This window comes from Hydra vulgaris, chromosome 15, assembly GCF_038396675.1.
Source record: "Hydra vulgaris chromosome 15, alternate assembly HydraT2T_AEP".
In the NCBI taxonomy this organism is placed as follows: domain Eukaryota; kingdom Metazoa; phylum Cnidaria; class Hydrozoa; order Anthoathecata; family Hydridae; genus Hydra; species Hydra vulgaris.
The window spans coordinates 8,437,635-8,490,000 of NC_088934.1; the positions used below are offsets into that span (position 1 = coordinate 8,437,635).

The window sequence follows — 52,366 nt, forward strand, 5'->3', positions numbered from 1 at the left end:
GTGCTGGATTACAACAACAAATTTACATCTATGAGCTTTTAAAAAAATATCGAGGAAAAACTTAAAAAACCCTGTAATTTTTATCCATTTTAGCAAAATTTTATTAGTTTTTCGCGTGTCTGAAGAAAATGTACAATTTAACAAAAATCTAAAAACAAAATTGGCAAAGATAAGAGATTTTTTAAAACGTGTATTTTTTACCAAACCATGGTCTAATATCCCAGGTCAAAGCAAGAATTAACATTTTTGGAAATAAGATATTTAACTTAATCTTAGAACTTAAAGAATATATCCAAGAAAAACTTAGAAGACCTGCAATCTTAATTTATTTCAGCGAAATATTATTAGTGTTCGCGTGTCTGATAAAAATGTACAATTTAACAAAAATTTGTTGTCTAAAAACAAAACTGACAAAGTAAAGGATTTCTTTAAACGTATTTTTTTACCAAATCATGGTCTAACTTCCCAGGTCAAAGCAAGAATTACCATTTTTGGAAATTAGATAACAAACGAGAAATCGAAAGAATTAGTAAGCAAATTAAAAATGATCTTTTTTTAAAAATAAAGTAAAATTTATAAAAAAAAAAAAAAAACAAAAAAAAAAAACTGTCACTCGCTGGCTAATTAAAATTTTTATCTTCAGCCAAAAACTTGCCTGATGAATTTAACTAACAAATAATGTATATATTTATAATCTTCAAGCAAATAATCTGCTAAGTGAAGTAACTAAGAGCATGCGTTTGAAAACTTTCAGCGAAAAATTCCATTCTATCTCTTGTAGAATCAGAGTAATGTTTGCAGAGTTAATATACTCCAATAGTCGTACTTAGGTGACCATTCCACTCTCTTCATTTTGTCTGTCGAACACCCAAGAGTCGAAAACCTCTCTAGAAACAATAGAAATATATATGCAAATTGAAATTAAAGAAATTTTTATTTTTAAAACCTAATATTAATGAAACTTGTTTTTAATTAGGTTTTATATAAAGAATTGTTAAAAATCAACTTGATAATTAGCAACGTATCAAGGGCAATATATCCTATTATTTGTTATTGAAAAATAATTTTTTATCGTTCCGCAATTTAAAAAAAATACCAATATATCGCAATTAACTGTAGAGCAGTTATTATGTTGAAATATATTAATTCACAAGACTATAAAGTTGATTTTTGGGTCATTTATGCAACCTTTACCGATTCTAAATTTAGACAAGCATGATACAATTCAGTCTGACAGTATTTACCTTAATGAAAATATATAACGAACATATTAACGGGTTTAAAAATAAAAGCCGGCGACGGCAAAAATTGTGTCTTTATTTAAAGTACTAATACATTTACTATTTTACGAAATATAATTTGAAATTATAAATATATTACAAAATCTATAGCTATTAGCAATGATAAAAAAAATTGGAAAAAAACTTATTTAACTATATTAATATTAATATTAAAATAAAAACTTTTCTCAATCAAACGCTCAAACATTTTTTTATTACTTAAAAAATTGATGATTAAAAAAAAGAAAAAAAGGAAACGTTTGCTAATTACAAAGGCATAATTAAGTCGAAGTATTAAGTCGTTTTCAAATGCAATTCTGATCATAACGAACCTGCAGTAGAGGACAAGACATTCGTTACTGCAATATTGACCTCCGCGTTCTCGAGTTGTTTTAGCAACACTTCCACATGCAACTCGAATACAAAGACGAGGTGTCGGCGAAACACTCTGTAAAAAAATTAAACAAAAACACATTTACAACTTTGATAGTAAACATAAAAGTTCTATACAAATTACAAGTTCTATACAAAATAACCAGATAGTCAAAGAAACGGTAAAAGCAAATAAGTCATTTTCAAAAGAACTTTTACCATTTCAGATAGTTTAAAGTTATGAAGGTTACTTATTAGGATACTATTTTAAACAAAACTAATTTTCAGTAAAATAAATTGACATTGCCGTTTCACCGACGAAATGGCCTACCTAATAATTAAACTAAATTTTGAACGAAAATTAATGAAAAAAAAAAATAGTCAATACAGTTAAATTAATAAAACGTTATCGGAGAGATGACGAAACGTCATGTGAGTATTCGGAGAGATGACGAAATGTCACGTGAGTTATTTGCTAATAGTCTAAATCGCATTTCAAAATACTTTCTAAAGAAAGAATTTTTTTAGTCATACAAAAAATAACACAATCAAAATAAAACTCGACCATCTTTTTGCGAAATAACTTACTTTTTAACAAGGCCTCTAATCTGGATTAAAAGATAACCTGATTTATCCCGTTTTTTACAACAAAACTTTGTATTTTTCGTTTCCATTTCTTTCCAAAATAACAAGTGTAGTAATTAATATAGAAAAATATAAATTTTTATTTGTTATTGTTTTTTCCTGTTTATATTTAAATTTGAGTTCTATGAGAAGCTCTGACGTGAATTTGATATTGTTTATATAATATGTTACCTGGATACCATTGAAACTACTATATGGAAATCTCTGGAGTGAGTTGGATTTATAACAAAACATTAACTGTAAAGTATCGAAACTTATGTGATTTAAAAAATATAAATAATAAACAATGCAAAAATTCTAAACATCAAATATTAATTACAAATTATTGATTAAAAGGTAAAGAACCAAAGTAAAATAATCAAAGGTGAAGTAACTATGGTAAGATAACTCACATTATTAAAGCCAGTTTTACCGGGGTACCACAAATATATTTTTTAAGTATCTCTAAATTACAACGTTACTTCTTGTAATATTTAGCAAAGAACTATATTTAATAGTTGATTGCATTCAAAGTATTTAAAATTATCATTTTTATCCTTTACACCAATGTGGTTAACATAAAAATGTGATTTGAGATTTTTTTTGATTGAAGTTTTTTATGACCATGCAAAGTTTAAAACACGGTTTTTGAACACTTTTATTATTGTATGCACTACAAAACTTGTCAATAAACAAAAATTTATAACAGTAAAATTTTTTTTTTTTTTATTAAACTCCATGTACTCGGATATGTTTTAAAGGAAACTTTAGGGCCTTTTTTTTTTGTTCGTTAGGCTCCAATCATCATAATTTTTGCAAAAAACTTCCTTATTTGACACAATCAGAAATATGCAAAAGTTTGAAGTTTGCTTCACATCTGAAAGTTAACTATATTACTAACTAAAAAATAAGAACAGCCCCATTGCTGAATTTTGAACCTGAATGAAAACTTTTATTTGTAAGTAATTGTAGTTTACTTATAATAAAAATCGTTTTTGAAATTTAAATAAAGTGCTGGCAGCCAAAAATAGGCCAAAAAAGGATCAGCTGAGATTTTTTTCCCCTCCTATTATTAACAATGATTGTAATTAAGAATTTTAAACTGATTAAAAATTGTATAAAAACATAGGTCTATAAATTAATGGAAAATTTAATTTCAAATTTTACATTTAAAATTAAAAAAATATATTAAAATGCAACAAAACAGCGTTTTGGAAATTGTTTTTGAGACTTACAACAGAACTTAAGTAACTTCTTCTTAACATTAAAAAGAACTGATTTCTTTTAACCTTTTCTTTACCAGACCATGAAAAAAGGCTCAAAAAATTACCATTTCTTATTTTCCAACAATTTCTTATCGAAAAGAGATGATTTTTGTAAAAAATTTCAAGTTTAAAACTATTGCATTGGAAAAAAACTTTGTACTTCAAAGTAAAATAATATTTCTTAAATTTATGTTAATTTTATTTTTAATATAACATGAACTTTGCTATTAATGTTTTTTTATTTATTCAAGAGAAAAACAATGTTCATGTCACTATAATACCCGAAAAAATTAAGCTAACTTTTGTTATTGATAAGACTTTTTATTGGTTGCTCTGTGCTACTCTTCTATTTTGAAAAAAAAAAAAGATAAATTTTTTTGCTAAATCATCAAAAACTTTTCTCAGCTGAAAATGATAAATTAAAAGTAAAAACATCTTTTACCCGGAAAAAAAATATTTATGTGAAGAAAATGTGACTTATTTTAGGTGGTACTTAAAAGTACCGTCGGCAAAGAAAGGATTAACATCAATTTCTAATTTGGGATAATTTTTTGACTAATTAATTTACTAGAAGAATTTATAAACTAATATTTTGAATGATGAAAATAATTGCTACCATGTAATTTCTTTTTATATATAAATATAAACTAACAATAACAAGTTAGAAAACATTTGTCAGAGAAAATAAAATCCAGGCTGCATAATTATACAAAAATATATGAATGATAGCGAACGTGTTGCACGTAGATGTCGTGCTTTTATAATATTTTTCATATATATGAAAACGCTGATATTCATTCTTACACACATAGATAAAGTACAGGGCTCGAAATAGCCGCCGGACATAGGTCGGGTAAAAAACGACGTCCATCAGTCATTTTGTCCGACCATTATTTTGAGTACATTTATTTTATAATCAATTTAGTTAATCCAAAATTGTTAATAAATTCAGTATTGTATATAAAATTTATTTTTTCGAACATTTTATTTTTTATAAGCAACAGAAAATGAAGTTAAACACTCAGCTACGTTAATAAAATACGTCATTTTTTTGAGCTAATTCATTTTTTAAAAGAGGCCAAACATTAATTTTTTTTTAAATTAAGCAGCCCGGTTTTTACCTTTTATATTAAAACGTTGCAATTTATTATTAGTTCAAACTTATATTTCAGTATAATTTTCAATATAAATTTAAAATAATATAAATTTCAAACGAATATTTCAACTTTTAAAACCTTTTTAAATTTGTTTTACAAAAATTTTAACGTAATAGTTTTTTTACGTAACGTTTGTTTTTGCGCTGAAGTTTTTCCCTATGAAAAGTGTTTTTAAAAGTAAAGAAAAAGTTTGATAAGATTTATTAAAAAAATACATATATATATATAAAAGTAATTACGTATACTATTCTCTGATAATTTAAATACAATAGGATAATTGTAAACAGTTATTAGAATTAATTTGTTACTTTATTTAATAAAGTAATAAGTAAACTTAATAATCTATATATTTAATATAATTTTGATTTATAATAATTTACAAAGCATTTCGCTTAGTATAGTAATTTTTAAAAAACGTAGTATAAATATACTTTCCTTTTCAAATTTTAGTTTTTTGAGCGAAGATATTTTCTTTTTTGGAAAAACTTTAAAATTTTCTTGTTATTTTTAGCGCATTTTTAAAACGCCTAAGTTGTTAAATCAAACGGCCGTGGTCAAGTTGTTAACACAAAATATTTTAAGCATGGTCAGAAACAGCGTTCGATCACATTTCTTTCGGTTTTATCGAACATGACCGCCAAATTTGAGTATTTATCGTACAAATTGTCCGAACGAAAAAGCTCGTTTTTTCGAACCCTGTATACACACACACATATAAATTAGTGCATCAAATGCTTCCTACTTTAAAAAAAAAAAATCCGTGCCTATTCTAAAAATTTTCTATTGGTACTCACAAGTACAAGCAACTATGTTAAATTTTCCCAAAATTCCATTGGATTTAGATGCACCTCAAGCCTAAATGCCAAACTTTTTTTTTTTAAATATGTTTTGTTGGGTCTCAAAAGTAGCAAAATTATATAAATTTTAAAAATAATTATTATTTTGTAAAAAAAATTATTTTGTATTTTAAATTATAGCTGTATTATAATTGTATTTTAATTTTAATTGTATTTTATATTAAAAATTTTTATCAAAAAATAAAAAAGTAAGTTTCCTAATCTTGTTTCAATTGTTCAATGTTCAAAAGACTTATAATATAATCATATAATCAACTATAAGTCCTAAACTTATAATAATTGAATAAAATTTCAATATACAGGAAAACAAATAAATGATTTTGACATGATTCATATAAAAACATCTAATCAATATATAAATATCTTATCTGTTAAAACAAAAAATATGTATCTAAAAATGTGACTTTACAAAAATCAAAATGTCCCGTAAGTAACAGTGGAATTGCCCACTAATTTATATATATATATATATATATATATATATATATATATATATATATATATATATATATATATACATAAATATAATATTATATTGCTGTTTTACATATAGAAATATCATAACAATGATAATACTGTTTCTCTAATGTATAAGATCATAACCATTTTCTTTGCTTAACTGTAGCTTTTTCATGTCGCCTATAACACACCATCTCCAAGTTTCCAGCTTCTAATTCAAATATTTTTGTCTGAAACTCTTAACTCTGGACGCTAATAGGTGATCACCTGCAACTTTAAACCACCTTAATCTTCTATGTTGCACCCCCTCAGATACACTCACTATTAATCTCTATATAAGATCACCACTTCTTTTCTTGTTTTTAGAGTTGCACCGCTCATCCATCTGATTGTTGTCTTTTCAATTCTTTTCAAGTAGTGGACATCATTAGATGGACATCACCTTTATTGCATATGTTTCACTGCTATGCATCATTATAATCTGGACTCACATAGTGTATATCTTTTCTTTAATCTTTAATAAACTTCTTGCCGTTAGAAGTGGAGTAAACGGTAAGAAACAATAATTTTAAATGAATTCTATAGAATAGAGTGCTCAATGATCTTAAAAGAACAGAGCAATAAGATAGATAGTATTCGATATATATGTATATACATATATATCGAATGTTTAAATATTTAACAATGCTTAAGATATATATAGTGCTACTGTTAATATATCCAAATCAATAGCAAATTATTAGATTTAAAAACAAACAGGAAAACGTCAAGTTGAAATACTTTTTTCGTAATTCATTTAAGTTGTTGTTCCAAGGGAATTAAAATATTATGGGGAGTTAATTTGTTTCGCCAACAGGGGTTAATTTATTTCAAGCGGAGTTAATCTATTTTGAAATATATTAACTTCCCAGGTAATTTTTTACGCTATGGCAGTTAATTTATTTCATGACACTGGCTCTTTAATTTTTTTTGTGTGTGAATAACGCTTTTGTAGTTGATAAATGACATCAAACATAAAATACTCCAGTTAAAAACGTTATATTTGGATTTTCCATTTTGCAATTAATTTTTATGTAGATCAGGCATGTCAAACTAAAATCCTAACATGGGCTAAATAAACAAATTAAAATTTTAGGTGGGCCGCAAAAAAAAAAAAAAAATTTTTAAATTTTTTCCTTGAAGAAATCACACTTTCTATGAACTTTTTTAAAATAAAAACTGTAATTACAAAAAAAAACAAAAAAAACAATATAGAGATTGAAAATTCAAAAAAGCGATCGTTGAGAACGAAATAAAAATATATAAAATTAATTTGCAAAAAAACTAAATAACAAATTACATGTTGTGGGCTGTGAGTTTGACAGCCTTGATGTAGGTGAATGCCTTTATATATAACCATTTATAAAACATAAAACCACTGAATAAAATTAGCAAGCTTATTAAGTAAATGCTTTAAAAGTCTAATTTATATTTGATTTAAAAAAAAAAAAAAATTTGTGTTATAACTTAAACTTATGTAAATTTAAAAATTATGATACAAGTTTTGCTGATAAAATCTTAAAACCAAAATAACTATTTTTATTATATTTCATGGTAAATGAAAACAAAATATTATAATGGAAATAACAAGTCTCCAGTTAAACTAAAATCTTGTTTTTTAACAGGTTTTAATCTGTGAAATTGTGTAAATGGTTTAAAAAACTCTGCGGTAAGTACATTTATTATTAAAGGTGAGTTTCCAATTATCCATTTTTCTACAAGAACGGGAAAGGAAACGGAAAAATAATCACGTGAGCATGCACAGTTTTCCTTTGAACAAATTAAAACTTTTATTACACATGCTCATGTGATTATTTTTTCCTTTCCTTTCCTGTTCTCTTAGAAAAACGGATGAGTGGAAACTCGCCTTAAAACCAAATATTTTACAACAAAAAATATTAAACAGACTTATGAAATTAATATTAACCTCTCAACCGAAAATATAATGGCAAAACAACAAATGCTTTTTTGTTAATATCTCAATAAATAAATTGTTTTGGTTATTTTAATAAACTCAAAACTTATTTTCTGATGTTTATTTTCAAAACAAACATAATTTGTCTCGCCACATGGAAAACCCTTTTATAATAAATATACGCCTGCAAATAAAAAAAATTTGTACAAATAATGCCTTACCAGTAAATATAGAATAGAGTAATTCATAAACCATACCTTTAATGTCTTATTTATTTTATGACAAAAAAAAAATATCTTTAAATTGTATTTCCAAGAAATATTTGGATATCAAGAAAAAATTAAAATTTATAAAAATATTGGGAATTTCGGAAGAAGATAATTCCTGTGATTGATATGACAAAACCTGGCAACCTGTCAGTCTCTTTGGTCTACTGTGTCTAGTATGACCAAAAATAACATGATAAATTTTATTTTAATTCAAATCACATTTTCATGTTTACTTTCAATTGGTTCAAATTGCTAAAAACAAAATTCTCAAGTTTTTTTAAATACTACAAAATTTTAAATTTTCTTAGGTTTTTGTTTATTTTCATTAGGTGATGCTAGAAAAAATATACGAGTTATGAATGTAGTGCAAAGCACTAAAAACACCACTTATTGAGTTAGTTCTATATTTAAGATGCCACTGGATTTGATTCAAAATTAAAATCAGATTGTACCATTTTTTTAAATTATCAATGAAAAATTAAAAAATTTCATTAAAAAAAAGCTCAAATCCAAATTTTTAAATAAATTAATTTAAAATTTCGATAAGAAAAATTAATTTTTCCTAATCTATGGACAAAAATAAAATTTAATATATAGGCGTAATAAAAAATCTCTAAGCTAATTTCCTTGATGTTCTTGTTTCTAAGAGAAAAATAACTTACCACACCATTTTCTACGCTGGATTTTTTAGGTATTTTGAAAACAGGTTTTGATATAGGTGGGGATTTGGTATCAGAAAATCGTTCAACAAAATTGGACTGTTTTATAGTCTCTTCCACAGTACTATTATTAACTAGTCCTTCTGATACAGTTTCGACTTCCATTTTTACAGGTTTATTTGGTTGTATTTGTTTCCTTACAGCAAGTTTTTCTCTATTAATTTTTTCTTTAAGTTCAGCAGCTTTTTGTTTAATTCTAGATATGGTAGGATCATCTTCATCATCAACATCATCATCAGAGCTATCTGATGAAGGTAAGGATGGGGAAGAACCAATATCCTTTTCGGATTCAAAAGATTTATTTTTTACTCTAGTTTTATATTTATTTGCACCAACATCATCAACTGCACTTATTTCATCATTATTAAACTCTATTCTATTCATGTCCATATTTGTTTGCTCCATAAACTGATTGGCATTTCGATCAGATTCGGTCAATGATTTTTTTCTTGTCACCAGTATTTTGTTAGATTTTTTTCCTTTTCTTTTAAGCAAATTTACAGAAGTATCGCTGTTTGCTTCTTCACTAGGAGATGATACAGGTAATGAAGTAGCTGGACCTTCCTATAAAAATAAAAAGTATAAATACTAAACAAAACTGCTACAATATTTAGCAATTTTTTTTACAAATTTTAGTTTGCAAATAAGTTACCTTTGCAATTAATTCTTTATATTGTTTAAGCTTTTCAAAGTACTCATTTTTGTCTTTGTTATATTTATCATGGTATACCTGAAAAACAAAATAGAGTTTTAATGTTTGGATTACATCATCATCATCATCATCATCATCATCATCATCATCATCATCATCATCATCATCATCATCATCATCATCATCATCATCATCATCATCATCATCATCATCATCATTATCATCATTATCATCAGGTTAACTAAGTATACCAAAAACAGCAATGCTACCATAGTTTAATGTTAACGTAGCTATCTACATAAAAATTATTACTATCAATATCAATAACTCAAAATAGTCAGCAATTAATCATAAAGATAGCAACAGCATTTAAGTAAATTTAAAATTTACATGATGCATGATTAAAAAAAACAGTATAACCTAACATTTTATTATTAATGGAAAAAAATACATTTAATCAAAAAAGTATTTAAAATTAAAAAAATACATTTTTTTTATCTTCACTCAATGCCTCCCATAATTGCGCAACCATTTTTGACACCTCACCAAATCCAAGCTAAATAAAAAAAGTTAAACACATTCATAGTGTTGATTGAAGAAAATATTAAACTTAAAAAAAAACACAAAAACATAAAGAAAAATACAAAAAAATACAAATACAAATTGAAAATAAACTTTAGCTGATTATTAAAAAATAATCAAAAAATATTGTTTTAATTTATAAAAATTTGTCTGTTTAATTTTTGGGAAAAAATGATTTACATTTTTAAAAATTGTTCAAAAATCACATAACATAAGTGTCATGAAAACAATTTTAAATATTATAGCTTTAAATATTTATCAAGACAACTTTTAATTAGGTTTAAGGTTTCACTTTTAATGACAATATCAGGTAGTTGGTGGGACAATATCCGCATTGGTGAGACTATTAGTTAAAAATTGATGATGAAGACTGCAGCTTTTTACAATATCCCTCTTTTGAAATTATCTCAATACGCGTTAAGCTGATATAGGCCAAAATTAATTTTATTTAGATTAAATTTTTGAATATTTTGTATATTTGTATCAGGTCACCACTACGCATAATTTTTTGAGTGTGCTCAAGCCAATTTTAACTCTAGTTTGGTAATTTATTATTTTAAATTTGGGGTGTCATTTAGTGGCATAACGTTAAACCTTTTCAAGTGCATCAATCTTATTCTTAAGACTTAAAGCACATTGATTGAAAAGGACCCTTTAAAGAATCAAGTATCAGTAGCAAACCCAAAAAAGGTAATCTTTCAATAATGAAAGACAGGTAGCAAAACTAAAATAGGAAAATTTTCGATAATCAAGAGCTAGTAGCAAACCTTAAAAAATGGACTTTTTAATGATCAAAGGCCAATAACAAACTCTTAAAATAATTTTTCAAGCTTTTTTTAAAAATCTAGTCTTTTTTTAATTAATGCATTTAGAGGGTGCCTACCTACCAGCAACATCATAAAAAAGAGTGTTAAGTGAACCACCCTAATGACCTGCTTAATCACATTTAAAACCTTGAAAAATATTTTGATAAGATCTAAAAATTGGTATGCACAGTAATTGAGCAACACTGATTTGAAAATAATAGGTATGAAAGATGTAGTGTGGCCAATCAAGTTTTTGAACGAAAATATTGGAGAATACCAGAAACCCACCTTTTTTTTCCCCCAAGAATGTTCTTCATAAATAAAAATTAAAACAAAAACAAAAACATAGACCTACAAGAAATGACAACAAAAGTTGCACCAGAAGTAGTAGCCATCCTGAGGATGGCTAATCAGTATAAGAGAAACAGCAAGAATAATAAACTTTTTAAGAATATTAAACATTAAGAATATTAAACAAGAACTTTATCAAATGACCTGAAAATATTTAAAAGTACAGGTATCATATCAAAATGTCATTATTATTTATAAGGTTTACAAATCGTATTTGTATAAGCATGAATGCTTGTCAACCTGTCATTCAAATATACTGAACATAAATTGTTTTTCCTACTTTTAGATAATTGTCAAGTTTGTTTTAAAAATTGCTCAAAAATGACGCATTTACAACGCCATCTGGGAGGGAGTTCCATTTGCTGACTACTTGTAAGATGAAAAAGTTTTGACGAGAAGCTAGACAAGAACAAGGTTTTTCTAGTTTGAATGAATATCCTCTTGTAATAGAATTTATAATTGTTTTTGGAAAGATCGTTTAACAGTTGTAGCAGTTGTTTAGCAATTTATAGACGTTTATTAAATCTCCCCAGATTAGTCTGTATCTTATGGTTGTCATATTACTTTTTAATAGTCTTTAGGGATATGTAAGACTTTGTAATCCATGCAGGATCTTAAAAGAATTTTGTATTATTATTAAAAAATTTCTATAAGCTTTCTGCTATAAGCTTGTTTTTGTTGAAAAAATAAAATCAGAAAAATGCAGAGTGAAATACAATTACTTTATTGTACCAAAGTTGCAAGGTGGCAATAAAAGTGTTGATATTTGAGGCTGCATAAAGTTATTGAGTAGATGTGTAATATTTATACAGGCCGAATAAACCCACACATTAATATATAAAAAAGCTATATAGACACTTTTATACTAAAGAATGTGGTGCTATAAAACTGCATGATTTGCTAGAGCAATTCTTTATGATTGTAGAGTTAATGTCCCAAAATGCAAAGTCAGCACTTCAACATCATTAAGGAAAATGAAAAAAACTTCCAAGGATACCGCAGAAATTGCTAAATTAGATATAAAGAAGGTCGTGAAAAAAACCTATTACCCCTGTATAATTCATAATGACAGTAAGACTTTGTTTGAAATAAATCAGGAAAAAAGACTGAGAAACAAAAGATTAGCTGTGCTTGTTAACATCAAGAGAATGCCACATCTTTTTGGAGTACCTACCTAAAGTCTTCTTCATGTGAAGATATGAATATAGGAATCATGAAAATACTAGGAGAATATGACCTTATTTCAAAAGTATGTTGATAATGGCTTTGATACAACTTCAAGTAATATTAGTTTTAAAAAAGAATCACTTATGAGGATTGCAAGAGAGGTAGACAAATACCTTCTTTTACTAGCATGTAGGCATCATATCACAGAGCTTAGAATGATTCATTTCTGCAAAGAAGTGGTAAAAGAGAATAGTCTAGGGCCTGAAAATTCCTTATTCATAAAGTTTAAACATGTTTGAGGACCCTAAATTTAATTATGACAAAATAAAACTTACTTCTTTTGGTTGAAATACCGTGGAAAGAACAGTTGTGAAGAAAGCTGCAAGGCAAATTTTGGATTAATGTGAGACCAATATTACTAAAAAATGAAATACGAGGAATGACCGAAAGAGTTAGCTAAACTAACCATGCAGTCTTTATCCCCTTCTGCAAATTTCAAATTAAACAAAAATTGAAGCTGTTTATCATGCTAGGTTTTTAGGCAAGAGTTTATACCACCTTAAACTTTAGTTTTGTGCTGACATATGTGAAAGAAAATAATAATCTACTTGTAGATTTAAAACTAATTTGATTTTTTTGGATTGATTTGATGATTCGATTGAATTTTAAAATTTGATCGATTTAAAACTTGATTGATTTGATGATTTAAAACTAATCTGTATGTTCGTAGTATATTTTTACATAAGGTGGTATCTTCAAGCACATATAGCGATTCAATCTTCTGCTTTTGATCTTGATGCAATCTTTACATAAGGTGGTATCTTCAAGCACATATAGCGATTCAATCTTCTGCTTTTGATCTTGATGCAATCTTTACATAAGGTGGTATCTTCAAGCACATATAGCGATTCAATCTTCTGCTTTTGATCTTGATGCAATCTTTACATAAGGTGGTATCTTCAAGCACATATAGCGATTCAATCTTCTGCTTTTGATCTTGATGCAATCTTTACATAAGGTGGTATCTTCAAGCACATATAGCGATTCAATCTTCTGCTTTTGATCTTGATGCAATCTTTACATAAGGTGGTATCTTCAAGCACATATAGCGATTCAATCTTCTGCTTTTGATCTTGATGCAATCTTTACATAAGGTGGTATCTTCAAGCACATATAGCGATTCAATCTTCTGCTTTTGATCTTGATGCAATCTTTACATAAGGTGGTATCTTCAAGCACATATAGCGATTCAATCTTCTGCTTTTGATCTTGATGCAATCTTTACATAAGGTGGTATCTTCAAGCACATATAGCGATTCAATCTTCTGCTTTTGATCTTGATGCAATCTTTACATAAGGTGGTATCTTCAAGCACATATAGCGATTCAATCTTCTGCTTTTGATCTTGATGCAATCTTTACATAAGGTGGTATCTTCAAGCACATATAGCGATTCAATCTTCTGCTTTTGATCTTGATGCAATCTTTCAGATAAAAAAGTATAAAAAAGTTTGTTATAATCCTGATGCAGTTGACACTGTTAGCATCTCTTATAAGCATACATGGCAACAATTGCTGAAGCTTTACTATTCTTCCAAATGCCGGATCCATATTTGTTTAAACATAGAATATAAATAATAGAAACAATTATTGTCATGAATAAAATGAAGGTACCGATCCTCTCTCTTTTGGTTGATGAGTTTTTTTATTTAATTTTTTCATTGATTGGGTTAGGTGATAACCATGGAAAGGAAAGTGACAAAATCTGAAAATCAAAGTCTGAAATCACTCTCTAAACTAAAGAAAAACAAAATTGTAAACCATCAATATTATACTGCTTCATCAATTAAGACTCATCAGAAATAAATGTTCAAACTAATAAAACTTCAATTTATACCAATAATTAAATTACAGAAAGTCATAAATGTCTTGGCAACTGTAAGTTTTCACAGATTTATGGAATATGACACGATTACAAAAAAATTTGACCTATTTTTGTCAATGTATGTACACTCTGCAGTCAATAAAGCAAAAACAAAAAATAATAAAACAAATAAAATTGAATCTAAACAGTATAAAACATTTAAAAAAATCATTCTGCATTAAAAAAAAGAAAAAAGATATTCAAGTCAATTAAGTTTGCTGTCTTTAAAAAAGTATAAGCGGTAATTTAAAAAATGTTTCATTAGTAATTAGCTTAATGGTTTTAGCTTTTAGACAACACAGAAATGTTGAACAGTATTCAAGAGTAATTAAAAGTAATGTAATTTGTTGTCAAAAGATTTTTTTACCTTCCATATTTTCAAAGCCAACATTTTATATATACAATCCTTGGAATTGGGAAAATTGAGGTCGGCATCAGGTCATATAGAATATATATATATATACAGTGGGCAAAATAATTGTCCGTACATTAATGAAAAGTATCTATATTTGATCAAAACAACATTTAAAAGTATTTAGATAGTTGTAATTAAGAGTTTTTAAAGAAATATTATAATATTAAAGTAATTTTAAGTATATTAGTTAAAAATATATTAATATATGAAAAGTTATATAAGTTTATTTGAAAAGAGTTAAAAGTTTAAACAAAAACATTGTCCATACACTATGTTAATTTTTAAATTAAAATTAGTTAAAACTAAATTAATATCTTGTTGGACCACCATCAGCTTCAATAACTGCTCTACAATGATTTTTCATTGATGAGACAAGTTTAGACGTAATTTCTTGATTAATTGATGACCAAACATCTAAAACCAATTCTTTGAGCTTGTTTTTATTCTTTGGAGCTCGATCTTTCATTCTTTTTTCCACCACCGACCATAAATGTTCTATAGGGATCAAATCGGGCGATTGTGCAACCCAATCCAAAACGTTAATGCCATTTGCAGCAAGATATCTGGTTACAGATCCAGCTTTGTGCTTTGGATCGTTGTCATGTTGGAATATAAATTTCATTCCAAGTCCTAATTTTCCTGCCGAAGCCACCAAATTCCGTTCTAATATGGATCTATATAAATGTTGATCCATTTTCTCATCAATAAATTCAATTTTGCCAACACCGGACGCACTCATGCAACCCCAAACCATAACATTTCCACCACAAAATTTAAATGTTGGCTTCAAACACTTCACATTATATTCTTCTCCGACTCTTCTATAAACTTTTGCACCACCATCAGCTCCATATAAATTAAATTTACTCTCATCAGACCAAATAATCATATTCCAGAATGTGTCATCCTTCAGAACATGTTCCTTTGCCCACTGCAACCGTTTTCTCTTGTTCACTATGCTGATGAATGGTTTTCTCCGAGGCGTCCGTGCAAAAATATTGGCTTCATGCAGTCTGTTCCTAATTGTTTGTGGCGATAATTTAATATTTAATTCATTTTCCAGCTCTTTTGATACTTCTACGGCATTTTTTCTTCTAATCTGCTCTATTTTCCCAACTATGCACCTGTCAACTCTTGGCGTTGTTGATCTTTTTCTGCCTCGTACACCATAATTTGCCACTGATTTTGTTTTTAAATACTTTTCCCATATATATTAAACAGAGCTTGGTGGTATTTTCAACATTTTTGCAACTTTTCTAATTGATAATCCATTTTCCCTATCAAAAAATACTCATTTACGTAAGTCAATACTATATTCTTTTCTTTTTCCTTCCATCATAGCCACGTAGTTAAGAAAAGGTTTATTTTTATTTATTATAGTATTATTTAACCTAAAAGTACAAGATATTAATATAAAAATCATTTATAAACAAAATTTTACCTTTTAAATCCAATGTAAAGACAATTTTTTGGTTTTAAAATTTTTAAAACTTTTAAATAAGTTAATTATAATTTAAATTGTCGGGAGAAAATTAAAGATGGTGTATCGTATATTTATTTGTTTTCTTGTGCGCTATCTATTGGTTTACTTTATTTTTTTCTATCATTTAAAATTTTAGCGCTTTTTTCAAAAAACCTTATTTTTCATTAATGTACGGACAATTATTTTGCCCACTGTGTGTGTGTATATATATATATATATATATATATATATATATATATATATATATATATATATATATATATATATATATATATATATATATATATATATATATATATATATATATATATATATATGTATATATAAATAAATCAGTGGTGTACACTGGATTTTTAGAAGTTTGAGTTTTGACATTTACAGGCATTGTGCAAACTCCAAACTTTTGTATGTTTATGCTTACCTCAAAAAAGAATGTTTTGCAAAGAATTGGGGTGATTGGAGCTTTGAAACAAAAAAACCCTATTTTTTGGGCCCACCCAGCCCTTAACGTGGGAGCAATGAGTTTATAAAATATTTTCTTTACTATTTTTATCTAAATTTATATTCATCAACAAATTTCAAATTTCATGCAATAATCTCTTATTTTTCAAAAACTATGACCATATAAAGTTTAACCCCCCTCAATTTGAGGGGTCTGTAAACATTACAAGGTCATAAAAACTGAATACTAAGAGATTATTGCATAAAACTTGAAATTTGTAGATAAATATGAATTTAGATAAAAATAGTAAAGAAAATATTTTATAAACTCGCTGCTCCCACGTTAAGGGCTGGGTGGGCCTAAAAATTGGGAGTTTTTTATTCCCAAGCTCCGATCACTCCAATTCTTTGCAAAACATTCTTTTTTGATATAAGCATAAACATACAAAAGTTTGGAGTTTGCACAATGCCTGTAAGTGTCAAAACTCAAACATCTAAAAATCCAGTGTACACCACTGTATATATATATATATATATATATATATATATATATATATATATATATATATATATATATATATATATATATATATATACATATATATATATATATATATATATATATGTATATATGTATATATGTATATATGTATATATGTATATATGTATATATGTATATATGTATATATGTATATATGTATATATGTATATATGTATATATGTATATATATATATATATATATATATATATATATATATATATATATATATAGCACATTTAATAAATAACAGTGAGCCCTTTTTTTAAAATTATTTTATTCTTAGAAAATGAAGTTTTTAAAAGATTTAAAAAAATCTTTGCAGATAAAAAAATCTAGTGGCAGCAAGTCTCCACTATATGAACATTAATGATTCTTAAACATACGAAAGAAAAAGAACTTAACATTATTGTAGGTGTTTTAAAAGTGATCTCAAAATGTAAACTTATCTTATAAACTTTATTTATAAAAACTTTCAATGTATTAATTCAAAAATACAGATTTCAAAAAAGCTTGTACATAATTTAATAACTATTTACAATATTCATATTATTAAAGATTATAAAAATATTCATGATTATCTTTATACTTAAAACTTCAAGAAAATTTTCATAAGGAATACACACGTCCCGGGAATCATGAGAAACTGTCTACTGTTCTCAAAAATGCAAAAAATGAAATCTTTTGTGACTGACCGAGAAAAAAAAATCAGTTTGAATTTTTTCATTTATTCCTTAAAATCATGAATTGACAACTTTGACTCTTTTTGCATTTTTACAGCATATCTAAACAAATTCTACTCAAGCATTCTTTAGATATGTATACTGAGATGAATTTGACCAAAAACATCTTTACTAAGAAAAAATAAGTAAAATATAAATATATTTATATAAATCCTTTTTAAAGTTTTATATCTATTCTAACAAGCCGTAAATGATACCATTTCCTGATATGTAATTTTTTATTAGACAGGATTTGTTAGTTCATCCCAATATGTCTAAAGGACCAATCTTTAAATATTTGCTTTGTGCTATATTTTTAATCAAAATTTTTTTTCTGAATACCGGAAATAGCACTGACAAAATAAAGTGTGCAATACCTACATATCTGTGCATGAGAATTTATCTGCTTCAGATCCCATTTTAAAGGTAAATTTTCCATAAAAATCTAATGATGACAAGGTGTTTCTTGACCAATTACTCATTTTCCTTTTTTTTTAAATACATTTTCAATGTCAACTTTTGCTAGTCACCAATGACAGCCCTAATCATATGCATAAAAGTAGTGATTTTCTTTAGGTCTGCTTTGCGATCATGACTAATTCAGTCAAGTTCCATGATGAATGCAGGAAAACAGTTTGTTTTCTCTGCATGAGAAAGTGTCAGAGAGGTGACAGGCCACTTGATACAAGTTGTGCTAGAAACCCTTCCAACTCCTATAGACTTTAGTGACTCAAGAGTGCCCAGAGGCATTTGTGACACATGTAGGCTTGCATTAGGGAAAAAAGCAAGGGGAGAGTCTGTCACCATTTCTCCTGTCTTTGAGTTCTCCTCTATCAGGATGAGACCAGTTACAAGAGAGCAAGCATGTGACTGTCTTATCTGTAAGATAGGGCCGATGAAGTTCCTCGCAAAAGCATCCTCTGGACAACCCACCGTCTTCAAATTCAGCACAGCCTCAAGCAACACAGCGGAGGTGCTCAGACTGTCTTTCAATCATTGGAAGAGGGGTGCCACACACTTGCAGCAATGTCTCCTTCAGTGAAAATATGACAGCACTTGCACTTGAAAACCTTAAGGTTGGAGAGCAAATTGCAGCATCTGTAGTTGCTGCCAAGGAAGCCTCTCCACATGGGACTGTGAAACTGGCTCAAGCCTCTGGTAAGCGCCCTTTGCGAGTGAAGAAAGGTAAAACTTATTGTTCTTAATAGGTACTGCTACATTATTTTTGTGGTTTAAATACTTAAGAGATTTTTGTAAATTAGCAATGAGAATTCCTCTGTGATCCTAGGTCCATCCAGTGCCAAAAATCTCTTCCTAAAGCTGATGTTTTGAGCGCTCGAGACTTAGTGCAACTTCAAGCCAACACCGGGCTGTCAAATCAATCTGTAAAGAAGCTACTGTCCACACTTAACCACTTCTCCCAGGCTTGAGTCTTGAGTCCAAACATTCACGCAAAGTTTGCTGAACTTGGCAAGAGCTTAGCAGAATACTTTACCCAATCTACAATTGAGATCACCACTGACAAAACAGAAAAAAGAAGTCATATTGTTGTTCAATGCATCAAACTAGCAGACCTTCTTGATCAGCTGCTGCTCCAAAGGAAAATTTACTCAGAACATGTTGTGAAGCTTGGCATTGATGGTGGAGGAGGCTTTCCCAAGATGAGCGTCGGAGTTCAAGAAGCTGAACAACCTGAAGACTTACAATCTTCCCCCCAAAAAAAGACTCTGGCTTCACAAGTGGCAAAAGACACAAGCGTCAAGCGCCAGCTTCTGGTTGCCATTGCTGAAGATGTTCCTGAAAACTACACCAACATTCAGAAGATCCTTGACTTAAGGCATCCTGATGGAGTTGACTTTCTCCTCTCCTGCAACTTAAAACTGGCCAACATTGTATGTGGCATTCAGTCCCATTCCTGCTCACATCCCTGCACTTGGTGTGATGTTGAAGCAAAAAAACTCTCTCAAAAAGGGAACCTTTGGACGTTTGGGTCACTGCGACAATGCTTTGATGCCTTTCAGGTAAAAATTACATTCCTTCTTTACGTAGAAAATTTATAAGTCTTGATTTTTGAGTATTTCAGTTACCAATTCAAACAACAATAACTGTTTCTTGATACCAGATCTAAACTTTATTCTTTCATTAATGTCAATTTAATAGAAAAATTGGAAAAATAAAATTGTTCTTGTGTTTCAGGCACATGGGCAAGATCCAAAACAAGCACAACAGTTCAAGAATGTCATTCACTTGCCACTCTTCGACAAACCAGACAGCTCTTTGGTCCTCACCTTCATAGCACCCATGGAGCTCGACCTCCTCCTTGGTGTGGTCAATCACCTTTCAAGGCCTTGAAAGAGGCTTGGCCAAAGGCTGATGATTGGTCAAGATCACTACACATCAAGAGCCAGCCTTTCCATGGTGGCCAGTTTGCTGGCAATGAATGTCGTAAGCTTCTGAGGAATGTAGATGTGCTGAGGCAACTGGCTGAGCAGGTACTTTTTAAGTTTTACAACTTACCTTATGCTAATCTCTTGAAAAGTACATGGTATAGTGTTTTGTTTATGTTTTTCTTTACTAAATTTGAGCATTTCTTTATACAGGATTGTGCCTTCAATATTTTTGGCATCATCGACACTCTTCAAAAGTTTGATGCTGTAGTGCCCTCCTGCTTTGGCAGCACCCTTGATCCTCACTTTGCTTCAAAGATTCAGGCCTTCAGAGCATCATACCTTTCTCTCCAAGGGGTCAGTGTCACCCCAAAAGTTCACGCAGTGTTCATCCATGTGGAAGACTTTATTTTGTTGAAAAAAGAATCACTTGGCAAACACAGCGAGCAAGCCACTGAGGCACTGCATCACAGCTTCAAATATCATTAGGAAAGATACAAAAGGCCTAACAACCATCCAGAGTATGCAAAGAGGCTCAAAACATGCATGGTTGACTTCAACAGCAAGAGTGTCTAAAGTCATCAAGAGTTTATGATCTGTTTGGCTTGGTTTAGGAATCCTTTTTAAAGATTACTGTGTACACATTCATCTTAGTATCCATATCTAAAGAGAGCTTGAGTAGAATTTGTTTAGATATGCTGTAAAAATGTAAAAAGTGTCAGAGTTGTTAATTCATGATTTTAATGAATAAATGAAAAAGTTTAAACTGATTTTTTTCTCTCGGACGGTCACAAAAGATTTCATTTTTTGCATTTTTGAGAACAGTAATGTGTGAGGATCATTCTCTCCAAAGGATTTTTTCGGAGTCTTCCATGACAGTTTCTCATGATTCCCGGGACGTGTGAATAACATTTATAATATAGATAATATAAAATCTTTCATATAACAGGTTAAAAATGGGACAAAGTTTAGCAGACAAAAAATATGTTTTATTAATTTATTTTGATTAGTGTCAACTACCTATTTTATAGCAAATTTCACGCTGATAATTTATTTGTATTTGATCATTTTCAAAATTGAAACCAAAATGCACCAGTGAATACAAGACGCGAAGAAAAGGTGTGTACAAGTTTTATCTAGCCAATAGATCAGAGGGAAAACCATTCTGCATTAAGCACTTTGTATCTGAGAAAAGGTCAAGAAGCACAATCTACCTGATTATCAACCAAGCTGAAAATGAATCTGGAGACCAAAGAGCCAAGAATAGTGGCAAAAAACCAGTAATCGTAACCAAAACCAATGTAAAGCAACTAAACACAATGTTTGACCATAATCGTAACGTCAAGCAACTTGACAAATCCAATGCAGTTATGAATACATCTCCCTGACGTTAAAAAGCATGTCTTCTATTCATACAAGCAAGAAACTCAGGATCCTGAAGTGACAAAGGACGAAAATGCAAAGATTAGACCAAATTTGGGTGACGAATCTTTATCTCACTTTATCTCAATTGTACATCAATGGCAACGACACTTTCTACACCAGTGATGTTTCACTGGTGTAGAAAGGGTCAAGTATGACCCAACAACTAAACACAAAAAAAAACTGCTTGTCAGGCTTTGCTTTTCAGAGCATAGCATTTCAAAGCCTTTCTTCCTCCCAAGCAGAATGGCAATCAACTAGCAAGTCTACTTAAGCAAGTGTATCCAAAAGAGATTAATGCCGTTTATTATAGAGCATCATTAATATAATGCCTATATATTTTAGCCTGGCCTAGCATCGGGGCATTACGCAAAATCCGCCATTTCCAACCTGGAGGTCAAAAAGGTGAATTTTGTCCAAAAAGAAGACAATCCACCATATATCCCAGAACTGCGCCTAATTGAAAATTTCTGACACATTCTAAAAAGCAAGGTCTACGCAAAGAATTGGCAGGCTGTTTAGATCATCTGCACAAAAAGAAGTCAACATGGTCAGCATACAACGTCTTACACAACAGGTTCCAGCTTTTGTTAATTTTGTTTGACAACTAAATGACAATATAAAGATCATTAAAACTTTTTACAATAAAGAATGTGATGCTGTAATCGAATCTTTTTAGTTTTTTAAAAAACATTTAAAAATGAGGGAGTAACATATTTTTAAACTTTGTCGCATTTTTAACTTGCCACCTGTTAATTGAAGACTTGGGTTAAACTACTTGTGCATTTAAAAAGTGTATTCTTTCCTAGTAAAAGAATCTTTTACTAAAGCAGTATTTAAACAACAACAAAAAAAATCTACAAAAATTAAAATTATTTTTTAAAAATGCAACAAACCTCAGGATGATCTTTCTTGATTCCAGTTTGAACCTCACGAAAAAATAGTTGATATGCCAGAATGGGCCTAACATGAAAAAAAAAATCGATTTGAAGAAATCAATTTTATTTCAAAATACTAACAATACTAACATGAATACAAACGAAAAATACAGAGAAAAATTACTTCACTGGTGCCCTGGAATCCTTTTTCATTTTTTTTGCTTTAGTTTTCTCTTTCTTTTTTCCTTTTAATTTTGTATCATCTTCCTTCCTAAGTTTAGCAGCAACTTGAGATAATGGAAGTAAGTCACTGTTTTTAGAACCTGCTTTTCTCCCTTTTTTTTTGGAAAAAATTTCAGTTGAATCTTCTTCAAATTTTAATTTTGACAAAGGTAACGAATCTTCATCATCCGTACTGGAAGTCCTTGAATTAGTTAATTCTTTTATATCATTTTTTTTATTCCACTCCGTCTCTAAAGATTCTTCATAAGTCAAATCATTTTCACTAAATTCAATTTCTTGTCCTTCTTCATCAAAAATATTTTCATTGTTGTCTTTCTCAACTTGCACTTCCATTGCTCTGTTCAAATCTTCCATAATTCTATTTATAGTTGGAATGTGCTCAACAGTTGTGCTTGGAATTTTCACGGAAGTAGTATTTTCATCAGTTTTTTTATATTGGTTCTTTGAATAAAGTGGATGACGTAAATTATGAAATTTTTCTCGTAGTACATTTGCTATTGATTCTTTCCTGTCAGTTTCAAATTGTTTTTTAGAAACTCCAGCAGATCCATCAAAAAATGAAGGAGATTTTATACCATCACCAATAAGATTTTGATTTGTCATCATTTCTGATGAACCTGATATAACATCATCAATTGAATTAGAAAATTGATTAATGGTTGTATTTAACTGTAATTGTTGCAAAGCGTTACTTTGCTGAGTTTCTAAAGATGGCTTTGACTGTTGAATAAGATAACCAACTCGCTTACCATCAACTTCAGTAACAAACATAAGCTTTTGGTCAGCAGTTTTTACTATTTGTCCTTTGAGAGGAGCTTTAGGCGATGTTTGAATTTCTGAAGAAAGCTTTAATGTTTGAGGCTGTTTAGAATTAATGTTAAGTAAATGGTTAGAAGTATTTGAAAGTTCAACAGTATTTAAATTATTATACTGCATATTAGATATATTTTTATGAGGTTGCATCGATATATGCTGAGTACCAGCAACTATATATTGAGAGTTCTGTGATGATGGATTTTTAGATACAAGTTCATTTGGTAATACTTTATTATTGATTCCATGAATATCATTAACAAAGTTACTGCGAATGTTTAGTTCATTTGTCGAATGCTGCTGTGGAATTGAATTAAACTTTTCTAATTGTGTTGGAAAACATATAATAGGATTTTCTACAAGTGCCGAGTGTTGCTGAGTTTGCTTTATAAGGTTTGAAATGGGTGTAAATAACGAAGGAGAGCTTGAATGACTAATATTGTGAAACTGTTCATCTCTTGGTGATAAAACTCTGTGTGGAACAAGTTCGGGTATATTTAATTGTTCAGGCATTGGAAATGCAGGATTTATATCATTAACATGATCCTGCAATTGACTAAGGTCATGCATAAATGAGAAAGCATCTGGCGGCGGAAAAACCAAATCATCAGACATCTATATATCAAAACAAATTAAAAGTAAAAACCAAATCATCAGACATCTATATATCAAAACAAATTAAAAGTAATCTATACATAAAATAATAATAATGAATATGATGATAATATTAATAATAATAATAACAATATAAACAACTAACCATTCATTAATAATTCAACAAGATTCAATTTTCATATTATTGCAGTAATAAATATATTAATCTAAAATATTTTAAAGATAAAATTGATTATATTGTAATATTTCTAGGCAAATAGGAAGTGTTTAAAAAAGACTATAATTTATTATTTTTAAAACTATAACATCATATGGGGATCAATAATTAAGTTCAATCCTCACACCATTCATAGTAGTGCTCAACTAGTTTCTCTGTGCAACATACCATTGTACATGGTATGTTGCACAGAGAAACAGAGATTTTGTATTCAAAACATTAGGTGCGTGCAAAAGTAACTGAAAATTTTTTTTGTACTTAATATATTACATCTGCACTTAAACATTATGGCCATCTATATGTAAGTATACATACATACATACATATATATATATATACATACATATATATATATATATATACATATATATATATATATATATATATATATATATATATATATATATATATATATACATATATATATATATATATATATATATATATATATATATATATATATATATATATATATACACATATATATATGTGCACACACACATTTCAAATTTTTATTTAACGCTATTAAATAATTTAGAAAAGTATAGTAAGGATTGTCTGCTATATAAATACCAAATGGGCATAAATTCTGCTAGAGAAGCCCCTTAAAACTTTAGCGGCCCAATAGTTAAGACCCTAATGTAATACGCTATATCACCAAAATGGTTCTGATAATCAAGAGTTAAAATCTGGGTAATTAAAAAAGATAATTATAGAAAACTGCACTCTTCTTTGTGAATACTCTAGCGTGCTGACATAGCTCTATTCCTGTGATTTAAATCAGCATGATTATTGTTCAAAACAAGGTGCTTGAGTTTCTCATCATTTGATTTTGAAAAAGCAAATTTGGCATAAAGACATTTGTAATTTTTTGCTATTTAAAAAAAATACTGAGTTGGTTTGCCTATTCTCAATAGACTTGTCCCTGACTAATTATTACATGTTTCATTTGATGAGAGACCAATGAGGCAAAGTTTTTGAAAAGGAGACCAAACTCAAAGCTTACCTTAACGACTTTTTTTGCCTCCAAACCCAAAGAGTTTGACAAACTGTCATAGTCAATAATGGAGCATTTATAATTAAATTTTACTTAAAAAGAAAAAGTATCTAATTATTTTTGCACACGCTCAAGAATTAAAAACACAATAGGGCTCTAACTATTTTTACCTGGACTGTTCTGAAGCAACAAAAATATTTCATATAAACCTATGAACCATAATATAAAGTTATGAATCCGGAATCTATGATTTTTGATAGATTCTAGGAGCTTCAGAGATTTTAAACTCTAAAACTAGATATAAATCCAGGTAAAAATATTTGATTCAAAACAGTGGAGCTTTCTAATCCCTGGAAGATATAGAAATAAACTAATGAACTTTATATTAACTCAAAAACAAGAAGAAAAAAGTACAACAAATAATAAATAAAATAAATATTTATAACGTTGTATTAGGCACCAGCAATTTTCAACTTTTTTTTAGAAAAATCAATTGTTTCAAGGGGAGTCTTTATTAGACCATAAAACTATGCGCAAAATATGAAAGTTGTAATTTTTCCTGATTCTATCTTGATTTATTTTAATTTTTTTAAATCTAATTCATTACTCAAACTAGAGTGAGTTATAATTAAAGTATTTTTTAAATGAGTGTTAAACATTTTCCTGCGCATTTTCACATATAAATTTTTTTTTTTAATTTTATAATCTTTTAGACATATTTGGGTCCTGTAATAAATGTCAAAGTCATTTTACATAAAAGCCATATAACTAGATAAACACGTAAATAAAACATTTATAAAAAACATGTTTTTAAATGTTGCAAATTATTTAGGTTTAGATGGGAAGCTAACAAAAAAAAGAAAAAAAAAGAAAATAATTTTATTTTTTAATTACAAAAAAAAACATTTATCTTTTTAGCTCGATAACTTTATTTTCTTTATAACTTCATTTATGTTGATTTTTTTCAAAGTTATTTTTCAAATAAAATAGGTGCTAGTTAGTTTTGGACCTTTTTTTATTTTTGAGTTATTTTTTATAAATTATTTACTCCATCTTGAAGCAACTTAATACTAAAATTTGCTATTACCTATTGTTGTATATCCTTTAACTATAATAATATTGCATATTCTCAGTTTAGTCATTGAATGAGCTCAGAACTAAGGTATATATTATTATATAGTTACAATATACTCGAGTTTTTCTTTTTTGAACAAGTGCTGGGTTAATAAAACACGCACTCAGATTTATACAGTGTAATTTTCTTAATTGTGGCAATAATGGCCTAATGGTAGAGCGCTTGCTTCAAGCGATAAGTTCTGAGTTTGATTCCCAGCACTTCCCTGGTAGTACTGTGCTCAACTTGTTTATCTACACAGCAGCCTTGTTTGTCAAGGTTGGTGTTTCGAATTTAAAAAGTTGAGAGGGTTGTAACCACAATAGAAGTAGCTTCCTTGACTGTAGTGGCCTTATAAGCCTTGTAGAGGTGATAGTATTAAAAAAATATATATTCAAAATGAATAAAATCTTTAAAAATAACAACAAAATTTATAAAATATACAGATTTTTTTAACTTTTGTTATTTATATATAATTTGTTATAAGCAATTAAACTGGATTTAAAGAATTATTATGCAACTTTGGCTCTTTGCAAATATAACATAAAGAAAAATTTTATCAGAGACAACAATATAAAATATTTTGAATATATAACTTTAATACTTATTTTATCTTTTAATAAAAAATACTTTTTGCAAAATTTATTTAATAAATATTTAAATCTTTTAATAAAAAATAGCTATTAAAAAAAATTCAGCTTATTTCAAAAAATAAATCTTTGATCCAAGAGAATAAATCTTATAAATTATGAATAAAAAAGCAAAAACATTTGCCAGTAGACTAAACACTTTAAGTTTTCCATAGTTTTGTAATTAAACAAATAAACAAATATGTTCCATTCATATTCTTTTACTTAATTTGAAAATGCACCAACACTACAAGGCTGTTTTGTCATTTAAAATTTTTTAGACTCAACTTTACATTTTGTCTTTTATGAGTAGTTGGATGAAGAGCTTTGTCAAATTAGGGACCAATTTAACAAGATTTTTTTTCACTTTTGTGTTGCTATCAAATATGACTGAAATATGCTTTATTTATAGAATTTTTTGATATCTTTTTATGAATACCAGATCACCATTGGGTTGTTTAATCTAGTTATTCCATTTCATGAGATGTATAATGTACAATTAAAGTATAAAAAATGGAAGCAGAACAACAATTGACTGACGATTTTCCAACAAATTACACTTGGTTTTCATTTAAGCTACATAACTGTTATCATTAAACAACTTCATCCATTGTAACAACCTTTAACAAAGCAGATAACTATAAAAATAAATTCGATAACAGCAATATCTTATTGCAGTAAAGAAACAAGGTGTTTTTCACATACAATAATTTTATTTGAAGATGCTAAACTTTCTAGTGGCAATTGACAAATCCAAGTGTCTATCATCAATGCTGAAATATTTTGACAACCTAAGAAGTTTTAATAAAGATATTTATGTTATATAAATTTCAATAATAAGAAATAAATTCTTATAAAGCAAATAGAAATTAATTAAGATACTACTATCTTAGTAAAGAAAAATAATATTACAAATCAACATATAAAATTAGAAATTAAAAACTAATTAAATATATAATAAAAATATATGTATAATTTATTTAAAATTTAGAATTATCACAAGGTGCGATAAAACTTGAGGATTTGATTTCAGCTTTATCTCAACAATTTTTTAAATTCATGAGTAAAACTTATAATGAGATATTTTCCTCTAAAGTTTAAATGATTGCAGTGCAGTGATATAATGCAAAATAACATAAATTTGAGATAAATAATAGGATGGTTTATGATTATGACTTTTACTTTTATATTTAAAATTTAATACTATTCTTTAGCAACTAATCCTTTTATTGATTTTTGACTTAAATGAACTGAACTACCAAATTTTAAATTGGCTTAAAAGAGCTGTATGTTCAGTGTTTTACAAAAAAAAGAAAATACAAATAGTAATAATTTACAGAATGTATTACAACAATGTAAAAAATATATAACTTTTTTTAAACTAAAGTAAGTTTTTAAATTATAATTAAAGTAAGTTTGCAAAACAACATGTAGGTAATGGCAAGCATTTTATTATAATAGTTTGTATATTTTGTTGTTGTAACCTGACTTAAATTTTAATTCTATATCATCATAAAATGAGGATCAATAATAACTACAAATAAAGACAAAAACACATAAATTTATTTTTAAAAAAACATATTTCCTTTCCACTCTCAACAGCTCTCTCTTTTAGATTTATTTACAAACGCAATAGTGATTTTTTAAGGTCTGTATTTTAGCTGTAAAAAAGATTTTCTATTAGCCTATTTTTATGTGAAAAAATATCATTATTATTATGTGAAAATTTTTTTTTTATCAAAGAATGAATGTGAGTTGCACATAAAGCTAAACTATCGTTGTAAAAATTATAGTTTTTTAAATATATATATATGTTTTTTTACAAATAATACATGTAGTTTTTTAGTTAGTGCAATCAGAAGATGAGTAGTTCCTTATTTTTTTACTTCAGTTTGATTTCTGCAGCAAAACATTTTACAACACAAACTTTAAAATTGATAATGGTTAGTTTTTTTCTTAAAAAAACAAGTACTTGATTATTTTGTTTGTTACCTTTATAGCAAGGATACCATCTGATGTTATCCCATCAAATATTAATTCATCTAAAGTGATCATTATAATTGAAAATTTTATCCAGGGTAAAAATAAATGATAAAATAAATAATAATACAATAATTTATATCAAGCTCTACTTAGTAACATTTTTGACTCATTTATGTAATCACTAATGATGGGTTGAACTCCAAAAAACTTTATGAACAAGCCAAAGTTTAATAGAAATAGTATTAGTATGTTAAAATATATTTAACTAAAAGAAAATAAATTTAATGTATAAATATTATTACCAAAAGCTAAACACCAATACAAAAAAAATCTAAATTCACTTAAAGATAATGGATAAAATAATAGCAAACAAAATGGATACAAAATGGATACTATTTAACTGCTAGTTAATAGTATTTTAATATTTAAATTAGAAATAGTTTTCTAATTTAAATATTAAAATATTATTTACAAATAATGGAATCTACAAAAACTAAAGATGCAGAAAATAATAAACATACAGTTAATATATATGAATAATAAAAATAAAAATAAAAAATGTATACATATATAAAATAATAAATATATACTAATAATATCGTAATGTTATTTCTTTAACAAGGATTTGATGGTATAACTTATGTTTTTCACAAATATAATTTGTAAAACGTAAAAGTCCATCACAGGATATTCAATACCAAGCAACAATAAAATATCAATACTTCTCTGATAAAATTTAAAATTTGAAGTTTGTTAAAGAATATCTTAAAGTATACATAATCAATAAAAGCACTAATCAACTTTTTGACTAAAAAGATGGTTCACTTAATTTAGATGTATACCATGATGGAGATGTAAGCGCAAAATCTCCAACAAAAAAAACCTTTCTTTTAAAACTTTCGCGATTTGTCTTACCATGCGTATTGCATGAGAAACCGTACACATTTAAATAGCGGAACTATCGTCCATTCCGGTTGTTAAACTTAGCCAATAAATTTTTATTATATCAACAAAACCTTTAATTTTTAGTAATTTTAAAAATGAATTTTATTACTAACGTTGTCAGTTAACTTCACAGAAACTGAAACTAGGATTTTATGAATTATCTTTCTTATTAGATTTCTATTTTCCAATATTTTTAAAAACAAAACCACTAATTTAATTATATAGATCTTTATTTAAATTTAATGGTCTAAAAAATTAGAAATTACAGAATTTTAACATACATACATACATACATACATACATACATACATACATACATACATACATACATACATACATACATACATACATGTATACATACATGTATACATACATATATACACACATATTATGGTAGTTAAGTTTGTAGTTTTTTTGATTAACTAGTGAACAAGCTTATGCTTCCCATCTCTTATAAGACGCAATGTTCGTTGAGTAAAACTATTTTTATATGTCGTGCTTGCAGCGGCTTGAACCCGAGTTGATACTTTGTCTTGTTGTTATTTAAGAATTATTTTTTGTCTTCATGTGTAGCGGATGATTTGGGTTATGTAAAATTCATTTTATAATTTTTATACATATATTGTCAATGTCTGTATCAGTGTTTTCGATGTTCTATTTTTGGACTGATTTTGGTGATTTCTGGACTAATACCTACAGATTTTAGCGTTTTTAGATGTATTTACTGTAAATATTTTGTATTTGCAGCAAATATATTATAGTTAACTAAAATATACTTGCTGTGGAAAATTACCTAGAATTTAAAGTGCGTTGATCGAGTCATTTAACGGTTTTTAGTATTTGATATCTTTATGTTTTTAATGCTATTTAAAATATATATTATAAACAAGTACATATTGTAAACCCAAATTGCAACCCTGGCTTGAATTTTAAACCCGTTGTTTGAGAAATATCTTCGTTTGTCTTTAAATATCTTCGCGTTATATTCTTTATTATCAACCTCTTATATCCAAATAGATCGTTTTTACAGGAGAGTAACTATTTATCATTTACAGTGTTTGTCGTGTTTATAATATTTTGCAGTGGCTTATAATATTTCTTATAGGATTTAACATGCAAACTTATCAAAAATTACTTTTTTGACCAAATAAGTATTTACAAGATTTACAAGATAGACAAAAATTTTTAATGAACAAAACTAAGTCAAACAAAAGTAAATAAAGTTTTTGAGGTGGCTGAAAAGTTTTTATGATAAGAATTTATTTAAGCATGATTACATTTACTTACCAAGTCAATATTATTACATTGATTGTTTAATAAAATCCCAAATAAAATTAAATTCTTTCATAAAATTTAGCCCGACTAAAATTTTGTCCGATAAAAATATCTACAATATGATTAGACAAACGGCGTTAAGATAATGCAGTACTAAAATCAAAAAAAAAAAAAAAAATTAAATCCTATAAATTAATAACTTTTTGTTTTAAGTTAATAATACAATTTTTTTTTGCGCTTATGCAACAGAAAACTTGAAATACAAAGGTTGACGCAGAAGTTTTAATATTAAACCAAAAAAAAAATACAATTATTTTCAACGATACATATACAAAAAGAGCAAACTATTATATTTATTAAACGTTGTATAACCTTTCGCTCTGATGATAACCAGCTAACCTTAAATCAACAAGCTTAATCATGACGTCAAGTTTGATGTTTTTTCAGGCAGATAACATTGAGAAGTTATTGCATATTTGAAGGTTTTTTTTGCCATAAACTAGTCTATCGATATGTTTCAATAAATTTTTAAAAGAATTAACGTTCGAATATTGAGATGGCTATTTAGATTTTTTTAAATTAAAAAATTTAGTTTTTTTTAAATTAAAAAAATTTAGTTTTTTTTAAATTAAAAAAATAAAAACTTGAAGATTACCCGTAAAAAAGAAACTTTGAAAAAACATTTTTTTTTACGTATGTTTTGAATCATAATCTTATTTAAAAATCATTTATCCTTAAGGTATAATCATCCTTTCCATATGCCGGCATCACGTATTTATTAATGTATTTCTCCGAAGAATGCAAATGTTGCTTACTCTAGCAAGAAACGGATGAAAGCTGTATAAAATTTTTCGGCATCCTAAAGTAACGTAAAAAAAAATGTATTATTTAGGTCAAAAAATTTTCTATTACGCAACCAAGCTTTAGGAGATTTATTTTTGATTTTGATCTCAGCATGGCGGGTAAAAAATATAAGACATAATTAAGTATATTGATGCAGCACATCAAAAGCAGACTCAAAATTCTTCCAAGTGATATTGATAATCTAACTGAGTGGTCAGACAAATGGATAATAAATTTAACATCGTTAACAAAAAATTTTCAATATTATATGAAAGATTCAAAACTAGTCTCAACAACTACAGAAAAAGACATTAGCATAATGATATCAAATACTATAAAGTGGAATTACCATACCAATATGATTGTAAATAAATCAAATAGTCGATTAGGTAAATTAATCAAATCAGTTCTTACAAGGATAAAAACACGATAAATATTCTGCACAGCACTCTCGTAAATCTTATTCTTGAACATACCAGTATAGAATCCCTGTAATAAACAATATACAAAAATATGAGAAACTAAATTGACTCTAGAGTTAAGTCATCTACCCTATAAAACAAGGTTAAAAAAACTTCAACTAACTTTAAAACCAAGAAAATAAGAGGTGGTTTAATTCAATATTTTAAAATTTTCATAAATTGGACAATGTATCTTGATGTCAACAATCAAAGTCAGCAAAATCTATTTCAGCATACAGTCAAGCTGCAAACATTAGGGGTCATAAATCACGTTTTAATATTGAACTTATAAAAGCAACAAACTATGGGAAAATATAATGACAGAGCTGCAAAACTGTAGAACAAACTACCAAAAGAAATCAATTTCGCAGAAATTATTAAAATCTTCAAGAACAAACTTGATAAAAATATGGATATTATGCTATAACATTATGATATAATCTCTAATCAAAATAAATTCAATACGACGTTTGATCTCAAAAAGCATAATAAATAAATAATATAATTTTATTTTCAAATAAAACATTCTTAACCAACTGCCGAAATCATTGAGATGACCTTGCCAAATCATTGAGATTTTTAAAAATATCAAATCACTCTTTCGTACTTTTTAAAACCAAGATTTTTTAAAAAATAAGACATAAAAACTCTTCAAAATCTTTCATTGAATCTGTCAATCGCAATTTCAACAAACCATTTTTTCAATTCCTTTCATCAACAAAAGACAAAAAAATCTTTTTATAATGATTGTTCATGCAGTGAGTATGCCAAATTTTTTCCTTTATAAAAAACTTGAAAACTTATTGTTTACGTCCTGTTAAAATTTCCCGTTAAGATTTTAAAAATTTCTGCAATCGCTTATGGATTGGTTTGGCTTTCACTTTCCTAAAATTATTTTAACTTTTTCAGGTAATGGTAATGTATCACCGTAACGCTATCAATTCAAGCCTCACGATGTGATTTTGACAAGGATTTTACAGTGAAATGTTACAAATTTCACATTAAATAATGTTGAAACGAATACGGGATGTTCGAGTAACTTCTAGATTAAGTGCAAACTCCAAAGTTTTGTATGTTTGTTTTTATTTCAAATGTTTTGTCAAAAAGCGCAACAATTAGGGCACGAAACAAAATAACCATAAAAGTGATCTCACTCGCTTAAATATGGCGGAATGACAAGAGAGGGATTAGATTTTCATAAAAATTTATCTTTTTATGTTAGATCAAAGTTTATAAATAGATTTACACTTTCATAAAAATTTCAAAACATTTGCCAAGTAAAGTTTTTCACATATAACTTCTAAGAAAGGTATTAGTTTTTGATAACATTTCAAATCTGATAATAAATTTTCAACTCGTAAAGTAACTGCTTTAAAAAAAGAGTATCTGGTTACTTAACTCCAATACTAAACTTTAACTTTAGATCAACTCCTAAAAAATGACGTCAATTGAATAAAAATAAAATAATTAGCTTGCACCTACCAATACCAAGTTCAGAGTACGACTGCTGTATAAAGCACGTCACACAGCTGCAAAAAATCTTTTTTAAACACCTAATTTATAACTCTTCTATTGTTGTAGGATTTTTTTTTTTTTAAACATCTTCGCTTCCAATAAGGCTGCAAGCAACCACTAATTAAAGTTGGAAGTAACTGGAAAAGAAAAGAGCAAGATAACGATTGATAGGCGACTTAAAGGATTGCAAATTACATGAATAAGGAAAGCAAGATGAAGGAAGCAAATTCCAAAGAGCTGAAGTTGAAGGAAAAAAACTAAACGAATAAGAGTTTTTGGAGCACTTAGGAACAATCACAGAAAAATGATGAGACTTAATTGAATGACGAGAAACACGAGAATAAATTTTAGAAGATGATACTAAGATGATATAAGATGATAGAGCAGTGCCCATTATAGAATTTGTAGAAAACAGAAAGAGAAGCAACTTTACGACGATGTCATAATGGTTGGAGGTTAGCTGCAAGAGCAGGTGCAACTATGTTTACAATGCGTTTTTGCACCTTGTCTAAAAGAGAAAGGGCATCATTAGAAGATCCGCCCCAGATATGGTAACAGTATTCCATTCAAGGCTGGATTTGAGATTTATAGAGATAGAGAATAGAATCCGAAGTAAGAAAGTGTCGAGCTTGATAAAGAGATGCAACCTTAGTAGATGCTAACTTTGCAACTGATTTGATATATGGTTTCCAAGAAAGATTGGAAGTAAGAGTTAATCCTAGAAGATGAAGAGTAGATGACTCATCGAGTACATCGCCGCTCATAAATATAGGAAGATCTAACTTATTGCGATAACGATTGGCTGAAAAAAATTGAGTTTTATCTGAATTAAAATTCACCAGCCACTGTGAGCCCCATGCTGTAGCAGAAGTGAGATCCTTTTCAAGCTCAAATGCCCCTCCAAGCAATCAGAGGGTGTTGGTTTCTTATCACGACAAAAATAAATGGTAACATCATCAGCAAACAATGCCACCTTAGATGTGAGAATATCTGGAAGATCGTTAATGTAAATTAAAAAGAGTATAGGGCCAAGGATAGAACCTTGAATAACCCCTGAAGTTACAAAATAAGAGTGCTGTCCGTCGAGGACAACTTTTATAATACGATTGGAAAGGAAGGATTTAATAATCTTAAAGTTGTTGCCAGATACATCATAAGAAGAAAGCATATGGAGAAGACCAGCATGCTCTGATAAATACAAGAGAGATGGAATTAAAGATTTGCCCTTATTATTAATACTACTAAAGATTCTCCAGAAGTTACGAGAACCTAATTTTTGAGATGAAATACAAGATTTAATGACCTGAGAATAGCGGGCTTTGACGTTAGACAAAACCTTATTACAATGGTTTCAAGCAGTAATAAACAGACGTCTGTTTTCAGGAGAATTGTTTTGCTGATAGATATGGAAATAATGGTTTCGATTGGCAATCGCAACAGCACAGTGTGAGGAAAACCATGGAGAAGAGTGAGGCTTGACTTGGAATCGTCGAGAGGGAATAAAAGATTCCATGCTAACCTGAATCCAAGAAGTTAAGTAAGAAGCACATTTATCGACAGGAAGACGAAAGATTTCTACCCAAGGGCCATCACGAAGAAAATCACGGAAAGAATCCCAGTCAGCTTTAAGGTAGTTGTAAGAGGTACGATAATAGGGGGGTTCAGGTGATGAAGAAGAATGAGATATTAGTTTTAGAGAGATAAAACTGTGATCAGAAGTACCTAAGGGTGAATGTGGAGAAACTTAGCACTGACTAGGATCAAAAACAAGACATAAGTCGAGTAGAGAAGGTAAATGATTCGGGTTGTCTGAAAAGCGAGTTGGAAAGTTGACTATTTGAGTTAGGGATTGAGAAAGGCAAAAGTTGTGGGCTTTAATGCATGCAGAATCACTGACACTAGAGCTAAGCCATTCAGAGTGGTGAGCATTAAAGTCACCGACAACAACTATATTAACTGATAGATAAAGAGAGAGGACTTGGTCAATATGAGGGCTCGGTCAATATCAGAAATAACATCAAAAAGAGTGCATTCTTGAGATGAAGGAGAGCGATATAGAACAAAGAGAAAGGCGATAGAGTGAAGCGTTGCTTAACGAAAGCACATGAAAGAATAGTCTGTGGATTCAAACCTAGTTTCCCGACAAATGGGGGAATTCTTACAAATTTAAATGCCCTGACCAAGCATGTGACTATTGGAATAACGAATTAATGTAAGGTAACCATAAATACCAAGATCACAAGATGAGACAGCTGAACTCAAATTAGTCTCACAAAGAGCAAGTAGGTCTGGTGAACTTTGCAAGAGATAAGACTCAACAGAAGAAAAGTTACTTCGAAGACCACGGATATTAGTGAATGATAGGTTTAGAGAACTTGGTGATGATGGTTTTTTGTGTTTTATAGTTTTTGGTACTTTATTCATTTTTAAATTTGTTGAAGAACTTGACTCAAAGCATAGATAATACTCAGAACACTGCCTAATATCCCAAGCATTTGCCTCATAACTATTAATAAAACCTAAGCCGTAACAAAGGGCTCCAAATGTGGCCTTGGCAATGCACACCAAAAGTACAAACAGAGACACCATCCATGTGCAACATGGCACTGTTAATACTTTAATATTTTTCAGTTGTTGATGGAATCAGCCTCTCTGAGAGCTACCACAGTGTTTGGGAAACCTGACTACCAGCCGGCCTCAGAACCATAAAACTGAGTTTTAGAGCTGTATCCTCATTAGGAGATAATAGAATGAGTTGTTTAGTCATAAAAACAGAGACACAAGCAAAACCCATGCATTGAGTAAAGAAGATCCAGCAATTTGATTAAAAATACATCTGCGCCAGCCTAATAGATGAAGAAGGGGTGCGAGACTGGTCAACAGATAGAATCTGTTTACCCCTTAAGTCTTTTTCTAGGTGGCTTTAAGTCTTTGCCTAGGAGGCCTAGGATTAGGCATGATAACCAGAATTTTTTAAATCATACCTCGTCCTACTTTTAATAAAAGATATTTTCTTAAAGGATTTTCTGAATGTGTCTTGAACCTTTAAAACCCGGCTACATTAAACAGAAGACAACAGATAATTACAATAATTATACATGTATCATTTTTTCAATGTTGAACGCTGATTTTAATTCTGATAACTTTCATCGTTTTATTAAGCAACCTTTTAGATAGATAATCCATGACGTCATTATAGATTGAGCTAGCATTCAAAATTATAAACATTGGAGTTGAATATTCATTTTGTTTTTGATGACTCACAAAACTCTCATATGTGCAAAAACCCACTGAGAGCATAGTAAAAAATGCAGCATCTGTGCTGAATACAGCATCGGAGTATACAAGCCACAATCTTGTAAATATCTCTCCATCGACGAGAAAAATTATTTTTTGAAAACGCTGTTTTAGTTACTTGAACAGTTATTTTTTCATAATTTCACAGCGGTCATGTTCTCAGAAATTTTTGGCCCTTTTCAGGGTCGTTGACCATTACCAAGTTTATTGAATTGTTGTTAGGCTCAAACAATACAACAATATATACAAATATCGATGTTTCTATGTATATATGTTGTGGCAAAGTGGATAATGTTAAAAGCGTTAAATCATAATACATAAGTTACAATTATACAGAGTACAGTTAATTGTAATAACTATTTTAAAAAATTCTTAAAAAAAAAGTAGTTTTTAGTTATGCAAAAATGCAAGGATGCAAACTATTTTATTGCATTAACTTTTGGTTTTTTTATTTTTTTTTTTTAAATAGTTATACCCGTGACCAAATATAGACAATTTTGACACAAATATATATAACTTTTGAATGGATATTTACTATATTATTTTCAAAGTCATATGAATAAAATCTAAAAATTAAAATAAATATCAATTTTTCAGAATAGACTGCAATGTTTTGATCAAAAGTGATGGCGACGGGAATTTTAGCAACGATTCTAAGGATTAAAAAACATAATTAGAAAAAAAAAAAATTCTTTTCCATTGCTTTCCAAATTATTGTTCTAACAGCTTACCATAATCTTTCTTTGTTTGTTTTTTCAAATTCATATCGTCTTTTTTTTCTTGAAACTATCGTATCTATTATTATTATTTTAAAAAACTAATTAATCACTCATCATACAACGTTGTAAAAATTTGATCTTTGCTTTTGAAGTCTCCATAAAGCATAAGCATATATGAAACATAAAGCATAGGCATATATGAAACATAAAGCATAAGCATATATGAAACATAAAGCATAGGCATATATGAAACATAAAGCATTAGCATATATGAAACATAAAGCATAAGCAAATATGAAACATATTCAAAAAAACTACAAAGATTATATTATATTATATAAAAAGTTTTTTTTTTAATTTTTTGCTGCATCTACAAATTAGTAAACGTTTGTATCAGAATTTTGAATCGGTAAAATAAGCATTATCGCCTGCTACCTAGCAGGTCAAGTTTAATTCGCGAAAAGTTGACTTTTTGTATTGAATTTAGGTAATTTCTCAGTCCTACTCAAACACTTTGAAAAAAACTTCTGTGCTAGCAAATATATGGCAACATCCAAATGTTCAATGTTATCCTGTTGTGTTGACAACTTGTACGAAAAATTCTTTTTGTTTGCAAGGATATATGAATAAACCTGTTTAAATTCTTTATGTTGTTTTTCAGTACTAATTGAATTTAGCGTTAAATTTGCGGTACTCGAGGTAAATTATGAAATCTTGACGGAAAGAGTCAAGATTTCACGATTTACCTTTATAGTTCATTATTTTGATAATCTTTCGTTGAATAGTAATATAAAAAACATGAATTATACGAAAAACATTACACAATTATAAAAAAAGTCAAGTTGTTAACTTTTATGTGAAAAAAAAAGAAGCTAAAAAACGTTTAAATAAACGAACATTCAACAACATTCATGAAAAATTGTTAGAACGTTCACGATGCAGAAGATAAACTAATTGAAACAATAGCCCGTTTGATCAAGTTCAAAAAACTCATATCCAGGTGCATTTTTGTAGTTCCAAGTATCTATTGATATAATTCTGACAATGTGATGAAATATTAGCCCAAAAATCAACAGGTTTTTAAGATGTTTAAACTTCTTGTTTAGTTCTGCAAGTGCAAGGGCGGATCCAGCATTATTTGGTGATTAAGAAAACAAACTTCAAAACATGGAGCAAAGCTCAAATATTTATATGTTTATACTTATGTCAAATAAAAATGCTTAGCAAAAAATTACAATGATTGGGAACAAAAAAGCGTGTTTCTTCTCTAATTTCTATTCCTAAACGCAGGAGCAACAAGTTGATAAAATATTTTTTTTTTACTATTCTTAACTAAATTTATATTCATCAAACAATTTTAAATTTCATAGAACAATCTCTAAACGTTCAGAAATTAAATTTCATAGAACAATCTCTGAGCGTTCAGTAATTAGGACTATATAGAATTTATCAGTCTCTCAAATTGCGGGGGGCTTTATATGGTTTAAACATTATATGGTCATAATTTTTGTAAATTTAACCAGCCCAAATTTATACTTTTAAAAAAAGAAAGTTCAAGTTCTTGATCAACTAGCATTAAAATATTGATGTAAAGGGGATAGAGCTTTTCATTTCAAGCAAGTTGTTGATTGATGAAACCCTATAATTAAAAAAAAGTATGGCTTTTTTAATTTTCAATCATCACCACTTAAGCAAACTAAATTTTAATGCGTGCTAATTGACCAGCGGATTATATCATCTGAAAATAAATTTTCTTCTGACAATACATTGAGTAGCTTAAAACGTTTTCTATGATGACGAGTATTATGTTTACTCGTTGTTTGTATTCTATATCTAAAAAAGCACTTAAAACTCTCGGCTAAGTCAACAACTTGAAAAAATGCAATCTTAGTCAAGTGGTATTTAGTGGCATTGTTTTGAATTCAAGAAATATGTATCGGTAGTGCAATGGTTTCTTTTATAATAAAAAAGTTGAAAAATTCGTAACAAAAACTTAAACTTTGAAGTATGTTTTTGATACCTGATAAATTATCGGAAATTTATGGGGTAGTGGTGTAGTGGTAGAGCACTCGCATCATAAGCGAGAAGTTCCGAGTTCAATCCCTACCACGTTCTTGGTAGTACCGCGCTTAACTTGTTTCTCCACGCAGCGGCCTTGTTCGTCAAGGTTCCTGTTGGGGAGTAATAGAGTTTAGAGAGCGTTGTAGCCACAATTAAAGTAGCCTCATTGACTACAGTAGCTTTCATGACCTTGGGGGAGATGAATTAACAATTAAAAAAAAATAAAATAAAAAATAAAAATTGTTTTTTAATAAACGAAACTAGTTTTGAATTGAATTAAAAAAGCTGGTTCATCTTTTTTAATTTCGTTCGGAACTGAATAAATGATTTGTTGCTTATTTTGATCGACTCAAAACCGATAAAAAACGAAAGAATGATTTCCCTCCCAATCGGTTAAAGCATTAATGGATAATTATTTTAATTGAGCGTGTTATGTAAATGCGCATATAATATTTGATATTTTTTTAAATAAAATTTTTAAATAATTTGACTTCAAAAATAACCTTGACTACAATACACGCAAGTTAGGTACACGGCGGAGAATCTGAGTAGGGACCATTAAAAAACACAAGAAATTTTACAGAATAAAGGTTTTTTTAAAAGTTGTTAGCAAAATGCTAACTTAGCTTTCAATTGTAGATTTCAATTACTTAAAAAAAAGCAAAATGTTTTGTAGTTGGGTGGGAAAACAAATCTAGAGGAGGATGGGGGAGGGGGGCAAATACTGAAACAATATACTGAAACCATTGCTAATATTTATAAGGTAAAAAATGTAAAACTAAAATTATACCTTACATTAAGAAAATAACACATTGAAAAGCTAAAGAAAATTAAATTATTGAAAAAATTTAAAAATAAAGCAAAACTAAAACGAAATCTATGTCCATAAATTAAAATTCTCTATGTCCATAAATTAAAATTCAATCTTGGTGAACATGAATCATTTGTTAGAGTTATTTTTTTTGAATTGGTAAAATTAGACATTATGTGTTTAAATAAAATGAGATAAAAAAAAGGTGTCATAGCTGTTTCATCTTAATCTTGTTTTTTTTTAAAGTAAAGATACTATGCATTTTACATTACATATTTTAACTGAGAAAGCACGGTTATTTTAACTTATGCATACATTATTTACGTGACTTTTATATCTTTATATAGGAGATACTATACACATATTATGATACTAGTGAATCAAGTATTTATGAACCTACATCTATTTCATGTAAATGAATGGAAAGCTTAATAACCAATAGCATTGTAAATTATCTCTCATTTGTTGTCTCAATCTCAACATATTCTTATAAAGAATAAAGCATGTGTTACAAACTTATTAGAATGCAATGATTATATTACAAAATGCTTAGCTAACAAAAATGCAGATTTAATATATCTGGACCTTTCAAAAGCATTTGACACAATCTCTTGCACCTTATTAATCCTCAAGCTGAAAGCTTATGGTATTGTTGGAGACCTTCTTGATTGGATTATAGATTTTCTCACTAATAGAAAACAGAGAGTAGTACTTGGATAACACATTTCTCCTTGGGCTCATGTTAATAGCGGTGTCCCACAAGGCTCTATTTTGGGCCCAATACTCTTTATAACTTATATCAATGACTTGCCAGACAATTTAAAATGTGTTTGTAAGCTATATGCAGATGATTCTAAGTTAATAAATGAACTAAGAGTAAATAACAATTCTTAATGATACTACTGATATTCAAACTGATTTAAATAAAATCCCTGAATGGACAAAAATTTGGTTAATGAAGCTCAACCTAGAAAAATGTAAGGTTATGCATATGGAAAGAAACAACCTACGCACTATTACCCACTATTCATTTCAAGATACAATCAATTATTTAAATTACGATTTTGAAAAATCAGAAGTAGAAAAAGATCTTGGTATACTTGTTTCAAGTGATGCTAAATATTTTCACCGAGTTATTCATGCTAGTAAAAAAGCTAACAGAATGCTTAATATGCTGAAAAAACATTTGTATCCAGGAATTTAGTGTTATGGACCAAGTTATACAAAACATGTCAGACCTAACCTGGAATATACAATCAGTGCTCGGTCTCCTTACACAATAAAAGATAAAAAAATTATTGAGAAAATACAAAGACGATCTACAAAAATACCGACCATATGCAAACATCTTGGTTACACAGAGAGATGTATCTTGTTTCAAATTTAAAAACTGGAAAATCGTAGAATAAGAGGAGACTTAATTCAAAAGTTTAAAATCGATAAAGGTCTTGCAATCCTTAATTAGCACACTAAACCTATTATTGATCCGGCTCGATGTGGTAAAAGAGAACAGTTTGTAGGAGAGTTTAATAAAAATTGTGAACAACGATATCATTGTAATGCACTCAGTGATCCAATAGTAAACTGTTCGAAAACGGATAAATTTAAGTGAATGCTTGACAGTTCAATAGGTAGTTGCCTATAGTCATTTTATGACTTTAATAGGACCTGTATCCTATTTGCATCTCAAATACTATATATATATATATACATACATATACATACATACATACATACATACATACATATATATATATATATATATATATATATATATATATACATATATATATACATATATATATATATATAAATATATGTATATATATATATATATATATATATATATATATATATATATATATATATATATATATATATATATATATATATATATATGTATATATGTATATATGTATATATGTATATATGTATATATGTATATATGTATATATGTATATGTATATATATATATATATATATATATATATATATATATATATATATATATATATATATATATATATATATATATATTTATATATATATATAATTACTGTCAATATATTCAATTATAATTAAAAATTACAATACGATTATGGAGATATGATGAAGATTTAAAAAATCAATCGAATTCTTTTATTTGAAATCAGCACGAATTTATAAGCGTATTACGTCCAAACAAAAGCTTTAGATGTTATAATTTTTTTTGCTTCAGGTTTTTTTAATATTTGAAGAAACTTTTTTTTTTAATATAATTTTCAAAACTTTTTTACTAGTCCTAAAAGTGAATATAAAGAACACCATTTTGAAATCTATAGATCGCTTTCGCTTATCGGCATTAACATGAATTAATTTAAATTTTTTTGAAAAAGTGCCTTAATTAACTATAGATCCTAGTTCTAATCGGTTCTGACATATATTAACTATATATAGTTGTCAAAATACAATATTTCTATCAATTTTCACAAAAAATACTAGAGTTCCGACCAAAAAAGAGCTTATAATTAAGAAAAAGCACCAATAAACGATCAGAACAGATCATATTATTAAACTATGATGTTCGTATTACCTAAAAAAACGTATTTATTTAAAATCTTATTCAAATTTGGACAAGCGAAAAGAATCTTCGGTCTGGGTTTTTTCGCTATAAACATTTATATTTTATTATACCGCAAAATTTATCATTTTAACTTTTTTAGTCTTTTCATAATTCACGAACCTGATCCTTTAATGGAAATAAGTCGTAGTCAACAAAATATCATACAGACGCCATAATATTTTAAAATTGCCTTAACTACACCGAAAAGTCAGGCAATTAGAGCGAATGAGACAACACTTCCTAGCCAAGCATTAATAATTTTTGCGTCGATTTTGAAATGTACACACAAAGAACGATTGTTGACACGGAGGTAGTATACTTTGTCATGGCCCAGGTGTTCTTTTAAGAGTTCCGCTTATAGATTGTCGAGTTAAGCACAGTATGTTTCTGTTGCGATTGTGGTTTTTAGTAGAAGCAGTTCCCAGAAAACAACGCTGCGCACGTTTCACCAAACCAAAAGCAACACTTTTTTAGGGTGTACGTTGACTTTTGAATTGGTTTGATGGTTGTTCCAGTTCAAGGAATTTGCATTTCCCAGTGTAAGCTACGCAGAGTACCGATTTCTAATCTCCGTTTAAAGATGTGACGAAAAGAGTAGAGATTCGTTGAGGTGTTATTTTGCTGGCCTAGTTGACTAGTGTTAAATTTGTGTGGTATCAAGGCAATATTTACAACTGCTCTTGTGGGTTTAATGAGCAGGTGGGTGAATATTTTTATATTTATTAGTGTAAATTTTGTAATTTTAAAGCTCGGAATGGGTGGGAAAATTTTCCGGAAATCAGTAAATGCTCCCTCCTTTGTATTAAACACCTGAGAGTAACAAGTCATGTTTACGGACAAGATTTGCAATAAACTAAGGGCGACTTTAAAACAATGTATATAAGCGAGAAGCTGCGTAATTGTAAATAAAAATGATAAAAACTTATGGAAGCGAGGTAATTTTAATACTAAATTATTATACTTGATATTAATTTTGTATAAATGTTGTACGCATTTTATAAGTAGTATAATGTTGTATATGGGTAGTTTAATGTATGCCTTGTATGGGTTGTATAATACTATAAATATCGTTTGCTTTGTACGGGTATTGTTTTAAAAATGTAAGAGAAAAAGAAGTTAAATATTAAAGAGTTACAACAACAGAAACTTCTCACATGTTCTAATAGAATTCATTCATTTTATAACCTATAATATTAGTAACTCAAATGAATAAAATTTGAAAAATGCCAAAGAACTGTTGAGTGATGAATTGCAATGGCAATTACAATAAAGAAAATAAAGTTAAGGTTTTTCGGTCACCAACTTATAAAAGATGTTCTCTTTTGCTCGATGGATTTTTATAATACCATATGAGCATAATTTTCCTCCCAATTATCTAACTATATTTAAACATAGTTAAAAGAGACTCGATGACCCATATTCGATACTTGTTTTAAGCAGAGTCTTGTTTTTACAAATCATAACCCATCTCGAACAACTAAAGACTTTGTCTAAAGTGCGTAATGTATTTACAGACGAGCTCCAACTTTTAAATCAAAAAGAAAGATCTCGTCAATTTTCAGCAATTAAAAAAGAAAGTCAAAGCTAGCAATCTTTAAATTTCGCTCCAATCTACTTGGTTCTCAGCAGTATTACGCTATGCATACAATGTATTGTTATACTATTGTACATTATGCATACAGTATATTATTTTTGAAACAAATATACCAACACTTAAAGTTTTAATAAAAAATGTAAATGATTTGACTGTTTAAGTATTGTATTTTGGCATTAAGTATACCATTAAAGCTTAATCAAAAAACAGAGTTGAGAAATTTAATTCATATTAATAACTTGAGGAAGCTTGGAACCTTAGTATTTTAACAAAAAAGTACTAAAGTTCTAACTGGAGTCTCGGAATCCTTGCCGCCATTACACATAAAGACTCCGGGGTCAAAAATTGATTGTTCCTCTGACCTAAATGTCTTCATTTTTTCCCCAAAAGTAATCCATAAGATTCTTTACATTTTAAGAGCTCCTGGATTCTAAAACCAGAAAGAAATAACTTTTTTAGACTTCAAATCCGGAAACCATTTTTTGCAACTCCGCATGTAAATCACTACTTTGTAAGTTTCAGATTAAACAGTAATAGTATCAAATATTCAGATTAAATATAGCAATAAGTAATAGCAAGTCGTTTTTACAGAAGTAATAGTAGTTTGTTAATTCAGAACTTTCAACATATAAGCCATCTTAAGATAGAACCATATATGAAACTACCAATTGCGATAAATAATATAGAAGCATCATTTGTATCGTATCCGATTCAATATTGCTTTATCTTTCTTTTGTAATTGTTAGATAGCAAACTTTAAACGTAAAGATTATTTTAAATTGTCTTTGGTATTCAATTAAATAAAAAAATGTTCCTAGTATAAAATAGTTCATATTAGTTTTGCCCCACTATTACAAAAAGTTTTAAACCGTTTCTAATGAGGCAAATCCAGAAAGAAGTTTTAAACCTTCACCTTCACGTCTTTTTACTTTTTTTTATCCTACTTCAGTTACCTGAACTTTACTACTAAACTGTAATAATAAAAAAATACAGAAATGATAAATGTAAACAACTTACGTATCCAATCAAAATAACAAATAAATCTTTTTTTAAAAAAATATTGACATACCTGATCAGTTTGATAATCAATCTTCAACGACATTCCTTTACGACTAAGTTGCCATTTATAAGAACTAATTCCCTTTATTTTAAAATATTATTTTGTGTAAAAAAACAACAACAAATAAACATTTAAAAACAAAATCAAATAGTTCAATTATTTATATGTTAAAGTAAAGAATGCTCTGAAATTAAACTTTTTATTAACGACCGAAAAATAGTAGTTAGAGTGCTTCGGAATCAAAAAGTGTGTAGTCTGATGCTCGTTTTAACTATAAATCGACATCAATGAAGAAGCATCGGAAAACTTTCTTATTAAATGCTTTTTTGAGGAGCTCCGTAACAAGACCACAAAGTCATCATAAAATACCTTAAGAACCACAAAAATATATTAAACTAGAATTCTAAAACATTTTATTTATTACCAGCAAATAAAAATAAAAAGTTCTTTTCACCGAGATCGTATAAAAGATTACGAAATTTACAAAATGCATTAAAACGTAGTTACAGGTGCCGGATTAAGGTAACAGAGCTTTTAATGAACTTTTTGTAAACATCTGTGACAAAAAATAATATTTTACAACTGTTAACAGTACATTGTACAATAGTATATATTTTTTTAAGGTTTTTATTACTAAAAAGGAGATAAGGATGATAAATAACCATCGTTATTTTCCATAAATAAATGTCATGTCATATAAAACATGTTAATAAAAATGAATTTGAAAATATTGTAATATAAAAAGAAACAATGCGGATTAAAAAGTCAAATTAATATTTTTTTATAAGTAAAACTATTGTTTTAATTTTTTTACTGAGCCCACCAATTTTTTTACAGTTTTATCAGTTTACCAAACATACTATAAAATAATTATAACAGTTTAATAGATTCATATTTAATGACGCCATTACTAGATACACTTCATGGAGCTCAAGCATAATAGGAAAACAAAATTTTCAAAAAACTTAATATTATTCAGCCCAAAGCGCAAGTTGTCTTAATCCGGCGTTGGATACAGTATTGCAGGTTGTACCGGCTACTGTCATAACGGTAGCAGAGTTGAAATGGCTGCAATAGTAATAGCAGCTGAGAACTCTGACCTGACACAAAACTGTCAAACTAATAGGTGAGATAATGAGAATTTTAGTTACCAAATAATTTAAATGTACTAAAAAATAGTTTAAGAATAAAAAATTTATCATTTATTACTTTTTTGTAGTTACATCATGGCTTGGTGGCTATTGCGTCTGTAATTATATTGAGTTGAATCATTTCAGGATCTACAAATTTTTCCATATTTTTGGGATCTTTAAATAATAATAATAAAAAAAAAAGATGTAGAATTTAATTGAGGACAATTTCCAGTAAAACGTTTCACCTTTAAACCAGACAACTAGACTGATAGACAACTAGACTGATACACCTTTAAACCAGACAACTAGACTTCAAACAGCTACCAATTATATAATTCAGCTTCAACCAATCATCTAGAAATGATATACTTCAGCTTTAAGCATCTAACTAAACTCCGAACTTCTAGCAATGATATTTTTAAGCATTAAAACAAACATTAAATAAAACTCTATGCATAAAACTCTAACATTTAAAAAATAATATATTTCAGCTTTAAAATATAAAACATCATCTTAAACACTAACAATTCAAACAGTTATTTATTCAATTATTTCAAACCTCAACACATATGGCATTCATAATTGCGCCATAATACTTCGACTGTTATATATTTTAACTTCCAACCATAAAATGCTAATTAGTTACTTAACCATAAAAAATATTAAGATTTTAATTGAGATTTTTAACAAAAATCTCAACATAAATTTTAAACGCATTTAGTGACCAGCAAAAATTAGGAGTCAATAAAGCTTTCTTGTTTATAACAAAAACTAAACTGATCTATCTATTACGAAAAAGCTCGAAAAAAGAATTTTTTAAATATAAAGTAATACTTTTTTATTATAATCACAAAATACTGTGTTTAACAGCATATTTTATTTGCGACCATTCTTCTTTAAACTTTATTACTAAAACAAAAAAACAACCAAAAAACAGTTCTTCTTTAAAATATAAAATATTTACTTGCCTCAGTACATTAAAGAAAAATATTTATTACAGAAATTAAAATGTATGAACTTTTCTTTCCAAATATTTTTTTAAAAATAAATATATAAATTTTCTATTACAAATTATGAAACATGATTACAAAATTTTTAAAAAACATACAAAGAATGATAAAATAAGAAATCAATAACTTAAAACACTCTACAAGGTTGTTTTAAGTTATTGATTAAAGAAATACTATTTTATTGGTTTTTGTACTCGTTTTTATCTATTTAAAATTTTTTATTGCCGTTTGTATTTTGTCCATTTTATTAAAGTCTCTGGAGATCTATATAAGAACATAAGTTTTGCAAATAAGTCCTCTTCTAATTTTAGTTCTTTGCTCTCACGGACCATGTATATCTCTAAACATAACTTTAATATGCGATCTACGTTTGGAACTTCATCAAACATTATACGATACGAAATTGACGTAAAAAAAAGGCGCACAAATTTACCAATTAACCAAACAAAACCAACATACAAACCAATGATTCTAAAATAAATTATTTGTTAAATTCTTTTAAACTTTTCATTCAGAGCAACTATAGACTTTACATGAGGTAATTTAACTTTCTTATAAATTCATTGTATAATATAGTAGAATATGTAGGAACGTAATATAATGCAATAGTAGCAATACGAAATTACTTAGACATCCTATATTATAAAAAAAAGTGGCAATATTAATCGTATAACATAAATACCTACCCTGTATTTGCAAAGAAAGACAAATGTAGCGGAGGTACAAAATCATTAAGCACGATAATCTCTAGATTCCCAGCGTCATGGGAAAACATAGGCTTAGGTTTATTCTGAATTATTTCCCACCATTCAACTTGCGCAGCATACCCTTCAAAGTCTGGGATAGAACCGTTTCTCAATACAATCGTGCAATCTACATAGCTACCATCGCCCAACCAATCTACAGGTTTTACAGATCCACGTGCTGGAACTTGAACAAATGTTGCAAATAAACGAGGTATTTTTCTAAAAAAACCACACCATATAAAGCATTTGTAACTAATATTTTTATTAAAAAAACAAAGCAAATTTTTGCAAAGTCATTACATTTCTCCTTTACCACTTTTTATGACTTCAGCAATCGAGTTTCTAATAGGATCACCAGGTGGTAGAGATATCGCTCTCACCCAACTGACTGTGCTTTGAACTAAAGTAACTTCGGTATTGTTTGATTCCCTATATTATATATAATATTCCCTATATATATAAGATTCCCTATGTATATATATATATATATATATATATATATATATATATATATATATATATATATATATATATATTTACAAACCACAAACAACTAAAAGTAAACGCTATTGCGTACCTATTGAATACATATTGAAACCTGAGAGATATGCTCGAATTTGATTTAAGATCATTTATGAGAAATGCTCTCGAAGGAGGGCTAATTGTCCATATAGAGCTAGAATTACTCAACACTTCAACACTCATGATATTACCAGTCATCTTATAGTCTTCAAACCCATGTTCAACCTAAAGCATTAACTATAACGTGTTACAAACATTGGTAATATTTTAAACCCTAATATATTATTAATAAGCTCTCCTAGGTATTAAATAAACGTCTTAATAATAAATTTAGGAAAAGTTCCATCGGAAAAAATTACTATTTCATATCTCGCTAATACTAAATAAATAAACGCATCCTAATTACTGAAACCAGCATTAAAAACAAACTTTTTAAACATATCTTTTTTAAAAACCTTTAATGATTTTATAATATACCTTGTGTGTTCGAAGTCATTATAATTTTAAAAGAAAAAAGTGTTTGATTAGTTTTATTAACAATATAAAATCAGTTAATATAGCAAAACTAATATATTGAATTTTATATAATAAAGGTATAAAAATATAAATAATTTGCAATAAATATTTTCTGGTTTAACTTTAAGTTACACTTGCATATAAAATAGTTAATACTTGTATTTAAAACCCTGTTAAAATAAAAGTTAATACTTAAATAATACTAAAATAAAAGTTAATACTTAAATAATACTAAAATAAAAGTTTATACTTGCATATTTATTAAATTTTATTATTAATTTTATTATTTATATTAATTTATTTTTATTATTTATATTAATTTATTATTTATATTAGTTATTATAAATATATTTTATTACTTATATTTATATATGAATAAATTTTATTATTAAATGCATATTTATAAAAGTTAAAACTTAAATAATACTAAAATAAAAGTTAATACATGTATATAAAACACTGCATATAAAATAGTTTTTATGGTTAAAAGGAAAGAAAAATATTATCTCTTTCCAACTATGTCACAGCCTCATTTATTCGAGTCCAGAAAATATATTATTAAATACTAAATTAAAAGCACAACCTTACTATTATCCCAATTATCAGAATAATTATACTTCGCAATTGCGTTGATACTGTCTTGCGATAGTGTTTGCAAAAACTGTTGTTGTGTAGTAACTTTAAAAAGGGGCTAATATAATAAATTATAAAAAATAAAAAACAAACATATTATAAACAAACTTCATTAAAAAAAAAAAAAAAAAAAATTACCTGATAACCTCCTAAGGTCAGAGTAAATGTTGCCTCAGTAGGAGGACTATAAATATAGGAAGAGTTGATAAATGACATGAAAAGCAAAGGAAACCATATGACTCCAATAAGCAGAGCGACAAGTAAACCACCAATCAACCATTTGCTTGTTGTCCAGTAGTGCAATCCACGTGGATGAGGATAATACTTAATTTTAAAAGATAATTCATACAAAAAATACTTATTTCAGAACTTCTTTTTACAGAATCTAAAATCATTTAATACCTTTTCGGAATTTCTCCAACATTTTAATATAAATGTATTAGCGTAAATGTCTTCCATTTTTAACCAGTGGTTTAAATTCAAAGTAGTCTTTGTACAAACCCAATCAAGAACACTTCTTAGCTCAAGAAGAAACGGGATGGCTTGTATCCTAAAAATTTACTTTTTATTAACGTCAGAAATAAGATCATCAATGATGTTTAAAAAATAATTAAACCATACCCTTGAAATAATATAGCACTCGTGATAGTATAGTTTTTTGTGAGAAAATTCACAAGAATTCTCGTAGGATAACCACAGCGAACTTGATATGCTGAGAGACCAAAGTACATACATTGAAATATGTACAAAAAAATTGCAGGAATATTATAAACAAACTCTCTATAAACAAAAAATATAAAAAAATAAACATTAAAAATTACATTAAATAAACATTAAAAAAAAAATAGAACTTGAAAAAATTTAAGTTTAACCTTTGGGTAATTCCAGGTACAACAATAAAAAGAAAGATATGGAAAAGTAAAACCAAAATTGCCAAGTATATAAATTTTACAAAAGCATACTTTCGAATATAAAGAAATCTAAATTAATCAATATTAAAAGAGTAGGTAGGAGTAAGTAGAAGTAATATTAAAAAACAGCATCGTAAACAATAAAACACAAACAAACAAACAAAAAATTTAATCACAAAAACATTTTAAATAACTAATAATTAAGCAATTAATATCAATAATAACAATATTAATAATAATAATAATAATAATAATAATAATAATAATAATAATAATAATAATAGTAATAATAGTAATAACAATAATAACATTAACAAAAATAATAATAACAACAATAAGCAAAAAAGTTAGTTACCTATCAAATAGCATTAACAAAA

General features: G+C 28.0%; 2 protein-coding genes across 3 annotated transcripts in view; both read right to left on the minus strand.

Annotated features, from left to right (window-relative positions):
• Window positions 1-526: 526 nt before the first annotated feature.
• On the minus strand, window positions 527-29,597 carry LOC136072016 (uncharacterized). The gene is made up of 10 exons (XM_065819886.1): window positions 29,485-29,597; window positions 29,345-29,394; window positions 24,541-24,601; window positions 22,909-24,395; window positions 22,743-22,809; window positions 10,096-10,164; window positions 9,609-9,686; window positions 8,900-9,520; window positions 1,613-1,728; window positions 527-887 (listed from the first exon to the last, which is right to left on the minus strand). Exons 3-10 carry the CDS (start codon window positions 24,541-24,543, stop codon window positions 827-829), a joined length of 2,502 nt encoding a protein of 833 aa, XP_065675958.1. The 5' UTR covers window positions 24,544-24,601; window positions 29,345-29,394; window positions 29,485-29,597; the 3' UTR covers window positions 527-826.
• Window positions 29,598-48,594: 18,997 nt separating this feature from the next.
• The window catches only part of LOC136072017 (piezo-type mechanosensitive ion channel component 2-like), a 169,344-nt gene continuing 165,572 nt past the window's right edge, over window positions 48,595-52,366 (minus strand). Inside the window, exons 33-42 of one of the 2 annotated variants that reach the window (XR_010644242.1) lie at window positions 52,345-52,366; window positions 51,951-52,058; window positions 51,700-51,858; window positions 51,481-51,628; window positions 51,217-51,402; window positions 51,034-51,136; window positions 49,985-50,154; window positions 49,708-49,836; window positions 49,348-49,626; window positions 48,595-49,132 (exon numbers count right to left, since the gene is read on the minus strand). The exon at window positions 52,345-52,366 is cut by the window's right edge and continues 37 nt beyond it. Coding sequence is in view for 1 of the 2 variants with exons in the window: in XM_065819887.1 (XP_065675959.1) it covers window positions 48,880-49,132; window positions 49,348-49,626; window positions 49,708-49,836; window positions 49,985-50,154; window positions 51,029-51,136; window positions 51,217-51,402; window positions 51,481-51,628; window positions 51,700-51,858; window positions 51,951-52,058; window positions 52,345-52,366 (1,562 nt within the window). In the remaining variant the exon portion in view is untranslated. Of the gene's footprint in view, window positions 49,133-49,347; window positions 49,627-49,707; window positions 49,837-49,984; window positions 50,155-51,028; window positions 51,137-51,216; window positions 51,403-51,480; window positions 51,629-51,699; window positions 51,859-51,950; window positions 52,059-52,344 lie in introns of both variants that reach the window. The other variant, XM_065819887.1, reaches the window with a different exon arrangement.

Coding starts and splice junctions, on each gene's coding strand:
- LOC136072016 (XM_065819886.1), bottom strand. Junction 22,810..22,908: donor GATTCCAGGGCACCAGTGAA/GTAATTTTTCTC, acceptor TTTTCATGTTAG/GCCCATTCTGGCATATCAAC. Junction 9,687..10,095: donor TGAGTGAAGATAAAAAAAAT/GTATTTTTTTAA, acceptor TTTGTTTTTCAG/GTATACCATGATAAATATAA.